Source organism: Macrotis lagotis, chromosome X (assembly GCF_037893015.1).
Source record: "Macrotis lagotis isolate mMagLag1 chromosome X, bilby.v1.9.chrom.fasta, whole genome shotgun sequence".
Lineage (NCBI taxonomy): Eukaryota > Metazoa > Chordata > Mammalia > Peramelemorphia > Peramelidae > Macrotis > Macrotis lagotis.
The window spans coordinates 13557053-13629141 of NC_133666.1; the positions used below are offsets into that span (position 1 = coordinate 13557053).

At 37.2% G+C, this 72089-nt stretch overlaps 1 protein-coding gene across 8 annotated transcripts; it reads right to left on the minus strand.

Moving 5' to 3' along the window:
* Nucleotides 1-12507: 12507 nt before the first annotated feature.
* LOC141497968 (E3 ubiquitin-protein ligase DTX3L-like) lies at nucleotides 12508-42958 on the minus strand. Of its 8 annotated transcripts, XM_074200869.1 has the most exons (11): nucleotides 29520-35989; nucleotides 29338-29373; nucleotides 29026-29142; nucleotides 26471-26707; nucleotides 26152-26206; nucleotides 25251-25330; nucleotides 23209-23275; nucleotides 22409-22469; nucleotides 21705-21793; nucleotides 20043-20162; nucleotides 12508-13419 (listed from the first exon to the last, which is right to left on the minus strand). In XM_074200869.1, exon 1 carries the CDS (start codon nucleotides 34191-34193, stop codon nucleotides 31737-31739), a length of 2457 nt encoding a protein of 818 aa, XP_074056970.1. In that variant the 5' UTR covers nucleotides 34194-35989; the 3' UTR covers nucleotides 12508-13419; nucleotides 20043-20162; nucleotides 21705-21793; nucleotides 22409-22469; nucleotides 23209-23275; nucleotides 25251-25330; nucleotides 26152-26206; nucleotides 26471-26707; nucleotides 29026-29142; nucleotides 29338-29373; nucleotides 29520-31736. The 8 variants fall into 8 exon arrangements, with proteins under 8 accessions (XP_074056970.1, XP_074056971.1, XP_074056966.1 ...); XM_074200870.1 differs by adding an exon at nucleotides 42827-42958 and having other exon boundaries at nucleotides 29026-34077; XM_074200865.1 differs by having other exon boundaries at nucleotides 29026-29373.
* Nucleotides 42959-72089: the final 29131 nt, after the last annotated feature.

Sequence of the window (72089 nt, forward strand, 5' to 3'; positions counted from 1 at the left end):
TCTAGATCTGATAGTGGGAGGTTGAGGTCTCCCACTAGTAGAGTTTTGCTGTCTATGTCTTCCTGTAATTCTTTCAGCTTCTCCTCTAAGAATTTGGATGCTGTCCCACTGGGTGTATATATATTCAATATTGAAATGACTTTATTGTCTATGGTACCTTTTAGGAGGATAAAGTTTCCTTCCTTATCTCTTTTAACGCTGTCTATTTTTGATGCTGTTTTGTCTGAGATAAGGATTGCTACCCCTGCTTTTTTTACTTCAGCTGAAGCAAAATATATTTTGCTCCAGCCTTTTACCTTTACTCTATATGTATCTCTCTACTTCAAATTAGTTTCTTGTAAGCAGCATATTGTAGGATTCTGGTTTTTCATCCACTCTGCTATTTGCTTACGTTTTAAGGGAGAGTTCATCCCATTCACATTCAAGGCTATGATTACTAATTCTTTATTACCATATGTGCTATCTTCCCTCTGTTTGTATTTTCCCCCTTTCCCCCTTTTATCCATATTCCCCAGTATTTTGTTTCTGAATACCACCCCCTTCAGTGTGTTTGCCCTCCTATATCACACCCTCCCTTTTCTTTCCCCTTTCCCTTTTTCCCTTTTCCCTTCCCTTCCTTTTGTTATTTCCCCTTATTTCCCACACTCCCCTTCCCTTTCTCCATCCCCCCTCCCCTTTTCCCCTTTTAATACTTGAAAGGTTAGATGTTTTATAAGTTAACTGAGGATGTGTAGGTTGACTTTAGGCCAAGTCTGATGAGAAGAAGATTCAGGTGTTTATCCTCTGCTCCCTTCTTCCTCTCTATTACCATAGGTTTTTGTACCTCCTAGTTTAATGAGATTTCTTTTAATAGGTTTGTTTCATGTGATAGTTGGGGAAGAGATCAGGAGACTTTAGAACTGTGCCTGGCTTCTCTCTGTCATCTTGCCCGGAACTGTACTTCTTTTGTCAAGAAATTCTCCAGGAAAATTGCCCTGATATACTAGAAGCAGAGGGTAAGATAGAAATTGAGGGAATTCACATCACCTCCTGAAAGTTATCCCAAAATAAAAACTCCCAGGATTATTATAGCCAAATTCCAGAACTTCCAAGTCAAGGAGAGAAATATTGCAAGCAGCCAGAAATAAACAATTCAAATATCATGAAGTCAGTTAGGATTACACTGTATTTAGCAGCATCTACATAAAGTGCTTATAGAACTTCAAGTATCAATTCCAGAAGGCAAAAGCCCTTGGATTACAACCAAGAGCCAACTAACCAGCAACACCGAACACCCTCTTTCAGGGGAAAAGTTGGACATTCAACAAAATAGGGGAATTTCAAACTTTCCTGCTGGGATGACAGAAAGTTTGATCTTCAAGTATAGGACTCAGGTGAAGCATAGAGAGGGTGAAAGCAAAGGGCAAATTATGAGAGATTTCATGATTTTGAACTGCATGTATTCCTACATGGGAAGATAGTAATGATAATACTCATATGAACCTTCTCATTTAATAGAGTAGTTAGTAGAAGGAGTACACACACACACACACACACACACACACACACACACACACACAAGTCACAAGTGGGAGCTGAATTTGAAGGTATAATATAAAGATGGCTTTTTTTTAGTTTTTTTTTTTTTGCAAGGCAAATGGGGTTAAGTGGCTTGCCCAAGGCCACACAGCTAGGTCATTATTAAGTGTCTGAGACCGGATTTGAACCCAGGTATTCCTGACTCCAAGGCCGGTGCTCTATCCACTACGCCACCTAGCTGCCCCATAAAGATGGCTTTAATGGATTAAAAGGGAATGTACTGGGAGAAAGGGGGAAAGGGGATTTTGTATTATGGGTTAAAGTATTTTACATGAAAGAAGAAAGAAAAACGTTTTTACAATAGAGTGGAAGAGGGGAAGGCAAGGGGGAACAAGTGACCCTCATTCTCATCGAAAGTGGATCAGATGGGGCAGCTAGGTGGCGTAGTGGATAGAGCACCGGCCTTGGAGTCAGGAGTACCTGGGTTCAAATCCGGTCTCAGACACTTAATAATGACCTAGCTGTGTGGCCTTGGGCAAGCCACTTAACCCTATTTGCCTTGCAAAAAAAAAGTTGATCAGATCTTATCTCTTATACTTTTTGTTTCTTCCTTAAGGATATGATTTCTCTCTCATCACACTCAATTTGGATCAATGTACAACATGGAAACAAAGTAAAGACTGACAGATTGCTTTCTGTAGGGGGTGGGGGTGGGGGGAGGGAAGTAAGATCGGGGGGGGGAATTGGAAAACTCAAATAAAATGTTTAATAAAAGAAAAAAAAAGATTACTCTTATGGGGAGGGCAGAGGGAAGGAAGAGAGAAAGAAAATTGTGGTACCTAACATCTCACCCAAAATAGATATTGAAAATTATCTTTGCTTAATTGAAAAAAATGAAATTTAAATAAAAAACAGAGTTATTAAAAAAAGAAAGTGGATCAGAGAAGACATAAATACATACTTAGTTTGGTATAGAAATCTATCTTACCCTAGAGGAAAAAAGGAGAGGAACAGGCTGGGAGAAAGAGGACAGGGAGAAAGGAGGGAGGGGTGTAGGTGATAGAAAAGAGGGATGATCATGGGAGAGGTTAGTCAAATACAACACACTTCTGAGGAGGGACAGAGTGAAAGGAGAGAGAGAACAGAATGGTGGTGAGGAGAAATAGGGTAGAGGGAAACATAGCTAGCAATAGCAACTGTGGGAAAAAATATCGAAGCAATTTTTTAATGAACTTATGATAAAGAATGCAATCCATCTCAAAGACAGAGCTAATGGTATCTGTATACAAACTGAAACACACACACACACACACACACACACACACACACACACACACACAACACACACACACGAAATGGATAGAGTAGTGGATAAAGCACCGGCCTTGGAGTCAGGAGTACCTGGGTTCAAATCGAGTCTCAGACACTTAATAATTACCTAGCTGTGCGGCCTTGGGCAAGCCACTTAACCCCATTTGCCTTGCAAAAAAAGCAAAAAAATCCCACCAGAGAGCATAGGAATAAATAGAATATTACTTAAAGTGATATATCTAAAACCATCAGCAAGTATCATGTACAATGATGAACATATACAAGCCATCCCAATAAAATCAGGGGTGAAACAAGAATGTCCATTATCAACACTATTATTCAATATTTATTAGAAGGATTAACTTTAAGAGCAGCTAGGTGATGCAGAGATAGAGTACTGGCTCTAGAGTCAAGAGGACCTGAGTTCAAATGTGCCCTCAGATACTTAATACTTATTTAGCTGTGTGACTCTGGGCAAGTCACTTTACCCTACTGTCTTGCAAAAATAAAAAAAGAAGAATTAACTTTAGCAATAGAAGAAAAACAAATTTAAAAAACTGGAATAGTTAATGAGGAAACCAAACTCTCACTCTTTGTACATGATATGATATATAATTAGAGACTCTTAATTACTTGAATCAATGGACATTTTTAGCAAAGTTGCAGGAAATAAAATAAACCCACATAAATCATCAGCATTTCTATACATTACCAACAAAGCCCAGCAGCAAGAGATAGAAAGAAAAATTCATTCAAAACAACTGTAGAAAACATAAAATATTTGGGTGTCTACCAATGAAAACAAACTCAGGCGGCAGTTAGGTGGCACAGTGGATAGAGTACTGGCCCTGGAGTCAGGAGTACCTGAGTTCAAATCCAGCCTCAGAATCCAGCCTCAGATACTTAATAATTGCCTAGCTGTGTAAGCAAGTCACTTAACCCCACTGTCTTAAATAAATAAAAATTTAAAAAAATCTCAGGTTCTCTCTCTCTCTCTCTCTCTCTCTCTCCCTCTCTTTCTCTCCCTCTCTTTCTCTCTCCATATATATACATATATATATATATATACATACATATATTCTCTCTCTATATAGACATAAATATATACATATATAATTACTAAATACTTTTCACAAAAATAAACTGATATCTAAACAACTGGAAAAATATTGGGCACTCATGGGCAGGCAGAGTTAATATCATAAAAATGACAATTCTACCTAAATTAATCTACTTATTCAATGCCATAGCAATCAAACTAATTTTACAGAGCTAGGAAAAATAATTTACTTATTTTTTTCATTTTTCTTTTTTTAATTTATTTTTATTAAAGATATTATTTGAGTTTAACAATTTCCCCCCCAATCTTACTTCCCTCCCCCCACCCCACCCCCCACAGAAAGCAATCTGTCAATCTTTACTTTGTTTCCATGTTGTACATTGATCCAAATTGAGTGTGATGAGAGAGAAATCATATCCTTAAGGAAAAGACAAGAAGTGTAAGAGGTAACAAGATCATACAATAAGAGATCTGTTTTTTTTTTTTTTTTCCTAAAGAAAAGGCAATAGTCCTTGAACTTTGTTCAAACTCCACGGCGCTTTATCTGGATACAGATGGCACTCTCCTTTGCAGACAACCCAAAATTGTTCCCGATTGTTGCACTGATGGAAGAAATGAGTCCTTCAAGGTTGATCATCACTCCCATGTTGCTGTTAGGGTGTACAGTGTTTTTCTGGTTCTGCTCATCTCACTCAGCATCAGTTCATGCAAATCCCTCCAGGCTTCCCTGAAATCCCATCCCTCCTGGTTTCTAATAGAACAGTAGTGTTCCATGACATACATACATCACAGTTTGCTAAGCCATTCCCCAATTGAAGGACATTTACTTGATTTCCAATTCTTGGCCACCACAAACAGGGCTGCTATAAATATTTTTTTGTACAAGTGATGCTTTTACTCTTTTTCATCATCTCTTCAGGATATAGACCCAGTAGTGGTATTTCTGGGTCAAATGGGTATGCACATTTTTGTTGCCCTTTGGGCATAGTTCCAAATAGCTCTCCAGAAAGGTTGGATGAGTTCACAGCTCCACCAACAGTGTAATAGTGTCCCAGATTTCCCACAACCCTTCCAACAATGATCATTATCCTTTCTGGTTATACTGGCCAGTCTGAGAGGGGTGAGGTGGTACCTCAGAGAAGCTTTAATTTGCATTTCTCTAATAATTAATGATTTAGAGGCAAGGAAAAATAATTTAAAATTTATCTGGAAGAACAAAAGATCAAGAATATCAAGGAAACTAAGGAACAAAACACAAATGAAGATGCTGTACCCTACCAAATCTAAAATTATATTATAAAGCATGAGTCATCAAAACTGCTTGGTACTGGCTAATAAACAGTGGTGGATCAGTAGAATATATTAGGTACAAAAGAAACAGTAATAAATGATTACAGTAATCTACTGTTTGTTAAACCCAAACATTCAACTTCTGGGATCATAACTCACTAAAAAAAACTGCTGGGAAAACTGGAAATTATTATGGCAAAACTAGGCATAGAACAACATCTCACCTATGCCAAAATAAGTTCAAAAGGATACATGAATTAGACTTAAAAGGTCATACCATAAGGAAACTAAAAGAGCAAGAAATCCATTAACCTGTCAGACTATGGAGAGGAGGAAAATTTATAACCAAAGATGAGATAGAGAACATTATGAAATGCAAAGTGGATGATTCTGATTACATTAAATCTAAATGGTTTTTTCCCATAAACAAAACAAATACAGCCCAGAAAGCTGAGAAAGTGTTTGCAGTCAGTGTTTCTGATAAAGAACTCATTTCTAAAATATATAGAGAACTAGTCAAATTTATAAGAATACAAGTCATTCCCCTTGATAATTGGTCAGAGGATATGAACAAACAGGTTTCAGATGAAAGAATAGTTACCTTTAATCATATGAAAACATGCTCTAAATCACTATTAAGTAGAGAAATTCAAATTAAAACAACTCTAAGGTACCACCTCTCACTTATCAGATTGGCTACTATGACAGAAAAAGGAAATGATCAATGATGGAGGGGATGTAGGAAAACTGGGACACCTAAACAGTACTGATGGAGTTGTGAACTGATCCAACCATTTCAAAGAGCAATTTGGAGTTACATCCAAAGGGCAATAAAACTGTGCATAACCTTTGATCCAGTAATACCTGTATCCCAAAGGGAAAAACCAAGATGCATGTCAGACTCACATTCATAGCAATTCAAAAAAGAAATGGAATTTGATATCAATTGTGAAATGGCTGGATAAGTTGTGGAATATGGATAGAATGTAATATTATTGCAACATAAGAAACAATGAGCAGGTAGATTTAAAAAAACTTGGAAATATTTACATGAACTGCTGCTGAGTACATTGTCCACCTTAATAGAAACATTATGCAATAAACATCTATGTTAGACTTCGCTTTTCCCAGCAATACAGTGAGCAAAGACAATTCTAAAAGACCTGTAATGGAAAAGGCCAACCATATTCAGAGAACTAACTATGGAATCTGAATGATCAAAGAATACTATTTTCACTCTTAAATTTGTTATGTTATTTTTTCTTATGAGTTTTCCCTTTTTTCTGATTTGTCTTTCAATATGCGAATGATATGTGTAACACGATTATTCATGTATAACCTATTTCAGATCACCTGCTATCCTATGGTGATGGTGGTGGGGAGGAAATTTTACAAAAATTGCAATTAGAAAAATAATAATAAAGTACATATATTTCACTGAAAATTACTTGCTTATGTGCCTTAGCAATGTCACGGTTTTCAAAGAGAAATGGAGGCCCTTTCAAAACCTCTCCGATTTACCCTTTACCATTCTGAGTAAAATAAATGATGTGGCTTTGGCTTTTGCTAAGACTGCTGTTGCATATGTGGTTGCTTAGTTGGTAGAGCAGGTGATAGATTCTGGATCTGTAGGGGAGGTGATGGATGAAGATAGTGATGGGGGAATCTTGAGTTACTGCCAGGCATGCTGCTGGACTTGGCCTTTGCGGCAGATGCAGACCCTTGAGGCTAAGAGTTGGTGGGGCTCCTAAGGAGGCCTAGTGCGGTTTGTCCCAGCCTGGAGAGGTTGTACTGTTCTTGTTCCCTCTTTGGTAACATACCTTGAATTTGACTTTCTTCAGTCACCTGGAAATATGCATGTTCCATCTATGGAACCTCCAGTCTCTGAATGGAATACTGTGGGATGTAGAGGCAGTGGGCAAATTAGAATAAAAGGGCAGGTTCAATCCTGAATTCAACAACCTATTTCCTCTTTGACTCTCTCCAACATATGGTTGGGTTTGCAGGGACACTTGAACAAGACATGCCTCTTATGCAACAGTTAAACAAAGGAGCTCTCCTAACATCCTGGGGTCTGAAACCAGACTGGAAGAAAGGGTAGGAAAAATTTTACTCCAAATCATGGCTAATTTATTAAGAGTAAAGAAAAAGCCTGGATGTGAATTTCATTGCCTACCTAAGCTTCAGGGCTGCTTAGCAACAATGTGAAAAATGCCAGAGTGGATTTGAAAAAATAGATACACTCAAACTGATGATGGAGTTATAAAATGTTCCAGCAATCCTAGAGGACAATTACAACCTATGAGCAAAGGAATATAAAGCTGTGCATACCTTTCAACCCAGCAATACCACTGCTAGGTCTGCATTCCAAAGAAATCATAGAAAAGGGAAAAAAGACCTTTATATACAAAAATATTTATAGTAGCTGTTTTTGTGTTGCAAAGCAATGGAAATCAAGAGGATGCCAAACAATTGGAGACTAACTGGACAAGCTGTGATAAACAATTGTGATGGAAAACTATTGTACTATAACAAATGACAACCAGTTTGCTTTCAGATGCGAAGATTTATATGAACTGACACAAAGTAAACACTGTACACAGTAATAGCAATGTTGCAACCAGGCTCAATTTTGAAAGAAAGCTACTCAGATCCTCAACAGTTTTAAAGGACTCATGAAAAATTCTGGCCACATTCAGAGAGAAAACTGCTAAACTCTGAGTGCAGATCAAAACACATATTTTCATTTTATTTTTCTTGATTTTTTTTCAACATACCTCATATGGAAATCTATTTTGCATCACTTCACATGTATAATTGGTATCATATTGTTCACCTTCTCAGTGATTAGGGGAGGGGCCTGGTGAAGGAATTTTGATACTTAAGAGTAAATAAATGTCAGCAATTTTTTTCATTATTCCCAGCTTCTCTAATTTAGTTATGATATAATCTTTTATACCTAGGTCATGTACCCATTTGGAATTTTATTTTGGTGTTTTGTATAAGATATTGATCCAAACATCTACTTCTGACAGACTAGTGTCCAGTTTTTCCAGGTTTGGTCAAATACTGAGTCTTGTTCCCAATTAATTACGGGCTTTAAGTTTATCAATCACTTTGCTACTCCATTTTGTGCTATTATAAATCTGATGTTTCACTGACCAACCTTTTATGTATTTGGTATGTTATCAAAGAGAGAACAAGAACAGTACAGCTTCTCAAGGCTGGGACAAACCCCACTAGGACTCCTTAGGAGCCCCACCTACTCTTAGCCTCAGGGTCTGAATCTGCCCCAAAGTATAAATAAGTATCAAGTATCAAGTGATTTTAATGATCACTACTTTGTTTGCAGAGATAGACACACTGAGAATTATTCAAAGGGGTATTAGTAAAAATAGTTGAAGTAATGACTATAATACCTAATTTATCCCAGTTATGAACTGGGAGGCCATCATTAAAGCATAAGGTTTTTTTTTTCCTTATATTCCTTCTTCTTACATAATAGCCATGGATATGGGAAGCTAAAGCAGATGCTAACTCAAGTTTTTCTTTCCTATATTTGTTTCTATGATGTGTTCTTTGATCCACTCATTTAGGACTTCATTGTTGTCTTCATTTGATTCTCATTTGTGGTGCCTGACTCAATGACTATTTTTATTGCATTGTGCAAATGATTTATTTATTATTTCTCTCCTTTTCCATTTAATTCCAATATCTTTTCATTTATTTCCAATTTTTTCCCCAAATAGTCAGTTTTGCTAAAAAGAACTAGGAGGTGCTGAGAAATAGGTATACTCTTTATTATTCCATTCAAAAAATATAAGCTCTAAATTGTCCAGCAATTTGCTGTTCTGTATTTTCCAGTTTTGTTTACTTTCTGTTAAACTTATCCATACTTGAGGATATTGAAGATTCCTGTCACTATTGTGTCACCATCTTATGTGATCTTGTAGCTCAGTTAATGTTTGCTTTGTCAATTTGTATGTTAAGGAATCTGAAGCATATAATTTTATTTCTGATATTAGTTTATCTATGGCTCCTATAAGTGATTGTAAGTATTCTTATTTATTGTTTTTAAAAATTTTGAATATTTTAACTTTGTCAGTTAGCATAATTGCAACTTCTGCTCTTTTGGATTCATTTGTTGTACAATATATATTATATAATAAACCTTTTTCTTATCCTCAAAGTTTTAGAAAAACTGTCTTTGTTTTTAAATGTGTTTGTCCTAAACCAGATTGTAGGGTCTTGTTTTCTTATCCAATGGGTTTTTTTGTTTGTTTTATTGAATTGTTTAATCCATTCACATTGAAGGCTATAAAAAGTAAGAATTTTTTCTGATGGATTTTTTTACCAAGTTATTTTTTTCTCTCTTCTGCTGTAAACAGTCATATTTCTTCAGTTATTTTAGCATAATCTTTTTTAAAGTGATCCTGCAATTTCAATTGCAATCAGAAGATTCCAATGGCAATCTTTCCCTTCTCTATTTGCTAACCCTTTCCCGTTTTTATTAGAAATTCAATTTTCTTTCTTTTAGCTTATTTAATTCTTCCTCTTTTTTCCCCTCTTAATCAATCTGATTTCCTTTTTCTCTCTCTTCTCCTTCAACTGATCCTGTTCATTAACTTTTGTCTTCATTTTTTTTTGTAATCCTTTCCAGAGATGATTTCTCTCACTCTCCATTCTAGTTTTCTAGTCTCTGGTTCATGAACCCTATACTTATCTATCTATATTCTCTGTATTCCTCATGGAATGAAAATTTCTGAAGTATTCAATCTGGGCTTCCCCCACCCAGGCAGTTTCTGCCCCTGCCTTGTAGAGCTTGTTCTGGCATTCTCCTTTTCCAATTTGCCTCACTCTCAGAACAACACCAATTCCTGCAGGAATTGCTTGGGGTTTCACCCTAATTAATAAGTCAAAACTCAGGAAAAAGAGAATTAAAAAGTTTATTAAAAATTGCATCTGGGTCAATGTACAACATGGAAACAAAGTAAAGACTGACAGATTGCTTTCCATGGGGGGGGGGGAAGGAAGTAAGACTGGGTGGAAAAATTGTAAAACTCAAATAAAATCTTTAATAAATGGGAAAAAACTGCATCTGGGTAATAACATGTCAATTAGCCAGAGATTCAAGATGACTTTCATAACAAGATAAGACATTTCAGAAAGGTCCACATTAATAAAAGGGGATGGGACATTGCATCTCAGCTTCTCCTCAAGTGACAGCATATGCAGACCAATAGATTGTAGGTTACCTGCTAAATGAGGGATAAAACAAAATCATACAAAAGATCTAATTGTTGGGGTAATGCCTCACTCAAAAGTGATTTACAATCAGGCCTGGAACAATTGATCACTGAATCAGCATAACTTTAAGTCCTCCTTTGGTGCTTACCGTAGATATAGTGCAGCACAATAACTGGTTTCATAGCACCTCTTTACCCTTAAGTATGTTATCCTACTCTCTGCGACTCATCAGATCTGCTACTAATTAATTTGAGCAAGCATCAGTAGCTACACACCAGGGAACTTAAACTTACAAGAGGAAATAAGTATACTGTGGCATGAGAATCACAAATCATAATCCCAGATTTCCTTCAGTGTCATAAAGTTTAATAAACTTAAGCCCAGAATGACAATTTCATGCATCTTACAAGAAGACAAACCTTGCTAAATAAGCTTTATATGTTAACTAAAGGAAGTTACACATCAAGTCATTTAAAGGGTTCACCATATATTAATTTTGAAGGGGAGATTTGCATGTCAGCAAGGTCACTAAGAAAATTCAGTAAACATTAAAAACCAAGAAACAAAAGACCAAGGTAATACAACTATGATAATTAATATTAAATAACATCAATTCTTCTTGTAACTCAGTCCCAATTGTCAATCAGTATGTTTCATGTTGAGTCTCAGTTGTCCCATGTCCCATCTTGCTCCTGGCAATGACTTTCCTTGGACATTTGGGAATGGGCCTCATTCCCAGGGCAGTTCTACAGTAATCTCTTTCCAGTGGATTTGTTTCTTTGGTTCCAAAGCACTTGCAGAGATTTCCTAGATAATTCTACTCAAATCTGTCCATAACCAGGCTCAGTTATTATAAAGTCTTAAATGTTATTTTTCTAATAACTAATTCATGTGGTGAAAAACCCACTTTAGTCTTATGATTTTGGTCTAATTAACAAAGGAGCTATGAGAACATTAAATTAAGAACCTACAATTCATTGAAACTTTAAAACCTTTTAGTTATTACAATCATTTTCTGAAATTTATATATAAAGTTCTGAATCCAAATTTTAGAATTTATTATTTTAACTTGTTCAAAGCTTCAAATATGCAACTATCTTATTTTGTTGCTTTCTAAAAATGTTTCATGCCTGGTAATTCTCCAATAAAGAGAAGATATTTTAAAGATCTTATCCTAATACATGAATATATAGCTGTCAGCATTCATTATAAGTAGATGCTTTTAATCCCTAGGCTAAAATGTTGCACAAATGAATTTGCTTAAAAGAAACATTTTTAGTATTTTAAGAACAAACGTGTCCCATTTCGGTATTCCTCTATTTCCCTATTTCATTGAGAAAGAAAGAGGAACGTAATTATAATAGCATCAAAACTGGTCATCTAGGTCTAAGCCTAAAAGCACAGAATGACTCAAGATAGAATAAAGAACATCCTTAGCTCTATCTGATTTCAGCTAAGTTATAGTTAAGTTTAAGAGCAGCCAGTCTTAAAGAAGTTCCACCCCATTCACAGGGTATCATAGTCAACTGGGCTCAGGATTAACCAGGTGAAAAACTTCACTATTCAAAAATAATAACACCATGGGGAAACCGAGTCAAGAAAATCTTCTCCTTGTGTCACACTAAGGTCATTTCCTGAACATTTCCCAGGCCCAGATAAGTGTTTTTCTTTTGCAAGGCAATGGGGTTGAGTGGCTTGCCCAAGGCCACACGGCTAGGTAATTATTAAGTGTCTGAAGCCGGATTTGAACTCAGGTCCTCCTGACTCCAGGGATAGTGCTCTATCTACTGTGCCACCTAACCCCCTCCCCAGATATCCACTTGTAGCAGTTCCCAGACTACACTCTCTTTGAACAGCACATGGGATCTCCCCCTTGACTGGTAAACTACTGACTTCATGATAGTGCAGATAATCATTCCTGAATTCCAAACTTAGGATATTATCAGAGGCAGCTAGGTGGAGCAGTATTTAGAGCACCGGCCCTGGAGTCAGGAGGACCTGAGTTCAAATCCGGCCTCAGACACTTATTAAGTATCTAGCCGTGTGGCCTTGGGCAAGCCACTTAACCCCATTGCCTTAAATAAAAAAAGGATACTATCAGATAACAGTCCTATGAGATTTTACCTCAAACAGCAAGTTTCACTAATCACAGCTTAGGGCTAGATGCAATTATTATTTCTCTCGTGGTTTTACAATAATAAAACATTTACTAGACCTTTAAAAATTTACTCAACCTCCTTTTTCTTCTCTTTTTTTTCCTTCTTTTTCAGTTGAAACACATCAAGGTATAAAAATCAATCATTAGAAATTAATAAAATTATTACATTCTGGATCGACAGAGACAAGTTGAATATATGCTAGTTTATTCAAAAATCCAGAAAAACACTGACAAAGTTGCTTTCAACATATGGAATAACATATCTATCTCTTAAGATATTCAACATTCACCACTTAATGCAAAAATAAATCTTTAAGATTAAAATTAGGTGAGACCAAGTTGGCTAAAATTGTAACTTTAATATGTACTATTCCAAGCATAATTTCACAATCATCATAAGTGATAGGTAAATAATCTTAGGTGAAACTCACTGTTTGCTATAAGCAGACTTGAAAATTTCCCCTCGTTTTTTAATTAGGAATAGAAGTGGCAATCCCGTTTTCTTAGCAAATCAGTTCACTGTTTAGGGATTTCACCTTTACAAAGCAGATTGTCTCAAGAAACTTTGGAAATTTACAAATAAGGAGATTTTACAAGACCTTTTCTTGTACCTTTTTTCACACAGTAATTATCAATTTTTTTCTCTCAAAATATACTTAATTAGCTCCTTCTTCTCCACGTCCTTATTTTCCTCCTCTTTCTCACCACACTACCATCATCTTCCTCTTCTTCTTCTTCCTCCTCCTCCTGCTTCTCCCTCATTCCCTGGGAGTGAATCCATCTTGGTGCCTCTTTTGTAAAGTGGTGGCTGAGGAGACCCCTGGTATCCCCATGGCTGTTGAAAAATCAAATAAGGAGTCAAAACTGAAAACAATGATCATATTAATATGAAGGTGGCAAGGCAATATGATTTGATGGTACAACTCAAGATTAAGAGGCACACACAATTTAGTAAACTTATGAAAGCCTATTGTATATAACAGATTTTGTCAATGAGGCAGATCGGATTTTCAATTTGTTGGGCAACTAGTCAATGAAACACATTTGCATAGTTAGAAATGGAAGAATAAGATACAATCATTGTAGTCCAGCAATAGAAATGAGGTATTTACTAAAAAGAGAATCTATATAACTACTTCAGAACTGTGCTTCCAAGAAAACCAATGTATTCACAATTAGAAAACCAAGATTTGGATCTTCCACAACCTGACTAGAGCAGCATAGTTTCTTTCTTCTTTGAATCCCTTCACCCATTCATTTATGGTACATAAAGTAACTGGATTAAGTTCATAGGCATAATGAATTAAATTTTTTGGTAAACTAATGGTCAATGGTATGTTTTGATCAACACCATATGAAGATAGGAAGGGGAAAAAACTGATTCTGTGAAAATATTCCTTCTCCAATAATGGCATGCTCTATTCAACTTTTATCTTTATAGTACAGAAAGTTATTTAGCTCTCATTATTTAAAAAAGAACAAAAAACAAAAGAAGATCCTGGAACACCTTGTTTGATTGGATAAGTTCAGTGTTTTTTTCTTTTATCACTGTAAAGCCAAGGACTTTTTTATGACTTTTTTGTATATAGCTGCTCTATGCAGGGCAATATCTGTCTCTCAGTAGGAATAAATTACTACAAAGAAATCGATCCTAAGGGTGGCTAGGTGGCGCAGTGGATAGAGCACTGGCCCTGGAGTCAGGAATACCTGAGTTCAAATCTGGCCTCAGACATTTAATAATTACCTAGCTGTGTGGCCTTGGGCAAGCCACTTCACCCCATTGCCTTGCAAAAAAAAAAAAAAAAAAAAAAAAAAAAAAAAAAAAAAAAAGAAAGAAATTGATCCTAGATAGTTTTTCCTTCAAGTCAATCATCTTGTTTAAAATAAAGTTCTTGTTTAAGATAAAATATGTACACCCAATTAAATATTTAATAGATTTTTATATTATGACAACAACCACTAATGATTTAATAATTTCAAAGAAGCCAGATCAAAAGAAATTTTCAGCAAGTCTCATACAATAGTTTCACCAACAAAACAGGAAATTTAGAAACAACATAAAAATAATAAACTGAATTTTTAAAACATAACAGAATTTAGCGATACATAGAACTCGATGTCAAATAACATTAATCTATATGAAGCCAATGTTTTTATAATTTTTAGCATTTTACATGACATATCTAAAACCTGGCATGAAATTATTAAGTATGGATTAAATGCAGATAATTAAAGAAATAATAATAATATTAACAGTTAACATTTATATAGTGCTCGCCATATGCCAGGTACTATAATATCCACTTTACAATCCTGTGATCCTTGTAACAATCTTGAGAGGCTGGATACTATTATCTCATTTTCCCCTTTATAGATCAGGAAACCGAGATATGACACTATCAATAAAGTTCTGAAAGCAGATTTTTTGACTCAAATTTTCATGATCCATAAGCATTTTTCCTTCTGTCTTAATGCCAAACAACAAATGCAATTTGCATTAAGTTCCGATTTACCACAATTATCCTCAAAGGAGAACATATTTTACTATAAATGAAACTACATTATGATTTCATTTCAGGACCACTGAAGTCTGGGTTTATGTTCACTAATGGTAATGTGTAAGTCTCAATTCATTTAAGGGTCATTTACTGCTTGCCTTCAAATTATAGGACCAGCTACTTTCAGTTAGTCTCTTGCCAAAAGATGTAAAGAACAGTCTTGAATTTATACTCCTCTTTTAAGATTCATGAAACTTTTCAGAATTATAGAAATTGCAAACATAAACTCTATTTTACAGTAATGAAATTGTTGTATATGTTCTTCATATATAGATTAGAACAGACCCTTGTAATACTATACTATCTATAATTCAATACTGCAAATATATTTCTATAGTTTCCATATAATTCAATAGTTTCTCATATTTATCTTATTGAATGAGATCAAAATCTTCCTTACTTCCTTCCAAGTTTTTGTAATTATTTACTTTCAAGTTCTTTATTCATACTGTTACTGTAAAAAAAAAACTTCAACTTCCATTTCCTTTTATCCCTAACTTGAATAGTTATCTCCTCCTTTTTTTTTCAAGTTTAGAGTAAAGCCCTTCACAGCTGCATTTGTCTTGCTGCTTTCATTTTCTGACCAGACACTGCCTTTACCAATCATATCCCAGATTATCTATGGAAACAATCTTCAATTGATTGAAATTTTTCTTCTTCTCTTTCTTAGCTGCCCCTCCAATTGGCCCACAGTCAGAAAGGGAGAGGTACTGTACTCTTTTCTGTTTATGTTTTAAAAGTCTTGAAAGTAGGGGAAGCTAAGTGGTGCACTGGATAGAGCACCGGCCCTGGAGTCAGGAGGACCTGAGTTCAAATCCAGTGTAGGACACTTAATAATACCTAGCTAGGTGTACCTGGGGAGATCACTCTTTATTTTTTTTATTAAAGATTTTATTCATTTTGAGTTCCACAATTTCCCCCCCCCAATCTTACTTCTCACCCCCCACCCCTCACAAAAAGCAATCTGTCAGTCTTTACTTTGTTTTCATGTTGTACATTGATCCAAATTGAGTGTGATGAGAGAGAAATCATATCCTTAAGGAAGAAGCAAAACGTATAAGAGATAAGATAGACAATAAGATATCTGGGTTTTTTTTTCTAAATTAAAGGGAATAGTCCTTGAACTTTTTTCCAAACTCCACGGTTCTTTATCTGGATACAGATGGTATTCTCCATTGCAGACAGCCACAAATTGTCCCTAATTGTTACACTGATGGAACAAGCAAGTCCATCAAGTTTGATCATCACCCCCAGGCTCCTGCCAGGCTGCACAATGTTCTTCTGGTTCTGTTCATCTTGCTCAGCATCAGTTCATGCAAATCCCTACAGGCTTCCCTGAATTCCCATCCCTCCTGGTTTCTAATAGAACAATAGTGTTCCATGACATACATATACCACAGTTTGCTAAACCATTCCCCAATTGAAGGACATTTACTTGATTTCCAATTCTTTACTGGGCAGATCACTCTTAACTCTATTACCTTAAATAATTTTTTTTTAAAAATTGAAAGCCTTGAAAGTTCTACTTCAGCCTTCCTGAAAGGTATTCCAAGTACAATCATCTCCTACAACTACTGTTTCAAATCCTCTCTCAACACTAGAGAAAATCCCCGTTTTGCCTAGCATAGAGATCTTCAAATGACATTTAGAATGTCTATCTGAGTTAAGTACCTAAAGTTGTATCCTTTATTTCAACAAATATCTTTTCCCTTTTATTCTATTATTTTTCCAGTCTCTACCTATCTTCTTTGCTCAGTAGTGGACATATCAGGCAGAATGTTTGCCTACCTAGTACAACTTGCAGGCCTGAAGTTCCCTGAAGGCTCACTCCACCCAATCACTTTAAAAATACTGGCATTCTCATGAAAAAGCATGAAGGTTAGTTACTTATCAATCTCTTCTGAGTGAACCTTTTGCCTTTCCTTCTGCCTTCCCTTCTTTGTGCACAAATGAAAAAAAATTCAAAATTTGGATTTGGAAACCTATTTCTCCATTTTCCATCTTCAGTTTTGGGAGAGCCAAATTCTCTGCCACTTCACAAATTAACCAATTCCTGGAGTGGGACAGTTATCAGGCAGTACTTGATTGCTGGTTCCAGGGGGTGGAGCAGGCCCATCCACAGTGATAGCCAGAAGTGAAAACCCACAAAAGCTCCTGGTGGTTCTTTATTTGTTAAAAGGAAAATTTTTTGTTGGACTTTTTCCCTGGATAACTGAAGGAGCTTATTAAAAGTACATCAAGGACTAAAAAAAAAGTACATCAAAGAATAGAATGTTCTCAGGGAAAAGTCTGCATGAGCAGATGCAATGGGAAATGTACAAAAATATATATATATATATATATATATGTATATGTGTATGTATATATATATGTATATATATTTACATATATATATATATATATATATATATATATATATGAAATGTATATACAGAGATATAGAGTAACAGCAACATTGCAGGATGATCAGCTGTGAATGATCTAACTTTTCTCAGCAATGCTGTGACCCAAGAGAACTATGAAGGACTTATGATACAGAAGACTATCCAAATCAGACAGCTGATGGCATCTGAATACAAACTGAGACATATTTTTTTTTTACTCTATTTTTTCTCGGGTTTTTTTGGGGGGAAGCAGTTACATTTACTTTTACAACATGGCTATTGCGGTAATGCTTTTAAAAAGTACATCAAGGAAGCAACACACTGAGAGGCTGATTCTTAGAAATGGAGTCAAGTTTTACTCATAACTTCCATAACAAGGTAGAGACAATTCAAACATATCCACATAAACAAAATGGGATGGGACGTTGCATCTTAGTTGCTCCTCAATTGCCATAGGTGCTAGCTAACAGGTAGTAGGTGACCAAGTAATTAGAGGGACAGCAGGAAATCCAACAACTGCAGACTGGATGATACTTTCCCAAACAGAGTCTGGACAATCAGGACTATTGTCATAGAAAAACAGAAGTTCTGAATTGTTATTGACAAGGGAAATCCAACTCTGCAGAATCACCTCAAACCATCAGATTTGCCAGTATGACAGAAAAGGAAAATTACAAATGTTGGAAGGTATGTGGGAAAACAGGAACACTAATGCACTCTTGGTAGAGCTGTGAACTGATCCAACCATCCTGGTACCCTAAAGGCTATAAAACCGTGTGTACCATTTGAGACTCAGCAATGCTACCACTACATCTTATACCAAAGACATTAAAAAAAGGTGGAGGAGGAAATATTTGTGCAAAAATATTTATAGCAGTTCCTTTTGTGGTGGCAAAGAATTGGAAATTGAGGAAATGCCCGTCAACTGGGGAAGCCTAAACAAGCTGTGGTATATGATCACAATGAAATCCCACTGTGATGTAAGAAATCTAAAATAGGATGCTTTACGAAAAACCTGGAAAGACTTGAATGAACTAATGCAAAGTAAAATAAGAAAAACCAGAAGAATATTGTCCATATGATAATCAACAATTAATGACAGCGATTGCCAGCAATTATACGAAACAATTCCAAAGACTCATAATAAAAAATGCTACCCATTCCAGAGAAAGAACTGGTACAGCAGGAATGCAGATCAAAGTAAATTATTTTTCAATTTAAATTATTCATGATTTTTAAATTTTTGATCCATGTTTTCTTTCACAACACCAATAATATGAAACTCAGTTTTGGAAGACTGCACATACCAAAAAAACCTATGTCAAACTGTCTGCTGCCTAAAGGGAGGTAGGGGAAAGAGTAAGAAAGAGAATTAGGAACTCAAAAAGTTAAAAAGAAAATGAATATTAAAAATTGCTTTTATTTGCCATTAGGAAAAAAAGTAAAATATTTCTTTAAAAGTAGAGATGGGCATAATGTCTCCAGAAAAACATAAAAAGAATTCTATAAATTGAGCAGAACAGAAGAATACTGAACACAGTAATAGAATATTCTATTATCATCAACTGAGAATGACTTAGTTATTATTCTGATCAGTAAAATGATACAAGAAAATTCAGAAGACTTAAGATGAAAAATGTTATCTTCCTCCAGAGAAAGAACTGCTAGAGTCTGAATGCAGATCAGATTATAATATTTTCCCTTTTTTGTTTATTTTTGCAACATGACTAAGAGGAGTATGTTTTGCAAGATTCATGTGTACAAATGCTATCATGTTTCTTCTGAGTACAATTAATAGGGGAAAGGAGAAAGAGAATTCAGAACTTAAACTTTAAAAAAAAATATCTAATCTAAATAAAGAAGAACAATAAGAACAAGAAGGAAATGAACCCAAGGAGTAAAAGCGAAGATGAACAGGAAAATGTCCTAGATATTTGGACACGAAATCAAGAAAGCCCAACCAAGAATTCTACCGAAGCCACTTATAATACATATACTATCCTAGCAAAATCCCATTGAAAGTCATAACATCACTTAATTCTTCTGCCAAATGGATTACAAAAAGCATCAAAATCAGAAGTCTAATGCTGGTTCAAAGAACATAACATGCATTTAGTCTAATCCATAAATGATATTTGTGCAGCAGCTAGGTGACACACTGGATAGAGCACTGTCTCCTGGAGTTAGGAGGACCAGGGTTTCAAATCCAGCCTCAGACACTTAATTACCTAGAGTGTGACCCTGGGCAAGTCACAACCCCAATGCCTTGCAAAAACAACAAAAACAGATGTTTGTTATAGTTGTTTCTGGTTTTTGTAGGTGAAGATAACATTGTGGTTTTGTGTTTGCATTTCTTATCATTAATCTTGAATAGAAAGGAACCTTTCTAAAATACCGAGAGCATAAGAATGGAATCTGTCCTTAACATTATATAGCTCTTAAGCAAAGCTAAACACTACCTCCCAATGATAACCTTCATCCACTTCTCCCAAAAGAAAAAGGAATTGAAGACTTACCTCTCAAAAGGAAGAGGGCTGGCGGTACATGATAAAATTTGTAACCAAGAGGGTGACTTCTCAAATCTTCTAGGATATTACAGTCCTAGGAATACGAAGTACAGAAGGACATGCTACCCACTGAGAGACAGAGGAAAAGACACAGCAAGACTGATTAGGGCTAAGAGCAAAAGATTTGGAAAGACGAACTGTGTGGATAGCCCTGTATATCTTCCAGCTGTCTGGCATCCCACTACATGTAATTTATTATCCTGTAGATTTCATTTGATGAAGCCAGACTAGAAATTACAAGAAAAAAAATGCGACCAACATGGAGTCCAGTGGCCTCCATGTAGAGTCTGCCAAGCAGAAGGTCTAATGCCCAGATCACTCCTATACCTTCAATTAGGCTAACCCAGAAAACTTCACTCATCACTTTTCTGTGAAGTGTATGACAAGCAGAGTCTCTGAAAAATTCTGTAGTTATAGCTGTGCAGACATTTAATTTTTAGGAAAGTGAATAATAGCTGGTAGGGGAACTGAATAACTGACCAACAGGGGCAGAAGTTGCTAAAAGGCCCCATCCTGATGTGCACAGTAAGTCTTTACTTCACATCTCAATTCATCTTCTTACCAGATATGTCAACATGGTCAACACCTCTCTGACCTAAAAAAAAATCAGAGGAACCAATCTCACAAATTTCTCTGAGACTCAAAAGACACAGCAACTGCAAAGGGAGTGTTTCTTTTTCTTATTGCAGTTGTGTTTGGCAAAATTTTATATTGAATTAATACAGGGAAAAGTGAGAAATTAGCATGATTTTCTAGCCTTCAAACATCCAAGTTATGCCAGCACTAATTTTATGTGATTCAGTTTCCATACCAGTGAAAGATGTTAAACTACTCTAAACTATTGACAAAGTAACTCATAATACTACAGTGGGATAATATAATGCTATAAGAAATTTAAAAAGGTAACTCAAAGGGGCAATTTAAAATTGGAATGTAGTATTGTTCTATTCTTCAAGGCCTTAATGAAATTTGGATCTTCCCAAACATCAGGATCAGGTAAAATGCTCTAATACTCTTATGGCTCAATGATTTCACTCATTGGCTACCTCTTTCAATGGTCCAATCACAGCTCATCTCTTCCTGTGTGTCTGTTGTTCAGGTTCTTCCCTTAAATCTTCTGCAGGGGGTCTATTCTATGGTGGAAGGCCTTGTACTAGACATCCCAAGATTTTTTTTAGTACAGGAACTGTTCATTTCTGTTACCCTTTGCTCTCTATACATTACTGACAGCCCTCCTTTTTAAATCATATATCTCATAGATTATATATTGGCAATAATCAGTCATCTCAACTTGTTTGTCCATGGGATTTCAATGACTCTGGAGGGGTGAGTGAGGCTGATGACTTTGCAAAATTCTTTCTTACTTAAAACCAATTCAACTGTAGGTCAAGACATCAATCTCCTGATGTTACTGAACATATTAGAAAACAAAAACCCAACAACAATAAACCACAACCACAGCAGTGGAAGTATGTGAGCCCTTCCAAGGGAAGACTTATGTAAGAGTGTAAGGATTTCAAAGGTCCATCAGGAGGTAAACTCACTGGCTTTCCCTGATTATATCCCTAGACTAATCAAATTTCTGAAACAAATGCAAATCTGAAAACTCACCTTTATAAAAGAACTGTAAGCATGTCAAAATGAAATTTATCCAAAAGGAGATGACTGCACAGCTCTTCTTTGGAATAATCCTAGAATCACTGAACAGAGAAAGAAGAAGTTAACTGTAAGATACTGATAGGCCAAAAGGAGAAATTGACATTCTGGGAGGTCCCAGAATTGGATCCTAAGATCTACAATATCTATTTGCCCAAGATCTATTGCCTTTATAAATGTGCAGTGATTTTGTCACTCGAATACAAATAGGATGAAGAAGAATGAAAGACATAAAGGAAATAAAAAAGGAGGGGGGAAATATAAAAGGCAATGTCTATCACTTTGTTTCCAACAGATCAAAAAGTAGCGGCTTGTGGTAGCTAGGTGGTAGAGTGGATAGAGCACCAGTCCGAGAGTTAGGAGGACCTGAGTTGAAATTTGGCCTCAGACAATTAATGCTTGCTTAGCTGTGTGACCTCAGGCAAGTCACTTAACAGCATTGCCTTGCCAAGAAAAACCCCAAACAAAAACTGGGGCCTTAAAGAAGATGATATATGAACACCCAAGCAAGCCAAATATGATTCTGTGGTAAAAGGAAATGAAGTATGCAAATAAAAATGATGGCAGACAGTTGGACTTGGAGCCAGGAAGGCCCAAATAGCAATCCTACCTAATTCACATATAACATGTATCCTCCTGGCCTGACAAACTTACCATACCTTAGCATCATTTAATTCCTCTGTCAATTGGACTATAAAGAGTACTGGAATCAGAAGTCTGCTGCAGGAAAGAAGAGAACATGCACACATTTTACTCCTTCAATGTTATTTGCCGTGCTCCTTTCTGATTTGGTAGTTGAAATTATTATTACAGCTGTTTTTATGTTGCTGTTCTTATTGTGATTAATCCTGAACAGAAAACAACCTAGCACATCTGCAAGGGAGCAAAGAATCAAATCTGTCCCAAAATGGCAGACCCCTTAGGCAAGGTCAAATGCCTACTCCCAGAGCAACCTCATCCATTTTTTCCCAAAACAGAAGAATTAAACAGAATTACATTTAGAAGGGATGAGAGATGCTTTCACAAAGACAGCAGTAAATCAGAGGACTACTTCTCAAATCTTGCAGATTGATTAACAAATCATATGTGAATGACTATCAAAATGAGGGGCTGAGAGTAACATCAACTCATCCTTAGTGAGAAAGACTATCTATACCAAAATCCCTCTCCCCAAGCTTGGGCAATTTGGACAGGATATGACTCCAGCTAATCATCAGTGAAATTCACCTTAGATTTGAAATTCCTTATAAGTCTGGGTGGGGAGAAGTTAAGTTGTATTTTGAGAGATTTAGGTCTTAAAAAGAGGATAGAGAAACTGGGGAACTCTAGCTCTCTCCAAGAGTGCAGGGGAATTAATTAAAAGATCCATCAGGAGAAAAACACTCTGGCTTTCCTGAACTTAAGCCCCCAGACCTAACCTATTCAAATTTCTTAAACAAATGTAAATCTGAAAACTCACCTTTGAAAAGAAACAAATTAAATTCGTCCACAAGTGGAAGACTGCTTAGTTCTTCCAAGGAATAATTCTAGAAGCAATCAACAGAGAAATAAGGTTCACCTTTAAGGCATTGAGAATTCAAAAGAGAAACTGACTGCGTTCATGTCTCAGAAACTCATGCCAGCCTATAAGAACTTTTGCTCCTGGATATGGGCACTTACTTTGTCACCTTTGAGGATGAGTCAGAAATAAGATGAAATGGTATAAGGGAAATATATGATATACATATGTACACACAGCATCATTTAATTTCTGTTGATTAGATTACAAAGAGCACAGGAATCACAAGTCTGCCGTTGGATCAAAAGAGATATTATACATATATTGTATTCCATAAAATTTATTCATAGTGGTTGTTTCTCTTTTTGTATTCAAGGGTTATTATTGCTGCTTTGACTGCATTTATTATTGTGATCAGTCATGAACAAAAAGGAAAAGGCTTATTATTCCTGGGTTATGGGAATGGTATTTGTTCATTACATTATGGGAGAGCACATAAGCCAGGGAAAATTTCATCCCCAAAATTTCATCCCCCAAATTTCATCCCCAATCATCAATTTTCCCCAGAAGAAAAAGAAATTGAAGAGACAACTTTCACAAGGAGATGCAATGGTCGCAGAAGTAAACATGACGTTAACTTCTTAAGTCTTCCAGGTTAACACTTCTAAGAATTAGAAGACAAGAAATGAAGGGAAGCCTCTGGACCTTTATTGACTGTGTGTGAGGCCCTGCACCTTGACGTCTCCATTTGATGGGATCAAGAAAAGGGAAATGACAAGGAAGAATCAAATCTAACCAACATCAAGGAACATCCAAGGTAGTACGCAGTTAGCTGCAACTGGAGCCAGTCAAGCAGGGTTTTTCAGACACATTCTAATATTTGGGCCTTTGAAAACCCTGTGGGTCTCATTTCTCCTACCTATCTGTTAAGGGACTTTCAATCAAAAGGTCCCTTAAAAGGCCTATAGTTCTAGTTATGTGAACATTGACGTTTTAGGGTAATGTAGGATGGTAAGAGTAAATTACATATAATAGTGATGGGGGGGGGGGATGAATGGTTGAACTACAGGGCCAAAATTGCTCATAGGACCCATCCTGACTTGCAGGTTCAGGAAGCCTAAACTTCACAAATTCAACCTATGCTTACCTCTCTGACCTACAAAACTGAAGAAGGAAAATCTCATAGTTTTCTCTGAAGCTCAAAGGCACACAAAATAAAGAGGCTGTTGCATGCAAGGGAAATTTTATTACTAACATGTATGAGCTGCTAGCAAGTTCAGTTACATAACTCCTTTCCCCTCCCGTCTCCCCCTCTCCCTTTTTTTCCTTCTCATACCTGTGTATACTCTGCAGCATTTGGGCCTGTAGGCCCAAAATCACTCTGGCTCCCCTTGACTGGCCAACAGTGGGTCTCAGGCTAAGTCTATTTGGTCATTGTCTGAACGCTGTCTGGTTCAAAGTGAATTCAAACAACAATTGTTTCTGTTTTGGCCAGAAACTCTGGGGGTCTTATCCTCTCAGATTGAAATTCTTTTTTGGACTATATGAAAAGCTCTTCTTCCTTTTCTCATCTGCTTTAATCCCTGAGATACCCCAAGGGTCATACCCTCCCAACAATTTTTTTTCTTCTTTTTTGGAAGTGGTCATTCGTGGCCCTCTTTGCCTCATCTCTCTCTTGTGTAATTTTAATGAAGGAAAGGGCACTGTCTCAGTCAAACTGTGACCTCAGAAAGACCTAGCTTTAAAAAGCTAATGTCTCCCATTGCATCAAGGAACACCTCCAGATATCCCGATCCATATGTGGTCAATAGAATCAGATTACTTCAGAGGAGAAAGTGAAGTTGATGACTTTGCGCAGCACCTCCTCACATCAATTCAACTCACTAGCATGTCATGATATCATCGCCTTGATATTCTTTGAGAACGAAGGACAAACAATAACAAATGGTCCCCAGAATTAAAGTGCTCAAATTTCTAAAAGAAATGCAAATCTGGAAACTCACCTCTGAAAAGTAATAGTGAGGTTGACAAAATGAAATATGTACACAAGGTGAAGATTGCTCAGCTCTTCCTGATAATAATCCTAGAACCAATCAATGGACAAATAAAGTTAACCTTAAGCATCGAACACCCAAAAGGAGAAACTGATGTTCAAATCTGAGCCAATTCTACAAGAAATTTTCCAACTGGTATTGAGCATTTATGCCCATATACATCATTTTGGTGCTAACCAATTGAAACCTGGGTCTTGTGGAAGTTGAATAACCAAATAATCCCAAAATCATCATAGTGAAAGAAAATGAAGTAAAGGGAACAAAAATGATAGCAATAATTTCCCATATTTTAACATGATTTTATTTCTCTGCCTATTGGACTACAAAGAGCATTGGAATAAGAGGTCTGCTGTGGGATCAAAGGAGATAACATATACACTCCTTCAATGATATTTGCTGTGCTCAATTCTAATTTGGTAGTTGAAGTTATTATTAAGGTGTTTTTTGCTGATGTTCTTATTGTGATTAATCCTGAATGGAAAGGAAAAGACCTGGCATACCTAGAATGGGAAGAAAGAATAAAATTTAAGGTAGAGAAATACTTATGGCAGCGTCTAGTGGCCAATGTCTGGAATCTGTCAAGCAGGGGACTAATGAATATGTAACACAAATTCTCTCTATTAACCTTGGAAAACTGGAGAGCCTCAATTTTCTCAGTTGTCTGATAAGGGGCTTCCAAATGGAGGGTCTATGTGGTTCATGAATTTTTAGGGAAGTCAAGAATGGCAAGAATGAATACAAATGTGATAGGGAAGGCAAAACGATGCTTGACAGGAACATTACAAATTATCTGCTAGATGAACTATAGGATCAGGAAGTCTGAACATTACTTCCCAACTTATGCACTTACCAGACCTGGCAAGGTAACCAAGTTACTTAAACTGTATTATCCTCTGGTCTCTCCCCTGCAACATTGGGATAAGAAAATTAGTAATCTCACAGTCTTCTCAGAGGATCAAAAATGACCCCAAAATGTTGCCTTTTTTATACAAGAGTTAATCTATTTACTAGTACAGATGTGTAGAAACAGTTGCAAAGAAAGATGCTTTGGGAGTGCATTGGAACTATTTCAATGGTCCATCAGAGGCACCACCTGGGGATGACCTGACTGATATTCCCACTAAAAAGCTCTATAAATATCTTAAGCCAATTCATTTGTGGAAACTCACCTTTCTAAAAATAACAGCTTTTCAAAATGAATTTCGTCCAGAAAAGAGAGAGTGTGCAGTTCTTCACTGGAGTAATCCTAGAGCCCATGAATGGAGAAATCACATTAACTGTAAGGGATTTACAGGCAAAAAGATGGAGAACCTGAAGGAAACTCACTTTTCAAAGGCAATGTTGCCGATTGTGACAGAATATTTATGCACAAGAGTGTGGCAGCAAAGTTCTTCATGGTAGTACTCCTAAGGATGAAGAAGTGCAGGCATAACGTTAACCTTAAGGGATTCATAGGAAAAAGAGAGAAAATGATTTCCTGATTGAACCTTGACTCCAACCCAGACCTAGGACATCCTTTTTGTTTTCTTTAGGCAATGGACTTAAGTGACTTGCCCAAGGTCACACAACTAATAGGTATCAAATATCTGATCCAAATTCAGGTCCTCCTGACTCCAGGGCCATGCTCTATCCACTGTGCCACCTAGCTGCCCTAGACCTAAAACATTCTTTAGCTCTTCCAATATCAAGTTTTCTTCTTTACGTTCACCACATTCAGGAATGGAGGAAACGAAAAGGCACAAAAACAGAAAAGCAAGTCTTAGGAGAATTAAATACAGTGGTCCTAGTGTCCTTTGGAAATAGGACCAAAGAACTTGCATCTGGACAAGCACAATTTCTACCTCTTACTTGTCATCTATCTCAAGTAAGATGTGGAGAATCTCTGGTGCAAAAAAGGAACAACCTACCTGTTCACCTCAGGCCTTCCATTTCCTGCTGTCCTGCCTCTTGAGGGAAGAGGAAAGCTGGTGGGGAGAGGAATTATGACTCTGCTTCTTATTGCACAGGTTTGATCACTTTCTTACTGTAACTTTTTCCTAGCTGATCTCCACTCTTCCAAGGAAAAGGACTAGTGAAGTAGAATTTCCTATAGGACCATCTGAAAGTATGCCTCCCATATCATATTGCACTTCCTCCAAACCTATTTCCAGTATCAGCTCAATGAATCATTCTCATACCTGCTCATACCCTTTTAGTGCCAGTGATTTTGAGCCCCTGAAGGTCATCATCAAATCACATTCCACAGCCCCTACCAGCTTATTTCCTCTCAACCTTCTTACCATTCAACCTTTCCACTACGCCTTGTCATTTCCCTTCACCCTATATCATTTCTTCTCCCATTCCTTTCACATAAAGGTATTCCTGAGAGCTGGTTACCCCTAGATGACACTTTCCTTAGTCACCCTTTCCAGGACTGGCTGCACTTTCTCTCATTTTCAGTTCACTGGACAAAATATTTAAAATAGTCCTTGTTCTCCATTGCAACATCTAGAAAAGCCATCTGTGGGCATTTCCTCTGGCTGTTCCTCATAACAGGACTTCCTCAACTCTACCAGGTGACTTTCCTCACTGGCTTTTGGTCTCAAGTAAAATCTCCTCCCTCTTAATTCTAGTGTCTCCAGTTTTAATTAGCCACTATTTATTCTGTATATATTTTATCTATATTCATTTTGCACACTGTCTCCCCCATTACACTGTAAGTTCCTTGAGGGCAAGAACTGTCCTTTGCCTTTTATAGTATCCCCAGTACTTAGCACACAGTAGGTGCATAATATTGATTCACTGATTGCCTCCATATTTACTCTGGATGATACTATTTTTCTCTTTTCAACTATGCTATTTTTTTTGCAAGAATTGCCTCTACATTAGTTCATTGCAACCTTAAAATTTGGTTGATTGGGAAGGATTCTCAGGCACTGAAGGACTCTGTGGGTACTCACGGCTACTTTCTAGCATGTAAATGACCCTGATTTTCTAATAAATCTCCATTCTGGGACCCCACCAAATAATTCCTGGGGAATTAAAGAGTTGTGAAGAAATCTGAGTATAGATGTTGTCAATTAGAAAATGGGTATGCTCTGAAAAGATCCAATCTGGATCTCTACTGGCTAAAATGGTGGGAAAATATAAGAAGTTTCGTATGTGGATGACAGTTCTCTATTTCAAGAGCCTAATATCTTTCTGTCATGTGTGCAGTGTTTCTATTTAGAGGAAGGTTCATTTGAAGTAGGTAAATTAGGATACTCAATGGGATTTTAAGAAATACTATATCCAGGGGCAGCTAGATGGCAAAGTGGATAAAGCACTAGCCCTGGAATCAGGAGTACCTGGGTTCAAATCCGGTCTCAGACACTTAATAATTACCTAGCTGTGTGGCCTTGGGCAATCCACTTAACCCCATTTGCCTTGCAAAAACCTAAAAAAAAAGAAATACTGTATCCAAAATAAATGAATTACTAGTATTTTTGACATGGATCCACAGAAAAAATAACAGAAGAAAATGGAAGATGTAAGACATTTAAAAACTCTCTTCAAATGTTCAAATAGAATATTTAATTGATAATCATTATTCTCTGCTATTACTTGATTTGTCTTTTGATCTCCTGGAAAGTGATCATCTGTGTAAATTATATATACACATATATGTATGTGTGTGTGTATATATATATATATATATATATATATATATATATATATATATATATATAGTTAGCATATTCTGTACCTCAGAGAGGGTGTTTGCAGAACTTCAGGAAGAAAAAGTTGATTAAGTACTATGCGGCTTCAAGTTCAGGAAAGAATCAGAGAAAGTGGCAGTTTTACCCCATGCTGGAAAAGCACTCTGAAATGAAGGAAATTTAATCTTACTGTGGACTCAGACTAGGAATGATTCTTACTTGATAAAAGGAATTGAATTCATTATAATCTGTTATTCCAAAGGTAAGTCATGGCCATGCATTAAGCAATCTTCTTGGTCTAAAGTTCAAATTGAGGGAATACATTCAGTAACTGAAGACTTAGAGAAATGAGAACTTACCAAAAACAGACAATGCCCATGTAGTACCTGATTTTACTGGTAAGAAAAGAAGGAAAATTAGATATATTAACCTGTGTATCAGGTTTATCCAAATTTGAGCATTCCTCTCATTCACCTACTATCATTCATGGACATTTGCAGGAAATTTAAAGGTTTTTATTCTACCAATGGATCCACCTTACTTCATTATTCCTTCCCAGCTTTCAGTCTGTATTTGGGTCCCCAGTAATTTTGGCTCCTGCATTCTCCAGACTGGAGACTCAAGCATCCTGGCTCACATAAAGGAAATGCTGTATTGTACCTCATAAAAAGATAAAGAACATAGGTCAATTTATTTACATACTAAATCATCAATATCCCTCAGTTTGGAATGATTTTAATTAAAATAAAACAAAAAGAAAATTAGAAACTGAACAAATTGCTCTAAAAAATGCAACATAAAGACTTCTGCCATCTTCTAAAGGGGACTGCAAAAGAATATACACATTGCACAGTAGCACATGGAACTTTTACAAAAATTCACCACATCCATCTAGGGCACAGAACTATAGCAAACAAACAGAAAAAAACACAAATAGTTAATAAATTTGTTACAGATCATAACATTTTTTAGATCATGACACAGTTTTGACTTTATTAGAAGCATGTGACACAACCATTAATATAAACATATATAAACCCCAATAAAACAGAGACTCAGAAACAGATGATTCAATCATTTAAGAAAAATCAATTATAGATCATTAGAGCTACAACACTTGAGCATCCTTCTTGGAGTTGTTGCATTATCACCAATAAGCTCTTTGTAACTGGGGAAAAGAACCTCTCTATATCATAGGTTCACTTTCATTCTTCAAACAATGCTACAGGATTCAATATGCAAGCTCCTATGAAAATTTCTGCTTAGTTTTTATAGCAAATACAAAAGGTGGACTCATTCAGAGAAGAACATTTCATCTGTTTCCCTCTAAGTACATTTTTGAGGGGGCACCTGGAATAAGGGCAAATTGAACAGACAATTTTTGAAGTTTAAAAGTCAGAACATCTTTGGGTATGAATGTGGTCTCAATTAGGACTGGACAAACTACAACTGAAACCAGGTGTACTCCTAGAAATGAGCTAAGAATGAAGAAAACCAGGGCAGCGCATAAGCCAAAACCAGCTGCTTATTAAACTGGAAACTCCAATTCTTGGCAAGGTTAATGAGCCTGCCCATAGCCAATCAGTTAGTTGACAAGTATTTATTAAGTGCCAACTACATGGTAGGCACTGTTCTAAGTGCTGGGGGGGGATACAAATAAAAGGCAAAAGGCAGTCTCTGCTCTCAAGTAGCTCATAATCTAATAGTGAAGACAATATGCAAACAACTAGGTATAAACAAATTACAAACAGGACAAATTGGAGATAATCCACAGAGGAAAATTACTAGTATTAAGAGGGTTTGGGAAAAGTTTCGTGTACACGGTGGGATTGTTAAGTGGGACATGAAAGAAGTCAGGAAAGCCGGCAGGTGGAACTGAGGAGAAAGAATTCCAGATGTGAATGATATCCAGTAAAAGCACAATCCGGGAAGATGGAAGTTTTTGGCACAAGGAGATCAATACCACTGAATCACAAAGTACAAAGAGGAAGAAAAAAGAGAGCAACAAGGATAAGAAAGGTTTTGAAATCCAAATAGAGGATTTTCTACTTGTTTCTGAAAGGAACTGGATATCGCTGGACTTGAATGAAGCAGAAATAACTTTTCCCCTCTCTTCAATTTACATTAAATCTGTCAGAGTCCCAAAGATGAATAGTTTTTTTTTTTGGATTTTTGTGGGGCTTTTGGGGTATTTGTCTTTTTTTTTTCTGAAATGAAGGACTTATTTGGAGGACGAATTTGGAGACTATAATTTGAAGGACGTATTTGGAGACTGTAATTTTCTTCCAATCTTTTTAATATTCCTTGGATACCATTCCAGTTAGAAGGGAGAAAATTTTGATGAGTTCTGAAGTTACAAATAGCTTAGCACAAATGATGTGAATGAACCTAAGGGTCAGTCATCACCTTGTACAGGTGGTACAATGGAAGGTTCCTTAATTTCAGCATGTCTGGTGACAGCAAAAGGGAGACAGGAAGCAAAGCACTGAGAGGTACACTTTGAGTTCTCACTATAGCAACTTTTACATCCCTACCAGGCTTTCAGTTTGCCTAATAAAAAGCAAAAAACTCCAAAATATTAGACAGGTTAGCAAGTAGCAGTTCATCTCAATCATCCCTAAATAACTAATTTCTTCACAAATTCTTTTATTTTTTCTTTAAATAGTGACTGCACAAACACACATATTAATGATTTATTTGACTGTTTTCTTCAGCTCTAGCTTTTGCAAGCGCAGCTCTCTCTCTTGAATTCACCCTCTTACTCAATTCCTTTAGCTTTCAGTTCCAGTTTGACTCGTTGCAGATAGCTGGGATCAGGGTAACCATAGTTTTCTGGCCCGCCGAATTGTAGAGTTTTGTGGTGAATATCATTCCAAGTGATCACATCCTTGATTCCTGATGTTCGAGACTGTCCTATTGTAAAAATCAACCTTTGGTCAAAAGCTCTTCTGAGAAGAAGCAAAACCTGCCGTCCTTCTTCATTGTTTGGCAAGTATGCCACTCGTCTTGTTCCTTCATAGCGTTTCCCAGGGTTGGGATGGTCTTCTGTCTGTATGCCTCCCCGCATGTCATAATGAATCACAATTGTGCCACATGAATTATAACCTGGAAGTGAAGATGTTCTGTAAGAAGCTGTCATTGTTCCATCTGGCTGATTCCCTTTCATGATGCCATAGGAAGTCTGGCATACAGGGCACACTGGTTTATGCTTCATGGCTTCTCGGATACAAGGACCACAGAACTCATGCTTGCACTTTGGAAGGACTTCTTTCTGCTGAATGATTTCCATACAGATGACACACTCCTCCTGCTCTTCCTCTTTCTTTTCTTTTCCTAAGTTCCACCAGTTAGGCAGTCCCTTGAAGACAGGCAAAGCCATCCTGAAATCATCCCCCATTTTGTCCAAGGGGGACCTGGTGTCTCTATTCCAATTCGCTCCAAGGGAGAAAGCTGACCCTTGTCTCTGCTGAGCAGGATCTTCAATATTAAAATATCTTTTAACATATTTCATTGCTTCTGCAACATATTTGGGCAAACCAGTCAATGTCAGGTCTTGTCTATTCAACTCCAAGTTCACATAGGGGTGCTTTCTTTCAAAGTCTTCAAAGAATGCCTTGTCAGGCCAACCCTTTCTCTCTTGGTCTAATGGTTTCAGGATAATTACTTCTTTGACAATCTGAGTTAAAAGCATCTTAAAGACATCAATGAAATCTTCATAAGCATGTGCAGAGAGGTCTAAACCTTTGTCTTTTGGTTTAAATACAATGAGGGTTTTCCGAGTTTGGGGATTGTTCACCAATTCCATTACAATGTTATATGTTTTCTCTATTTCTCTGAATTCTTGACCCAGAAGATACCAGTGTACAGTATCAACCTCAATTACATTTTTTAAATTTTGAGAAATCATCATTTCCACAGGTTGCTTGCGGGAGAAGTTGGCTTCAATGAAATGCTGAGCTCCTAAAATATCCTGTGGGTTTCCCCAGAGGATTAAGACTTTTCCTTCAGCTTTAATATGCAGGTTTTGAAACATGTCACTCAGTGTTTTTTGGACATCCAGTGCCAGCTTATTATCTGTGAAATGAACCTCCTGGCGGGTCACATTCTGAATTTCCCTCTGAAAAGCTCTGGTGAAAGCTTCTTGAGCTGCTTTCCTGTTCCCTGACTTACTTGTCTCAAAGTCTAAACACACATTGCCAGTGGGATATTCCAAAGTACTTTTGATACGTACTTGGTGCTCACTTTCTATTCTGTCCAGAGTATCAGCAAAGAAATATTTGAAATATTCATACAAATGTGAAGGAACTGAGATGAGGTCTGACTCTTCTCCTCCATGTCTGGAGTATGAGTGAACAATAGGATTGTCATAGTCATTTGGCATCATATGCTCACTTTCACTTGCTGAGGCTGAGTCCAGAATATCCTCTTTCTGGCCATTTCCCAGCATCCTCTCACTTAAGAAGTGATAAATTTTTTCAATATCTTCATAGTCGCCAATCACTTTCTCAGGTCCATCACGGTTTCCCTCTAGTCTGATATTTGGGCAGAGGTTGATGATTTTCTCCCTTTGCTCTGTAGAAAGCTTGAAATTCAGCTGGGCTTCCACATAGACAAATATCTTTTGAATGACAGAATTAGAGGCACTAGTAGCACCTTCCTCATCTGTATGCTTCAGATATAAAAATTCCTTTGGCAATGACTGAGTCTGAGAGGAAAGCTGACTTATCTCCAACATGTTGTTCTCTCCTGAGTCTTCATTTGCTTCTATGAAGACATTCACATGTGATGTATCACTGACAGCCACAGAGTGATCTCTCTTGGCTATCACACCTTCCTTGGCTTGTCTTTTATAGAACTCTACCCAGAAAGTGCCTTCACTGGGACCGGCTTTGACCTTGCACTTGCCTCCCCCAGACCTCCACGGGTTCTGGAAATACTTCTGTAGCTTCCTCTCCATTCTAGGGCAGTTCTCAGACACCCGGACCAGAACCCGGTACATCGGGCTGTGGACAGTGCTGCCTGTGGCCATCAGGACAGGGGAAGGATTCTTGAGTTGAAGATCCAGGGCTGCGATGTTCACTGGGTACTGGAGGGGGAAACTGGGGAGCAGAGAGGGGAGATGAAAGAATGCTGTTGCTGTCAGCTCCCTACCTCCACCTCTCTGCCCAGAACATAACTTAGTAAAAATAATAATTGGTTCAAACAGTACAAACATAAGACAGAAATTAAATGACAAATTAACAATGAAATACTAAATAATGACCAGTTCAGTGAACAAAATTTTAAAAGTACAAGTAATTATTTGAAAGAATGATGATGAGGAGGATGATAATGAAGAACAAGAAACAAAAATTTCCAGGATGCAGTTCAAGTTGTCTTAAGGAGAGGAAAAAACAATAACCTTCAACATAGAAAATAAGGAAGAATGGGCTTAATCTTCATTTAAAAAGAGAAAACCAACAAATAAGCTTAAAATAATCACAAAGATATCAGAAAATAGAGGAAAAACAGAGAAAGTGAAGACAAAAATACCCCAAAGAAATTATATCTAAAATTTCAGGCTGGTTGTTTGAAGACTAATGAAACTGATAAAAACTTTAACTAATCTGATTAAAAAGAAGCAAAATATCAAAAGAACTAGAAAAAATTAATTAGCATATTATGTACATTTTACACCAAAAAACAATATCCCAAGTCAATGAAGCATTGCAATTGTATTTATTAAAGTGAAAGCCACATGCATATGGGAATTCCCTATATTAAGGTGACTAAAAGAATAGGAAAGCCTTGATCTTTAAGTTCCAGAGCAAAGGGGAAGTCAAAGGGAAGGGGAAAAGGACCAAATCCCTCCCAAAGTGAAAGAAAAAGAGAAATCATAAATAAGTAAAATGGTAGAGACAGCATTCTTTTCCATTGGAAATTGCTAGACTATGAAGATATAATGGTCTGTTTATCTACAATATCCCAGACGCAGAAACAGTTTCTCAGTCTGGAGAAGACTGACTGGCACCTGTCTTGACTCCCAAGAACACACAGAGAGTCCAGCTGGGATGTAAGCAATAAATCATATCAACTAAGAAGCAGCTGCATCCTTGACATGTTCAGAGCCTCTTGTGTACTCCAGGTCCAGTGTTTCTGTAAAATATGGTAACTCAAAAAGATAAGTTCAGAGGGCTCCTTAACATTTCCCCTCCTTCCCCCATAGGTCAAAGGTGACCCTGGGTATGCCAAAGACCACAGAGAGTACACTTGGTAAAATATTCCCAAGGATACTACCTAGGAAAAGTCTCTGAATGGAAGAGAAAGAAACAGTTCACAAGGATTTTGGTCAATAGACAGAAAGCTAACAAGAGACCTAGGGCAGGTTTTTGGCTTGCAGCTAATACAGTTTAGTTTCAATTACAAAGTGAGATCAGATACATAAATGAAGCACAATACATGCCATAATAAGAATGTTCAAACACAAGAATTAATCCAGAGGGAAAAATTATACAACATAAAGAAAACCAAGAGAAATTAGCATAGCAATACAGAAAAAAAGTCAAAAGGATACAAAAACGGATATCAATATTAACAAACATTGTTTCACTGTAATTTAGAAACCATTTCCAATATTCATTCAGTCAACACATTTCAGCTTGAATTTCAGATGTCCCATGAAGTCGTTCAGTCCCTAGCACATCATTTGTTGGGGAAGTCTAAAAAATGTCATATTTTCAGGAACACCACTTCAGTGGACTTTCCTTCTGGTTCTAATTACTTGGAAAGTCTCTTTAGACCTTTCTGCTAAAATCTTCTTCAAAACAGATCTCAATGCAAGATTTCAAAGTTTATTTCTTTAACAACTAGTATATGTATTGGAAACCAGCTAGAACCTTGAGGATCTTATCTAATGAATAACAGAAATATAAAGGGAACATCAAATTAAACCACCTGAAACTTCAGAGAATTTAGATTATAAATATCCCATATTGTTTCTATATTTATCTAAATGACATAAAAACTGTTAAAAACAAGCTAAAGGTTTACTGTACATTGATACATATTCAAATGCAAAGTAAATATTTTAAATACAACAGAAGAAAGAACTCTTGAAACCTTCCAAATTAATTTTTATTTTTACTAATTATTTTAGAGCTGAAAATTTAAATGCCACTTAATTCCAATTCAATTAGGAGGAGCTGAGATACAGAAAGATCTAAAACATATTTTAAGGAACACTTTTTGTAAGAATATAAGCTATGATAAACAAATGAATTAACATTAAAGTTATCAAGTTAATTTCAATTGTAACAAGAGATTTGAGATGGAATGTGGAGAATAATTTCAAAATAGTGCATTTCAAATAAGTTGTTAATAAAACAGTTTTGTACCACAGGAAATGTATTATTTAGACATTTAACAAGAATTTTAAATAAAACTGATGATTTCATTGGTGTAACACAAAATATTCCACAAAGTTATTCTCCTCTAAGAAAACTCATTGAATTAAAATTCATTTTTTCAAACCAAAATGAAGATATTTCTGATTTTGTTTTAATTATTAATAGAATGACAGCTTGGTCTCATACACTGTTGTTTCAGAATTGATATTCTGACATCATTTTGAAACATCTAAGGACCTTATTACACATACACACATATAGTTGTTGAGGCTACAGAAAGGAGTATAATTCTAGGCTGAACAGTTCAGTTTTACACAGTAGTTCAGATGTGTTCCAGCTTCAGTCTATGGAATAATGACAACATTGTTTTTGTATCCTGTCTAATAGACAAGAAAGAAGAATAAACTAATCTGAAACATGATATGTAAGTATGAGCAGGCATATGGTTAAAACAAGTACTAAGTTACTTAGTTGCTTAGGATATGAAATCATTATACATTTAGACTGACAACATTAGGAGCTTACATACTTGCATTGTATGCCTATCTCTACCGACTCTGATTACAAAAATTTGTTCTAAAAGGAAAAAAGCAGAGGCATGATCCTAATAGCAGCACATAAATGACAGGATAAAGCATCCTTAGCTCTGATGACTTCAGTAAAAGTCAGAGCTGAAACAACCATGCAGTAACAATTTCAACTCATAGCCAGACTTAGAAATAGTCAGGTGGGAAATACTCCGGTTCAAAATGAAGTAATACAATGGGGAAACTGAGGCAGAAGAATCCTACCTTAGGCTATGTCAAGCTTGTCTTCTCAGCTTTTTTCCAAAAACAGATTTCCACCTGTAAAAGGTCATGATCACATTCCCTCTGAATAGCTTATGGCATTCTCTCAAATGGTAGATTACTGACTTAATGATCCATCGGACAATTATACCTGAATTCAAAACTCAAAACAATATCAGTTTCACTCCCAAGAACTTTTATCTCAAATGACAAGTCTTCCTAAATACAAATGAGGGTTTGATTGTGTTATTTTTACTCTCATGAAGTTGCAATAAGCAATAAAAGTTTACCAGGACTTGTACATACATGAGAGATTTCATTTAGCATTCTTCACTTATTTTCTTTTTCTTTACTTCTTCTCCTTGAGCTTATACATCCTGGTGTAAGGATTACTCATTATAAGCTCACTTCTATAATTATACACAAATTTATAAATTTTCAGTAAGTCAATTTCATTGTCTAGTAACTCCAAAACACACAATAAACTCTTCACACACAAACTCTTTACCTGTATAAATTTATAAATTTATAAATTTAACATTATGACAATAATCTCAAATAACAATCTTGCAACTTTCAGAAGTAACAGTCAAATAGTTTTAGCTTTAAATTTCTCCTAGCTATAGGCAAAGAGGGAAACTTGCAGTTACAAAAAAAAGTATTAAAAGGAGTTAGCAGGGTTGATAAAACAATGTTTTCAAACAAATTTTTCTACCTTCTTTTAATTGTTCAGTTCATATTCTAACATCCAATTTATGAAAAATTGTTCTTTTAATGACATAATTGATATAATGGGCTACCAATTTCAGACTATAAGAAAATTCAGCAATATAGCAATACCATAAACAATAGCATATATTTGAGGCTTGAAACAAACCCACTAACAACCAGGTGACTTCAATTCAATAGAATGCATTTTCAAATTACTTTACATAGAAAATCATTTTATTACCATAGTCTTTGTAAGCTAGCTTTATAAAAATATATATGAAGCAATTCTGTCTAATTAAAAAAATAATAATGACCATTAACATTTGTATAGTGCTTATATATTAGGGCAAGCATTATGTTAAGTGTTTTACAATCATGCGATCCTCACAACAACCCTGTGAAGTAGGTGCTTACATTATTCCCTTATAGTAAACTGAGGTAAACTGATGAGAGGTAAATTTCTTAAGGGTTACCCATGCAACAAAAATTCAGATCTATGCATTTTCCTCATTATTCTTAATGCCAAATAGTATAATTTCTGTTGTATCAGATTGAGACACATTTTACTTAAACAAGACCAGAAAAAATTCAATTATACTTGGATCTATTTTCCAAATGATAAACAAATTTCATTTCATAATTTTAATTACATATTATTATATCTTACACAAAGGGTAGTTATTCTAAGCAATTCAGTTTATGGGGTACACTATTTCTAGCCAATTCACTGCTAAAGACTGTAAAAGTGATATTAGGTTTTGATGTACCTCAATCAGCATACTTAAGAGCACATTTTAATTTAGTTCAAATCCAGGTACAACTATCTCAGAAACTCACAGCTTATAAATTTACTCCTAGCTTTCTATAATGGTTAATGTATCTACTTCCAAATCAAACAGCAACTGTTTATAACTATAGTTCCTAATAAAATAAGCATATCAAGTTTCACAGAACCTTCCCACATAAAGCCAACTTTTTCAACCCTTTCTGTCAGCATACTCAAACTTTATCAGTATGTGTAAACCTCCTGAAACTTGTACAAGGGCACCCAGAGCAGCTTTCCAGGAACGGGATTAGTCCCCCAAATTTTATCTACTTTCTAAAATTTTCCCTCCGGTCTTTATTTCTCATTCCAAATCTTCCAAACTAATTATTCAGACTACCAACTTTCCTTTACTCAAACCCTACATTCCAAACATATTCCAAATTATAATCATTTCCCTATTTCCTTTTATGATTTTACTACATATTTTTGTTAAATCGAATGAACTTTATTAAATCCTTCCTTTCCCAACTGTAAAACTGTAGAGAGTGGTAGAAAGAACTTAGTCACAGTTCAGAAAAGAGAAGGAAGAGAAGAGAAGCTTTCCAAAAAACCTAGTTGAGCTAACAAGATAGAGAGAATTAGCTTTGCTGGCAGTTTTTCCTTCTGAGCTCTGTGAACCCAATTACAGACTCCGAAAGTCACATAAACATAGACACAGGAAATACAGTTACAAAGTGTTACTTCTTGTCTGTCATGCTATGGATCTTCAAAGGGGCCATCTATCATACAAAATACATAGTATATAAGAAATTTTTGCCCTTTTAAAATTGTACTTGTCTTACTTCTTGTATATTTTAACCTGACAATTACTTTATCAATCATATCCCAAATAATTTTCACTTCATTGATTTTTTTCCTCCTTTACTTCTCTCCTGTTCCCCTGATAAATGCAGTCAGAAAGGAAGGGCAAAAGAAAGATAAATATCCTCTGTTCTTTATCCTATCATAGAGAAGGCAATTATCAATCCCAGGGATCTCTTAAAAGCACTGAAAGTTCTCATCAAAAGTTCTCATTTCTAAGAATTAAGTTTAAAATGAGCATTTCACCAAAATTCTAGATACTGTAACATTTATGCCAACTACCTGAAGGTTTTCAAGGCCATGTAACTATATCATTTCACCCATGGCAGTCTCCTTAAGGCATGGGAAAAAGTCATTTTGGATCCTTTATGAACCCTGGGGAACACTCAGAGACAGACAAAAATAATTTTCAAAAGTCTAAAATTTTATATTGTTGATTCATAGCCACATAATTTAAAAAAATAAATTTAAATTTTAAAGGGTATAATTAGTTAAATTTTATGTATTGTTTCTTATTTGAAAAACCAAAAATATGGGCTGACTAGAGCCCTCTTTGATGACACCTTGCCAAGATCACACCTAAGTCATCCCTTAGGTCAGCAGTCTCGAAACAGAGCCAGGGCTCTCTTTAACCAAGTCTTTCAACTAAGAATAACCAAAATCTAGAGTGTAGTAGTCAGATCCTGTCCTAGGTATGATAATTGTTATCATTATCCAACCAAATTATCCAGATTGGATTTTCAAATGTGCTTCTGCTGGAATATTCTTCAAAAATCAATCCCTTTTCATCCCTTAACCACTGACAACTTGATTTATCTTGTAATAACAAACTCAACCCAAAGAGACAGGAGTATCAGATATGAGTGGAAAAGTGAAATTCCTTAAACCAGAGATCTGATCCAGGTGGGGGACAGAGTACCCAGATTGGTATTTAGTCCTGCATCTGAAGCCACTGATCATTCTGAGTCTTTTTCTTGTCATATCCCACCACTATAGCATTACTGCTAACCAAACCCAATGTCATAAGTCCATGATACATGCATTGCAACTGGATTTATTACAAGAGAAAAGGAATGCATATGGAATCAAAGAGAATTCTGAAGACCCTACAATGAAAAATACTATCTTCAGAGAAAGTACTGATGTAATCTAAAATCAGATTGAAGCATTTTTTTAAACTAACTTATTTTTCTTGGGTTTTTTTGTCTATTTTCTTTTTACAACATGATTACTATGAAAATATGTTTTGCATGACTGCATATGTATAATCTTTATCGGGAGAAGCTAGGTGGTGCAGTGGATAGTGCACCTGCCCTGCAGTTGGGAGGACCCGAGTTCAAATTCTACCTCAGATATTTAACAATTACCTGTGTGAACTTGGGCAAGACATTTAACCCCATTGCTTTGCAAAAACCAAAAAAAAAAAATAATCTTTATCAAATTACTTTCTTTCTCGGGGAGGCTAGGTGACCCAGTGGATAGAGCACAGGTCCTGGTGTCAGGAGTCCCTGAGCTCAAATCCGACCTCAGATACTTAATAATTACCTAGCTGTGTGGTCTTGGGCAAACCACTTAACCCTGTTTGCCTTGCAAAAAAAAAAATTATGTTCTTTCTCTATGTGGCTAGTGAAGGAAGGCAGAAGAAAATATGTAATACAAAATTGTAAAAATATGAAGATTAAAGTCATTTTACATGTAACTGAGAAAAATAAAATATTAAAATAAAAATATATACTGTCCTTTAAATTAATTTATGACTAATGGTTTCTTAAAGAAGAAAAATGCCATCAGATGATTTAAATTCAATTAAAGGATCATTTAATTCATTCCATACATCCTAATAGTCCAAGTCTTTGGTTTTTATCTGCTGAAACTAGGGGATGTTTACCTAATGGAATGGCAGGATAATATTTTATCCGCGCTTTAAGAAATCTACTGTGTCAGAGCAAAGTGCTAAGAACTCATTAAGATATGCTACAGATTGCAGTGAGCAGAACTAGAACTACTTAGTCCATAACAACAATATTATGCAGGGAAAAAAGTTTAAAAGCTTTTAGAACCCGGATTAATAACAATCACCATCATCAACATCATCATCAGTCCTGAGGACCACAGATGAATCATGCTACCCGCCTCCTGCAGGAGGTGATGGACTGAAAATCCAGGATGACACGTGCCATTTTGGGCCCCTAAACATGGAAGCTGATTTGGCTAGAATATGCCTATTTCTTGCCATGGTTTTTGTCACTGTCATTGTGTTTGGGTGGGGGTGCCACCGGGAGGAAAGGATAATAAATGCTAGTAAAAATATGGTTTAAAAACTTTAAAATAAGAGAATTATTCTTCCAAGTCCAATTAAATTGATTAGCTGCCCCTTATAGGACCCATCCGTGTGTGTGTGCGTGTGTAAATATTTAAGAGAAGGGGTTTTGCACAGGTGCCTGCTCCCAAAGCTATACCAGCTCTGCGTCCAGGCCAATGGACTAAGAGGGTGGGCGCTGCCCTAAGGCTGATCGGCAATGCCCAACCGAGGTCCTAGGAGCCTGAGCAGGAAGCACTGGCCCCACATCTCGACAGAGGAGGAAACAGAGAGACAGAGTAAGACACACTTTAAGACAGCTGGAGAGGAGATGGGGTGGGGGGTGACTATGCACATTTCTTACACAGACGTTTTCTGTTTCGGGGCAGGGGCTGGGGGTGGGAGATAGGAGACAGAGAGCTGCGGGGAAGGGACAGCTAAGCCCCGCTCAGGGGAGCGTCTGAAACAAAGCAGCACATCGCGGCCCGAACCTGAGCAGAGGAGAACAAAAGGCCGGAGAGAAGCACCTGGCACAGGCCAGGCTGAATGGGGAGCTAGTGGCGGCCCCACGCCGGGCCGGGCTAAGCAAGCTCAACAGGTGCGCGGCCAGTGCCGTCCGCCACCGCATGAGGCACACGCAAATGCGCATTGGAGCGGGCGGCTGGGCAAGTGGAGGACAACGAATGAATGAATGACAATGAAAAGGCACCAAAAGAAGAGGGATTTCCAAGACCGATTCTGCCTTTCCCACCCCCACCAGTCCCAACCGGCAGGCCCCGTACTGTGAAGGGCTGGGGGAGGGGAGAGGGGGGCTGGTGGCGCTGCCGTGGGGAGCGGGGCCGCGCGGTGGGTGCACAGGGGTGGGGGGGCCCCCAGGCCTCCCGGGACCCGTTCGGAGCCCCGGGCACATGCAGCTGCCGAGCCATCCGTGGGGGAAGCCCGCCAGGCCCGGGACCGGGGGGGGGGGGGGGGCGCACCTACACGCCCCGAGGGGTGCTGGGGAGCGAGTCCGAGGGACGCCCCGGGGACCGTACTTACCTCCCACACACAGCGGCTCCCGCGGGGGATCGGCAGGCCCGGGTGCGTGCCGTGGGGCGGGGAGGGCGAGCCGGAGGCTGAAGCGCACAGAGCTGCGGGCTGCCCTCTTCTGCAGAATGCGCAACAGCCCAGCCCAGGTGAAAACCGCAGAAAGGAGGGGACGGTGACGTCACCCGGGAGGCGGGGCGTGGCTCGGCCAATGGGACGCAGGGCCTGACAATGGGCCGGGGGGGGGGGCAGGGGAGTTGAGCCCCGCCTAACCCCCCCCATTAATAATTAGTGAACTCTTGTCACAGCTAGAAATCAGAAAGGACCTGGCAAAAGCCAGAAAAAAGAGATGATCTCATCAAATGAGAAAACATCCCTAAACTTACAGGATTCATACAAAACGTTTTCCCCATTTATCTTCTCAAATACGTTCATGAATAAACGAGAAAAGGGAAAGACTAAAAAAAACCTGGAAAAAGAAACCAAAAAAATAACAAACAACCGAACCTAAACAGAAATTCTGGAAATTAAAAAAAGAAATGAATAAAATTTGGGTAAAACCAACAGCCACTTAGATGCTTTTTAAAGGACAACCAAATTGCCAGGATGTTTATTATTGGAGGAAAAAAAACTGAAGCCTCAGTCAGTTAACATATAAGTGCTTCCTATGTACTAAAGTCTGGAGCCAGAAAAAGAGGTTAAAAAATAGACCCTACCCTCAAAGTGTGCAAAATCTAAAGGGGGTGGGGAGGGAGAGATCATAAGCAAGCAAACATGTACACACCAGTGACCTACTGTCACAAATGGCTCGAGAATACTTCGTCCAGAGTGACTAAAATGGTTTTTATTAAGATATCTTAACAAAATGGCTACACCTCTCTCAAGGGGGAAGAGAGGGGCAGGGAAATCCCGACATACAAGGTCTTTTATGCACTTGGAAAGGCTTTGTTCCTGCCCCTTCATGCCAACCACAGGTGGGGTCACACATCTAATGGATACTTTGGTTCCTATACATTTCCCCACCCTGCTCATTATACTAAGGAGCAAGACCAGAGAGATCTCCTGGAGCGAGTGCAAAGGAAAAGCTCAAGACTAGCTTACTCTGGACCAGTTAAAGACGAGTTTCCTCCAATCTTGGGTTTGTCATCTTGGGAATGGGATTAGGAGAACTCTCCCAGTTTTGTGACTGGCTGGGGCCATTCCCCTTTTGGACTGGATTTCAAAGGCCCCCCCACACACACACACCCTGTGAAGACCAACAATGCCCTTCTTTCCTCACATCTACAGTATAAAAGGAAATAAGAGAAAGAAAAATAGGGGAAAAGCTTCCTGTTTAAGATGAGATTTTAAGTGGCACTTGAAGGAAGTCAGGGAAATTAGGAAACAAATGGGGTGGAAGAGCATTGCAGGTAGGGAGAGCAGTAGAAGATAATGGCCAAAGGCAGAAATGGGGTGTCTTGGAGGAGGAACAGACAGGAGGCCAGTGTCACTAAATTAAGTGTATATGGAAGGGAGTAAGATGTAAGAAGACTGGGAAGATAGAAGGGAGTTAGGTTAGAGACTCTGAATGCCAAACAAGATTTTGTGTTTGATCCTGGAAGCTTCTGGAATTTCTGAGTCTGACTGCCCGTCTGTCTCTCCATTTTCCATCATTGATCTTTTGTCTTGGATCATTGTATTGCTGAGAAAAGTTGTCTACTCTAGTTGATAGAAAAATGTTGCTATTCCTGTGTACAATGTTCTCCTGGTTCTGATCACTTTTTCATTTCATGTCTTTTCAGGGTATTTTGAAAACTTCTTGCTTCTTTCTTTCTTCCATCTTTCTTCCGGCAGAAAAGTATTTCATTACATTCATGTACCACTACTTGTTCAGTCATTTCCCAATTGATGGCCATCTCTTCAATTTCCAGTTCTTTGTCACTGCAAGAAGAGTTGCTTTAATTACATTTGTACAAGTAGGTCCTTTTCCCTTTATTATGATCTCTTTGAAATACAGATTTGATATTGGTATTGTTGGATTAAAAGATATCACAGTTTGATTACTTTTTGGACATAGTTCCAAAACTGCTCTCCAGAATAATTGGATCAGTTCATCTGTCTGTTACTGTACCAATTATCCCAGAACCCTTCCAACATCTGTTAATTTCATTTTCTGTCATATTAGTCCATCTGATAAATATTAACTGGTTGCTACCTCAGTTATTTTAATTTGCATTTCTCTAAGCAATAGCAACTTAAAGCATTTTTCATATGGCTATAGATAACTGATTACTTCATCTAAAATCTGACTGTTCATATCATTTGACCATTTACCATTTGAGGAAGGACTTGTATTCTTACAAATTTGACTCAGTTCCCTATATATATTTGAGAAATAAGACCTTTACCAGAGATAAAGACTGGGAAGGTAGAAGGGGGTTAGGTTAGAGAGGGCTTTGAATGCCAAACAGAATTTTGTGTTTGATCCTGAAAGCCTCTGGAATTTCTCACTCTATCTGTCTGTCTGTCCTCTCAATTTTTCAACACCAATCTTTTGTCATTGTCTTGGATCATTGTGTTGCTGAGAAAAGTTAAATCTTTAATGTAACTTATTTTTAATTTTAATTTGTTTCCGAGATTTTAAATGTTTGCCAGTTTTCTGCTTTCCTTCTAATTTTGGTTGCATTGGTTTATTTATGCCAAAATTTTTTAATTTAATGTCATCAAAATTATCTATTTTACATTTTTTTAATGCTCTCTATCTCTTGTTTGATCCTAAATTCTTTCCTTCTCCATAGATCTGACAGGTAAAATATTACTTAGTCTCCTAATTGGCTTATGGATGGAATCATACTTTATGCCTAAATCCTATACCTATTTCAATCTTATCTTGATATAGGGTGGGAGATATTGGTCTATGCCTGGTTTCTGCCATACTCTTTTTGAGATTTCCCAGTAGGTTTTATCAAATAGTAAATTCTTATTACAGAAGCTGGATTCTTTGAGATTATCAAAAGCTAGATTATGTATTTACTACTATGCTTTCTGTACTAATACAATCCACTGATTCACCACTCTATTTCTGAACTAGTAGCAGATAATTTTAATGACTGTCACTTTAAGTTTTTATTTTTTCTGTTTTTTTCTCTCCCCAGTTTTATTTGTAAGAATCAAGTCATAATACTCAGCTTAAACCCTTCTTCCTTTCAAACTAACCAAGTAATGATGACCTTTGAAGAATACTTTACATTATTTAGCATATATATATATATGTTTTATATATATATATATACACACAAAGTAAGCAGTTTAACCTTATTAAATCACTTATTACTGATCTTTAATGTTTACCTTATATATCTCCTGAACCTTATTTCCAATTTTCAACTGAGTATACCTGATAGTTTTTCAGTTCATTGAATATCTTTTTCTTTAATTTAGGACTATACTCAGTTGGTTGGTTAAGCTATTTTTGATCACAACTCCACCTCTTTTGTTCTTCAAAATCTTAATTATTATTTAAATAGTGGTATTTAAATTGTCTTTTTCTTGTTGCATATATTATCTTCTCCCTAACCTGGGAACTTTGAAACTTGATTATGCTATTCCTGTAAGTTTTCATTCTGGGACCTCTTTCCGGGGGTGATCAGTGGATTTTTTTCCCTATTTCTACTTACTCTCTTATTTTGACATGTCATGAAGACAGAAGAAAATGGGCAGTGGGGAAAGGGGTCTTAAAGGTCGATCCACGTGGGTTCATTTTGTGAAACACTCACCAATCTCTGACTCAGGGAGTTAAGAAAGTCATAGACTTTAATTCACAGGATGCTCAGTTTACAAGTTTATTACTCAAGTTAACTTCTCAAATAATTCACAACAAAAAGTCGCAGATTAGTTCTTGGGAGAAGCAGCAAGATAGTGAGTTTCAATAGAAGTAAGAAAACGGTGGGAGAGTATGGGGAATCATACTCCCAGAACAAGATAAATCGTAGAGAAGTACAAAGAGCTAAAAGAGTTTGGTGGATGACACTCACCCCAGAGCAGGCTGCCCTCCAAAGAAAGGCAAGCCTGATTGCCACTTTATAATATGATTTTAGTCTGGAATGGCTAGGCTACCTTCCTTTGCATTTTTTTTAATTAAATGCCTCGATGTCCTTGATCTTTTGTCTTCCAACTGAATTTGGTATTTACTTTTTCAAACACTGTAAAAATAAATTTTTGGTAATTTGATTGACATGGCACTGAATAAATAATCTAATTTAGGTAGAGTTCTTCATTTTTGTTACATTGACTTGTCATAACCATGAACAATTACTATTTCTCCAAATGTTTGGCTCTAAGTTTATTTGTGTGAAAACTATGTCATAATTGTGTTCATAATTTTGTTCATGTAGCTTCTGGTTTTGCCTTGGCAGGTAGACTCCCAAGTATTTTAAATGGAATTTCTTACTCCCTCTCTTCTTCCTGCTGGACTTTGTTCATGATATATATATATATCTATATATCTATATATATATCTATATATATATATATATATTATAATATATATATTATATTTATATATTATAAATGCTGATTTTAGTGGGTTTAATTTTATATTCTCCAGCTTTACTAAAGTTGTGAAATTTTTCTCTAATTATATCATCATATAATCTTCAAAGAGAGCTGGTTTTTGTTTCCTCATTGCCTATTCTATATCCTTCAATTTCTCTTTCTTCAATTGTTGCTAAAGCTAACATTTCTACTATAATATTGAATAATAGAGGTGATTTGGGCATTTTTGTTTTAACCCTGATCTTAATGGAAAGGCTTCTAACATATCTCTATTACATATAATGTTTGCTAGTCTTTTAGATAGCTGCTATTTATCATTTATTAATTATTTATTTATCTGTCTATTTATATATATTTTTGATAAACATGTTTACAGATTAGTCATTTTCAGTAAGAGGAATTAAGATTAATTAGGAAATTAGGGAAAGAGATACATCACAGATAATTTTTATAAAGTATTCATCTGATTCTGAAAGGTTTTTGTTTTGTTTTTCGTCCTCTGGATGGGGATAACTTTGTCCACAACCAGTCTAATATGGCTGTCCTAGCTCCCTGAACTGCTGAGAAGAACTGCTTCCATCAAGGTTGATCATCTCACAATGCTGTTGTTAATGTACATATTAACAACATTGTTCTCTTGGTTCTGCTCCCTTCCCTCAGCATCAGATCCTATAACTCTCATTTTATGCTTCTCTAGAGTCTGGCCATTTATGGTTTCTTATAGAACTATAATAATATTCCATAGTATCCATGTACTATAGCTTGTTTAGCCATTCCCCAATCAATGGGCATGCAACTTATAATTTTAAGGAAATCTACATTTATTCCTTTGCTTTCTATTATTTTAAAAAAAATGACTGCTTTATTTTTTCAAGAGTATTTCTGCTTCTGTTGAGATTCAATTAGTTTTATAATTGATATAGTTAATTATTCTGATATAGTCTTCCTACTATTTAACCAGCTCTGAATTTGTGATCTAAATCCCACTTGACCAAGTGTATGATCCTAATGATATAGTGCTGTACATCCTTGCTAGTACATTATTTAAAATGTTTGCATCAATTCGCCTTGGGGAAATTTGTTTATAATTATCTTTCTTTGCTTTGGCTCTTTCTGGATTAGGTTTAAGATCTATATTTGTGTCATAAAAGGAATTTGATAGAACTCCTTCATAACCTATTTTTTTCCAAACAGTTCATATAATATTGAAGTAAATTGTTTTATAAATGTTTCATAGAATTTATTTATATATTTCTCTGGCCCTGATAATTTCTTTTTAAGAGTTTATTGTTACTTGATTCTTTTTTCTAAATTGGATGTATTTAAGTATTCTTTTCTCTATTCAGTTAATCTGGGTAATTTGTGATTTTGTAAATATTTATTCATTTAATTTAGATTGTCAGATTTATTGGCATGCAATTGGACAAAATTACTCCTAAGTATTACTTTAATTTTCTCATTATTAGTGTTGAAGTTGCCTTTTTTCATTTCTGATGAATTTGGTTTTAGATTTTTTCTTTCATTTTTAGAAATCAAAGTAAAACCACTGTAAACAGGATCAAAATAAATGTAGTAAAGCAGGAAACAATCTTTAAAATTAATGATTCTGACAAAGGACTCATTTCTAAAATATACAGAGAACTGAGTCATATTTTCAAAACAAAAAGTCATTCCCCAATTGACAAATGGTCAAAGGATATTCAAAGCCAATTTACAGATGAGGAGATCAAAGTAATCCATAGTCACATGAAAAATTGCTCTAAATCATTAATTATTAGAGAAATGCAAATTAAAGCTTCTCTGAGGTACCACCTCTCACCTCTCAGATTGGCCAATATCACCAGAAAGGATAATGATCATTGTTGGAAGGGTTGTGGGAAATCTGGGGCACTATTACACTGTTGGTGTAGCTGTGAACTCATCCAACCTTTCTGGAGAGAAATTTGGAACTACACCCAAAGGGTAACAAAAATGAGCATACCCTTTGACCCAGCAATACCACTAATGGGTATATACCCTGAAGAGATGATGGAAAAGCGTAAAAACATCACTTGTACAAAAATATTTATAGCAGCCCTGTTTGTGGTGGCCAAGAGTTGGAAACCAAGTAAATGTCCTTCAATTGGGGAATGGCTTAGCAAACTGTGGTATATGTATTTCATGGAACACTATTGTTCTATTAGAAACAAGGAGGGACAGGATTTTAGGGAAGCCTGGAGGGCTTTGCATAAACTCATGCTGTGTGAGATGAGCAGAACCAGAAAAACACTGTACACCCTAACAGCAACATAGGGGTGATGTTCAACCTTGATGGACTCGCTCATTCCATCAGTGTAACAATCGGGAACAATTTTGGGCTCTCTGCAAAGGAGAATACCATCTGTATCAGGATAAAGAACCATGGAGTTTGAACAAAGTTCAAGGGCTATTCCCTTTAATTTAGGGGGAAAAAAAGATATGTTATTGTCTGATCTTGTTACCTCTTAGACTTCTTGTCTCTTCCTTAAGGATATGATTTCTCTCTCATCACACTCAATTTGGATCAATGTACAACATGGAAATAAAGTAAAGACTGACAGATGGCTTTCCTTGGGGTAGGGGTGGAAGGAGGGAAGTAAGATTGGGGGGAGGGAATTGTAAAACTCAAATAATATCTTTAATAAAAAATAAATAAATTTAAAAAAGAAATCAAAGTAAACAATATTTACCTCTTTTATTGGATTTTTTACATAAAATAAGCTCTCAGTTTTATTTATTAGTTCAATTGCTTTTTTACATTCCGTGTTTTAAATATTTCCTTTGATTTTCAGGATTTCCAATTTGGTGTCTAATTAGTGATTTTTAATTTATTTTTCTTTTAACTTTTGTAGTTGCATGTCAAATTCACCAATCTACTCTTTCTCTTTTTTAATCATAAGCATTTAAAGATATAAAATTATCCCTGACTACTACTTTGGCTGCATCCAATTGATTTTTGTTATATATTGCCTCATTGCTCTCATGCTCTTTGCTCAAATTATTGTTTTTAAGATTTGTTCTTAACTCACTCATTCTTTAGGATTTCCTTTTTTAGCTTTCAGTTAATTTTTTATCTATCTTTCATTAGATCTTTATTACATGTAATTTTTATTACATCATGATCTGAAAAGATCTTTCTGCATTTGAGTGAGATTTTTCTGCCCTAATACTGTCAATTTGTGTAGATTCCATGTAACAGAGAAAATGGTATATTCCTTACCATCCCCATCAGTTTTCTGCAGAGTTTATCATATCTAATTTCTCTAAAATTTTATTCAGCTGTTCAACTTTTTTCTTGTTGATTTTGAGGTGAGATTTACCTAGTTCTGAGACAGGAAAATTGAGGTCCCCTACTAGTATAATTTTGCTGTCTCCTTCCTCCTGTAACTCATTTAACTTTTCCTTTACAAATTTGAATGCTATATACACTTTTGATGAGGGACAGAGTGAAGGGAGAGAGAAAAAATAATATTTGGTAGTGGGGAAAAATGGATGGTTGGAATTACAATCAGCAACATCAATTGTGGAAGTAACTTTTCTGATGGACTTATGATAAAGAATTCGATCCACCACAGAGACAGAGCTGATGGTATTGGAACACAGACTGAAGCACATTTTTTTTTCTTCTTCGTTCACTTTATTTCTCATGAGATTTTTTTTATTTTTGTGGGGGAGGGGGGACTATGTTTACTCTTTCAAAAAGACTATTTTAATAATGTACAATTAAATAAAAAAGTAAATTTTTAAAAATGTGAATGCTTTTCCATTGCATATATGCTAATATTTATAACTCTTCATTGCTTATGGTTCCTTTTATCAAAATGTAGTTTCAATCTCTATATCTTTTTTAGATCATCTTTTACTTGTACTATATCTGAGAATATGATTGCTACCCCTGCTTTATACTTCAAATAAAAAACAATATATTCTGCTCCAGTCTTTCACCTTAACTCTATATTTTTCTCTGCTCTATCTTCTTGTAAACAACATTTAGTAGGAGCCTGTTTTTTCTTCTACTCTACTAAATCTCTTTTGTTTAATGGATGAGTTATTGACATTAACAGTTATGATTATTAACTATATATTTCCTTCCTTATTTTATTCCTGTTTATGTTTCTCTTTTTCTCCTTTCACTCTATCCCTCCTCACCAGTGTTTCACTTCTGACCATTGCCTCCCTCAATCCCTCAATCTGCTCTCCCTTTCACCAGCCTGTCAACTCCCCGCTTCTCTTGCCCCATCTCCTCCTTCCATAGAGGGAAAGATCTATTTCAATCTTATTTCCTCTTTGAACCAAATCCAATGAAAGTAAGGTTCAGACAATGTATACATTGCTTCCTTCTTTCTCTCAACCATAATAAATCTTTTTGCCTCTTCATGTGATATAACTTACTGCATTCTGCCTCTTTATTCCTTTTTCTCACAGTGCAGCCCTTTTTTACCCTTTAATATGTTTTCTATCATCCCATCAAAGTCAACTTATACCTGCACCCTCTGACTATGTATATCTCTTCTGAATGCCCAAATAGAGATACAGTTTTTAAGAGTTACAAGCAGGGGTGGCTAGGTGGCACAGTGGATAAAGCACCGGCTCTAGAGTTAGGACTACCTGGGTTCAAATTCGGTCTCAGACACTTAATAATTACCTAGCTGTGTGGCCTTGGGCAAGCCACTTAACCCCATCTGTCTTGCAAAACCCTAAAAAAAAGAGTTACAAGTACTGGGGCAGCTAGGTGGCACAATGGATATAGCACTGGACCTGGAGTCAGGAGGACCTAAATTCAAATCCAACCTCAGACACTTAATGTTTACCTATCTGTTTGACTTTGGGCAAGTCACTTAACCCCATTGCCTTGCAAAAAAACAGACAAGTAAAAAAATGTTACAAGTACCATCTTTCCATGAAGGCATAGAAACATTTTAACCTTATTGAATGACATATTTTTTCCTTTCCCGTCTACCATTTTATGTTTCTCCTGAGTTTTGTATTAGAAAATTGAATTTTCTCTTCAACTCTGGTCTTTTCATCAGGAATGTTTGAAAGTCCCTTATTTCACTGAATATCCATTTTCCCCATGAGAGAATATGCTCAGTTTTTCTGTGTAATTGATTTTTATTTGTAACCCAAGCTCCTTTGCCTTCTGGAATATCATATTCTAACCCTCCTATCTTTTAATGTTGAAGCTGCTAAAAGCTGTGTAATTCTGAATGTGACTCTTATATCTAAATTGTCTCTTACTGGTTGATTAGAATATTTTCCCCTTGTTTCCCCTGAGAGTTCTGGAATTTGGTTGATATTCCTGAAAGTTTTCATTTTAAGATATCTTCAGAGGGGCAGCTAGGTAGTACAGTGGATAAAGATCATTCGAGGTCTAGCTCTAAGATCCTCTGCTAAGCATTGTGACATGCAGGCTGATTATATAATATAAATCTCTTTCCCTGGTATTTTCCAAAAAAACACAAGAAAATGTTGTGCACAAATAGCTTGATTTCAAGCCCACTTTCTTTGTGTTCTCTGTGGTGAAATATCTTAGAGATTCCTGGGAAAACTGACCCAGGTTTGGAGCTGAAAGTGATTAAAATGTCTGGGATATCTCCAGGGTGATAATGTCCAGAGTCACCCTGGCTGGCTGATCCAGGTAGGAGTTCTGTGCCAAAGGAGAGGCCAGAGGATGTTAGGGTGCATAGAAGGGAAGAAGGGGGATTTGGGGTTCCCTCTCCAGGATTTCCTCAAAATCTTAAAGCCCACCAAGGGGAAGGTTGTCTCCAGAGTTGGGGGGGCAAGGGAGGCTCATGATGGGTAGCTGGAAGCCAAGGAAGTCAGAAGCCAGAAGAACGGAAGGAAGCTGATTGGATCCAGTCTGATGTTTGAGTTGGAATGTTCCCACAGAGGTGTGTGTGTGTTTGTGTGTATTTCTTCTATGTTCTGTCTTGTATAAGTGGTCTAGCATAGTTATTTCTGATTCTGGGGCTCCATCTAAGTTTTAAGCTGGGGGAGCTGAGAATTGGGCCCAGGAGCTTCAGAAGGTGGGGTAGGAGGCAGTAAGACTGTAGCTTCCCCTTCCTGGAGATCAGCCCTCTATCACTGAGTCAGTGGTAGGTAGCTATGCTGGTGTGGAGAGTTAAAGAGAGAAAGGGGAGGGGACTCTTAAAGAGAAAAAGCTGTGGTTAGAGAGAGTTTAAAAGAAAAAAAAAACTCTTAAGAGAAATGATTAAAATTGATTAAGTTATAGGAGGGAAGATTTCTTGTTCTTATGACTGCCTGGGAAAGACCCCACGTTTTCTCCCTGGGTTGGGGGAAGGGGTGGTGGTGCTGGGTTGGACATGTGGTGGTCTTGATCCCATCTGTCATCTTGTTAAGACTATAACTCTAAACTGAGTTTAGTTGAGGAGTACCCCACCTGGGGTGGGGGAGATTTCAAGTTCTTAAGCCTTAAAGGGAAAGAGACCCTGCCACAGCTGTGGTGTGTGATTGGTAAAGGAAGAAAATATGAAGTCCAGGGATTAGGAGACACATTGAAAGGAAATCATGTTAAATGACTGTCTCTGCTCTGGCCACGTGGCCTAAAAGTGCTGACTAAATCCATTTTTAAGGTTGACCCCTTTCTGAACTACAGATTTGGGACACGCTCTGAGGGTTTTAAAAGAGTTATTTGTGTTGTTACATTCTGATAAAATTTGTACAGAATGGGAGGAATTAAATAATCTAGATTGTTAAACTGTTTGGGGATTTTAAACTCTATTGTAACAACTTTGATTTAAAGGAAAGTTGTTCATGTTATGAAATGAAAGGATGCACCAACCTGGAGGTCTTTGACCACCAAAGAACTTGTTCTCGGCTACAGTGAAAGGACCAGAGACAGGAGTCTCTTTTCATAGGAACAAAAGACCTTTATTGAGTATTCTGAACCTCTATATATCTTCCCAATGCCCTTTGGACAGCACAAACATATCTCATGAGTTAATCAGCAGGAGACAACCATACAAAAAGATTATAAAGTTGCTTGCCCAAATTCTAGTCATACTTCCTTATCTATACAGTTTTGGTATAATCCTGTTACCTCAGGATGAGCCACTTCCTGGGCAAACACAGAAGTAGGAGAATGAAGATGTCCCGAGATGCCAAGCCAGCGGTATTGCAAAACAACACAGGGGCAAGAGGGTCTTGGAGACCTTTGTGCTTGTTATCTCACAGCTGTGGTCCTCAAGGATCACTAACATTTCCCCTTCTTTTGTTTTGCCAAATACATGACTTCATATGATCAAAGTTGGAACGTATAACAGAAATGGCAAATCGAGCAAGAAATGACAAGATAATCAAAACCATAACAGTGGCTCTGAGGGTTGCTCCAATTGTGTACAGAACATGCTGTCCCCAAGAAGGAAAGGATAAATGACTAAAATAATCAATAATTTTTTGAGCAGCCTTATAGGAAAAAGATCATTTTTAGAAGCATCATTAATTTGTTGAGCTAAGTCATATAAATTTTCAATTTGCATAGAAAAATTACCATTATCTATAACCCCATTGAGGTGATTCTTAATTCTGTTGCATGAATGATGTGACTCATCATAGAGTAATTTCGTCAAGCAAAAAAAGCAGTATCGATAATCACATGCTAAACTAGCCTTAGATTCTATCATGTCTACTTTATCTCTAACATTTTCAATAGTATCCCTTAGTGCTTTGATACCCTTATAAAATTCTTCAACTATAATTCGCTGTTCTTTAAACCCCAAAGAGACATTCTTAGCTAATTCTTCCAAAAATGGAACCCGTACTATTTTGTTTCTTACAGTACTTACAGATATTGCTAAGGAAACTGATGAAGCAATAAGAGATATTAATAGAGATCTTCCCAAGATAACACATCAGATACACCTTTTCTCTCTGATGGCTATAGGAGAGTGAGATATTCTTTTTTCTATTTCTGAAAATACTTGATCAGCCCTACTTTGATACAAACCCTGGGCTTTTACAGGTATCATAACATATCTTGGTCTAGTAACTATGAATATTCTTCCTTTGACTTTTCTACCTATACATTCTGATACAGTACAATTTATGCATGATACATTATAATAATTGTCAATCATAGTTATGTTCACTTGAGATCCAGACATAAATGCATAGTTATCTCTCAAACAAGCCCTTCCCATCAGTACATCTGTTGAGGTAGTCCTGTTGGATGTAGCCCTCCGTGTGATCTTATTCCATCCCATAACCATAGCTATTTTCCATCCTTCCCCCAAAGTCTTTCCCACCTTATTCAGGTATAATGGAGCAGGGAATCCATGATAAAGTGTTCCATTATGAAGTGAGTCATTGTGCCATGACACATAGTCTTTGAAGCAAGTAGCTTGCTGTGTACTATATTTAATCATGTTGGATACAATTCCGGATGCAAGTATCTAGGTCCCATAGTACAAGGAGAATAGAATCTTTGTCCAGTGACATTACAAAATGTCCCATTGATCCCAAAAGTATCAAATTGTATACTATAATTCACAAGGTTTGGTATTATCTGTGGAAATGGGATAGTGTCATTGGGAATTTTTGTTAAGTGATAAGTCACTGAAACTACTGGAACACACCTATCATTTTTCTTCAAAAAGCAAAGAGGGGATTTCACTGAAAGTCCTGTAAAATTGAATTTAACAGGGTGGTTGATATAAGTGCCAGAAGTATTCCATTCAAATTGTGACTGAATTATTTGAGACAAGTTACCAAAAATGATAATTGGAGGAGTTTTTTTCTCCTTCCTCTACAATCCGGACCCATGGTGATTGTGGATAAAAGGCCCATCTTTTTGTTTCTTCCTGTTGGGCCTCTGCACCAATATTTAATTGAAATAACAGCATCATGATCTTTAATACTTTTTGTATGGTGGGTTTGTGCTTTCCTGTTCCCCTTCTATGTGATCATCTCCTCCATGTTTTGCATTTTTGTCCCTTCAAAGACAGTGTGTGCATTCCTTTGAGGAATCCAGCATTCAGTTCCTTCATCTGTAGAAACACAAAGAAAACCTGACCTTTTTGTTAGTACCTTGTTAGGCCCTTTCCAAATTCCATCGTGATTTTTACACATGACCTGTTCATCATGCCTCAGTTGTGCAATTTGTTTATGTCCCTTGGCACAATTCTTTGTTAAGGGAGAACAGTGATATTTCATGACTGGGGTAATATGGTCTTCATTGAAGGTTAGGTAATTGTATGTATAACATGCCATGTCTATTCTTCTCTTAGGTTTACTCCCAAACTCCCCATTCTTTTTGTTTTTGAATTGGGCTCATGAGTACCATCCATTTGCCATAATTCATTAGAGAAGGTAACCCTAGGGTTCCTAGGGTTCAGGGACCAATCAGGAGGCTTAAAAGGGACACACTGAACACACCATTTTACAATGTGTCTGGCTTCTCTTTGGAAATATGATATAAAAGTCTAAGGGACCGTGCAGAGAGGTGAAACTGTTCATGAGCTCCACAGGCCTCCCCCACTGCACCTACCAACAGTTTATCAGCCATATCATTACCTTCAACAAGGGGACCAGGCAGCCCTGAGTATGATCAAATATGTATGCAGAACATAGGATAAGATGGCACCCTAAATGAAGACTGTAAATTGTGAAACAATTGTAACATTCATTATCACTTTGTTTAAGAATGCAGTTTCTATTAGGGCTATGCTACCTGCCACATATTGACTGTCTACAATCAAATTGATGGGATGGGGGATGGAAGTACCAAAAATAGTAGCATAGAGTTCATTCTTTTGAGTAGAATCAAAAGGAGTTTCTATGGTTTTTAACAATTTCAATGCTGGGCAATAGATAGAGGCCCTATGTTTCTTTGTGGCATCAGTATAAACATTATAACCTTGCACAGGTTCCATTTTCACTATCATTGATTCATCCCAAGGCCACATCTGAAATAATGACTTTATGAACAATGGGGTCCCAGTACAAAATTCATTATTAACATCTATTTGCCAAAAAGGATCTTCCACAATAAATCCTTTTATAATATCTAATAAATATGGTGTGCAGGTGTTATTACATGTTATTCTACTAATTTTTAATACTCAGGAATTACACTTATGTATGAGCTGAGCTACCATAGTGGCATACATAACCAATGGTTTTCCTTGGTTTAAACCCTTATATATCCATTCAACAATTCCTGTCCCTTGATGAATGACACCAGTAGGCATATAAGGAGTATTAAGTATAGTAATATCAGGTAGAATACTGTGGTCAATCCTTATGGTATAAGTGTTTTTCAGGGTTTCAGTGAACTGAGAAATGGCTTGAACAGCCTCAGGAGTCCATTCTCTTGGTGAATTTAAAGCTGGATCACCCTTTAACATTTCATATAAGGGTTTCAAGGTGTCATAAGGCAAATAGATTTTTGGTCTTATCCATTGTATTTCTCCTAGTAGCTTTTGTGATTTATGTAATGTATTTACCTTACTTATATCTAAATGGGGGGGGTGTAATATTTATTTGTGCATGACTGATCAATTGTCCCAGATAATTAATGGGTGGATGTCTCTGAATTTTTTCAGAAACTACTTTGAGACCTTGACATGCTAAAGCCTTTTCTAACTCCTGTAAAGCTGTCTCTAGAAGATGAACATTATGATGAGATGCTAGTATATCATCCATATAATGCAAAATGATAATATCCTTAAAAGTATTTTGGATAGGCTGTCATATCTTGTCCACAAAACACTGACACATTGTAGGGCTATTCTTCATCTCTTGTGGCAATACCCACCACTGAAACCATTTCATGGCTGAATTTATATTAGCAGAGGGTATAGAAAAAGCAAATCTAATAACATCCTCTGCATGTATGGGTATAGAGTAAAAACAATCTTTCATATCAATTACCCATAAAGGCCAATTTTCTGGAATCACGTTGGCACAGGGGAGTCCAGGTTGTAAAGCTCCCATTGATTCCATATAATTTTTTACAGCCCTGAGATCAGTAAGCATCCTCCATTTTCCTGATTTCTTTTTAATAGCAAATATTGGAGAATTCCATGGGCTGGTACTTTCCTCAGAATGCCCATTCTCAAGCTGTTCTTTAATAATTTGTTCTAGAACCTGTATTTTTTCTGAACTAAGGGGCCACTGATCTATTCAAATAGTCTCATCTGACTTCCATTTTATCTTAGGGGGCATCAATTGTTCTTTTTATTCCTTTTCTACAGTGTCCCCTATGAAAAATCCATGGAGACTGTGAGTCCCGCTTGTGTGAGCAAATCCCTTCCCCATAAAATCATGGAAGTCCTTGTAGCAAGGTCTAAGTTTACCTTGTTTATCTTCAAGTTCCCAGTCTAAATAATATTTTGATATCTGAGTGTCCTGTAATCCACCTATACCCAAGAGTTGATTATCTGTAGCCTCCAGAGGCCAGTTATGAGGCCAAATGCTAATAGGAAAAATAGTTTTATCAGCTCCAGTGTCTATCATCCCTTTAAAGTTTCTTTTTCCTACTTTTATAGTAATCATTAGTCTTGAGGCTTGTATCCTTTCAGTAAACATTCCTAAGGTGTGTGACTTACTGATATTAGTAAGTAATTCTCCTTGGGCCACTACCTGATTATCATCAATTTGTACATGATTTTGTAAGGGATTAAAAACCAAAATCTAGTTTCCTTTTAATATAGTTACTTAAACATGTAAGCCAGTATAGTCTGTACTTGGAGCATTTATTACTAAATATTCATTTGAATTTCTTGTATGGGTGAAAGAACTGTAGTATTGGCCCTGATTAAATAATTCCCTTGGGAATGGAGATCAATTATAAAATTGTACCCTATGAAAGGTTAATTTCTGATATTTCTCTGTTAATTCCTTTGTCACTTGATTCACTTCCATTTCTACCCCTAACATTCCCCATTTGTTTCCCGACATTGAATTTAAACCGCATTCACTAGCCTAATGCCCTGGGACAGGGTGTGTTTGGGCTATTCCCTCCTCCTTTATCTAGGCAGTCTTTCTTCATATGTCCAATCCTGCCACACTTGAAACATTTTATGCTACTTTTATTAAAGCCCCTAGCCATAGCTTGAGCCGTAATTTCAGGTGCCTATGCTGCAGAACCTATGCTAGAACATCTTTGAATCATCTCTTCCAATGAGGCATCCATTTGCTCCCTATGAAGGCTTTTTTCCAACCTGTATTACAATTATTTCTTAACAATTGTTTCAATAGAGTGTCTGTACCCGGGGTGTGCCCGATACTCTTAGCTACAGCATCCTGCCTTCTGGCCACAAAGTCAACAAAAGGTTCATCAGGTTTTTGTATGATAGGGTTTTTTTTACTTTCTCCAGATACAGGGACTCTACCCCAAGCCTCTATTGCACATTTTGCAAGTCTTTCATAAGTTTCAAAAATATAGGTGATCTGCTGACCATCTGTACAATACTGGCCAGTTCCTGTCATTTGCTCAAAGTATGTGTTAGCATTTATTGGATTACCTGGATTTAATGAAGCTGCTACATTCCTGCAATATTCCCTAAAATTCTGACATCCATGCTACTACTTCACCAGGTGTTAGACAAGCCCTGATTACTACCCTCCAATCATTTGGTGTAAGAACATAAGTTTCCAAACTTTTTAACTGAAAATGTACATAGGGTGATTTCACCCCATATTCTTTAACTGCCTTCTATAACTCTTTTATTTGACTAATAGGAACCACATTATGTCTTCTGATTCTAGCTTGTTGTCCAGTATTAGGATCCGCTTGAGTGTCTTCTAAGACAGGCATTATTATTCCCAAATCTGTGAGGATTTTTCCCTGTTGGAGTGCCTGAAATAACTCCTTTTTAAGAGGTGATAAGCCGAATTCCTTATTTTCTGAACTAGTTAATGAATTCTCCAACCCTTTTGGGCTATCTATGGGTTTGTTCATAATGCTCTTAACCAGTTTTTGACCTATTAAAAGCATAGTCAACTGACTGCATTTCTCTGCTAATTCTGTGACTTCTTTTTTCTAATCTATTCATTGTTTCCTTATTAACCCTTTCTCTTTCATTTTTAAATGGACCCAAATCCGGATACAATAAGTTGTTAAGGACCAGAGAGCTGGGCTTCTCTTGACCAGACCTAGGAGCAGAAGTTTGCATTTCTGTGTTAAACTTCCTAGGGCATTGTAAGTGCGATTCATAAAATTCATAAACAGATCTAACTAAATTATGCATAAACATATTCCTTCAGTGACAGGTTCATGCTTGTGAAGTTCAGTCATTTATTCCCCTACTATGATCCAATCATCCATGTCACTGGGCCTTCTTTCTAGAACCCAGGGGGATGCTTCATAAACTACTTCTAAATATTTCCTAATATCTCTGATTTGTACTGTACAACCCTGTATCTTTAAGGCTTTATATAATAATCTTATGTGCCTGTCTTTATACGAAACCCCTAATACTTGTCCCATGATAAGAATATTCTTACATCACCAGTCCGTACACCGGCTGTAACCGGAGACCCAGATCCAAGGAGGCTGATCTGCCCTGTGGCTGAAGTCCTTCTAGGATCTTCCCCGCCCCATGTTGGGCACCATTTGAAATGAAATGGTGCACCAACCTGGAGGTCTTTGACCACCAAAGAACTTGTTCTCAGCTACAGTGAAAGGACCAGAGACAGGATCCTCTCTTCTTAGGAACAAAAGACAAAAAGACCACTTTATTGAGTATCCTGAACCTCTATATATATATTCCCAATGCCCCTGGACAGCACAAACATATCTCATGAGATAATCAATGGGAGTCAGCCATACAAAAAGATCATAAAGTTGCTTGCCCAAATTTTAGTCACACTTCCTTATCTATACAGTTTTGGTCTAATCCTGTTACCTCACATTGAGCCTCTTCCTGGGCAAACACAAAAGTAGGAGAATGAAGATGTCCCGAGATGCCAAGCCAGCGGTATTGCAAAACAACAGAGTGGCAAGAGAGTCTTGGAGACCTTTGTCCTTGTTATCTCACAGCTGTGGTCCTTAAGGATCACTAACAATGTTACTAAGAAGAAAAATACATAATTATGTTATCAGGGATATTTACTGATTTCTTTTGGGAAAAAACTCTAATTCATTTTAATGTTAAGCCTAATAATGATAACAATTGTATTTTTATTTTGAATCCAGTTTTTGGAAGGTGGAATGCTGGATTCTCTGTACTAGGTACTCTGAACCTTTTATCAAATTAAACTGTTGGGAAGTTTAGTTGTATAGGTGATAGCAAACTAAATGAACTGAAGTTTCATCTAATGATTTAATCTTTTGCTATCAGAATAACCATGGCATAAATAAGAATTGCATTGGGATTTTAAATGTATTGTATGTATGAGATTAGATTCTTTTAGCATCTGGGTACAAGTGATGTGGGAGCTGTGACAGATGACTGAACAAATAGTAATTTTGTGGTGTCACTATAAGGTAACTTACTGATGAGTAAGATGTATTTATCAGTTATGTGATATTCTTTTGTAACTGCATAGAGATTATATTTACAATATTTAGTTTTCTCTTGTGACTATATAAGCTATTTAAATGCTGTAATGTTAAAGCCTGGGAAGGGGTAATAAAGGGAAATATCAAAATTTAAGTCTCCTTTTGGGATAGATCTGTGGGTTCATGAATAATGTAATAATGGAAGGATTGTTTTGTCCAAATTTGTGTGTTATTCTTATTGCTGTTTTGTTATATTGGAATTAATGATACATGTTGGAAATTTAAAGTCACCTGAGATCTTCTAAAGGGTTTAAAGAATTCTGAAAGTAATAATCTGTATGTTAGGGGAAAGCTATAGGGTACAGAGGATAGAGCACTGGGCCCTGGAGTCAGGAGACCTGAGTTCAAATGGGACCTCAGATACTCAGTGATTGCCTAGCTGTGTGACCTTGGACAAGTCATTTAACCCCAATTGCCTTGCGAAAACAAAAAGAATAATTTGTATGTTAAGGATGGCTAGTAGCTAAACAAGTTTATTGTAAAGAGGTTTCTAAGATATATATGTGAACTGGGAATATTTTGGATATATTATTCCAAAACTGTAGTTGTTTGCTTTGAAGTAAAAAGCACCTATGTAATATGAGAAAGATAAACAGAAGAAAGATAATTTGAGATTTTTTTCTGTGATGATATTTAGCTTAATTTTTATGGGAGAATTTAGGAGATGATGGGAAATCTCCTGGCCAAAGGAGGTGTTTAGTTCTTGTAAAATACAAGAGGCTAGAAGAAGGGTTCTCTATCTATCTCTATATAAGATATGATTTCAGACAAAGGGATGTGGATGTGGAGATCAGAGGTCTTGAGTAAGAGGTAGGAGCTCAGGTACATAGGACCAGTCACAGTTAGAATTCCTGGCTTCAGCAAGGACCCAGGAAGGACACTCAGAACTTTAGGTTGGGGATTCATTAATTGGGTCCCCATTAAGACTTTGATTGGAATTTAGTAAATAATTGGACTCTCTCCAAATTCTAATTAGGTAAAACAACTATTTTAGATCAGTGGGACTTTTAATCAATTTTCTCTTTTTATGTGAGGTACCAGGATGGTCAGCAAAAAGGAACTATTAATGTATTGTTCATGGAGCCAAGGAAGCCAATGGGCTGAAGATGTCCGGTGAAAGGGATGAACAGTCCAAGGGATGGCTTTTCAGTTCGATCTGAGGCTGGACCTTTTTGACTTGATTTCCCCAAATGTAACATTTGGATAATGTCTCACTTGGTAGAATAAATCTGGCCTAAGACATTTGACCACCTACATGACTTCTGCCTGGATAGTGACATTCAATAATTATATCCTTAAAGGAATTTTCCTTTGATGTCCTGGATCTTTATAGTAAGAAGTTTTAGGTCAATTAGATTTAATAGCCAGATAGGTTAGGTGTGTGGCTCTGACTCCTGCTGTCTGCTGAATGTTTAGATAGGAATTAAGATTCCTTAATTTTTATGTTAGGGGGATATTTAAGAAAGAAGAAGAATGGATAATTTTTAGGATAATTACAGTTTCAAGGACTACTTTAAGGAAATAAGTACAGATAAGTAGATCAGGAAAAGGAAAATCTATAGTATATTTGAGAATATTTTTTGGAAAAAAAATAATTTATTTTGGTTAAGGATGTTTGAGTCATTGTAAGGAGGGTAAAATGTTGAGTGTTTTTGTTTTTAAACCACATGGTGGGTGCTCTTTGTACTAAGATGATTGAATATATATGTTACCAGTTTAACTCAATGTGATAATTCTCATGTCATAAAACATTTGTGGAAGTTTATTGTGTTAAAGTGCAGTATGTGTGTCAATATTACAGTGAATAAGGCAAAATGTAAATTGAAATAAACTCCATAATCTCATTGTTTTGTAATGAAACATGTGTTTTGATCTGCGTAAAATGTTGAGCAGTTTCTTTACCAGAAGAGAAGTCAAGTCACCTGACCTGGAGAGGGCCTTTTGAAACAGATTCAGGAAATGCAGAAGGACATCAGATGTCTTCAAGGGAGAAGAGAAGAGAGAAGGAGAGACACTGGACCAGTTCATCTCCACTATCTCTCACCTCTGTGTACATTGTTTAGTCAGGGGATCTGTACCTGTAACTTCCCCTTGATTCTCTAAGTATGACATCCCTACTTATGCTCCTCTCCTTATGGAAAGGAGGACAGGCAGGGTGAAGATGTTCTCCATTGAGAGAACAGGAGGGAGATTTTTGGGTGGCATGATTATATCCTACGACCTATCTAGGGAGAGTCTTATCTCTGATTTAGACAACGGGGTATTAGTAAAGGTGGGAGGAGAATCTAGCGGACAGAAGTCATTGCCCAGTCTTGTGGTGTGGCTAACTGTCGGACTTGGGGTGGTCCACAGCAGTTTGAGAATTGACCTTGGGTGCCAGTCCCCCTGCCTCTGTCCTAGATTCTCAGTTCCTGGTCAAAGATACATTGAGGCACAGGATTCTGATCCAGAGAAGGGAAACACTAGTGGCATATGACTGAGACAGTTCAGGGTGACTATTGTCTATACCATCTGGCCAGGATATTTTCCTGGGGAATAGCAAATGTCTGTGTCCAGAAACAGGGTACACAAATTCTGGACTGTACAACTTAAGAGATAGGTAGCTTCAGACTCCTATGAGATGAATGATGGTACCTGGATCCTTGACAGTGTCAATTATGGTAAAAGAAATTGTGATTACCACTGCATATACACATCTGCCAAGAGTTGGTCAGGGAATTGTTATCTAGACTTATGGGTCTACTACCTGGGCATAGGATGGGAATTTGGTCTATGGAACCTCAATTTAATATACTGATTAGATTCTAAGCTGTATTGGAAACAATTCCCAATGAGATAACTAGGGCACTGGACTTGCTGACTGGCTAAGCCATGCAAGCAAGAGTTATTCAACATAGAGCTGTATTAGACAACAGTTGGTTGGAGGAGTTTGTGGTAAATTGAACCTAACAAGCTGCTACCTAAAGATAGATGACAATAGGCAAGTAGTAAAAGACATCAGAAAGTTGACATGTGCTCCTGCACAAACCTGGAAAATAAGACAGGTCTCTGATAATGGAGAAGTAAAAATTTTAATAGAAGAAAAAGCCAGTAGTTATGTCAATAAAAAGGGTTGTGATTTAAGAAAGAAATCATGATAAAGTTGCTGAATCCAAATTCTTATTATAAAAGAAAAGGGGGAATTGTGAGGAATATTGGGGGTTGTTTGGGTCTAACAAGAATGTGAAGGGAGAATTTACATTACAAAGACTGGGCTCTGCCTATATTGTTGCCTATGGGCAGTCTCAATCTGATCAAAAACTGAGATTAGGCCCCATCTAGCTCTAAATTAACCTAGGGTCTTGACCTTCTCCTTTGCATATGCTCAAGGAAGTAGCTGTTCTTGCTCATTAGTATAATGAGCAGGGAGGGGAAAATGTATGAGGACCAATATATCACTTAGATTGTGACCACAGTCAATGATTGGTGTGAAGGGGCAGGAACAAAGCCCTTCAAACTGCATAAAACATTTCTGGAATTTCTTGCCCCTCTACCACCTTGAGAGAGGTGTGCCATTTATTGGGACATCTTAATAAAAACCATTTTAATCACTCTGGACTAAGTATTCACAAGCCATTTATAACAGGTTGGACAAAGGTGGTGCTTGGATTTAGCACCTGGCTGCAGGTATTCTCCATTATGTATGCCACAGGGGTGGACCCCCAAGGAGTGGCTAAGACAGTACCCATTAAGTATGGGTGGCATTCTTAGCACTAAGGCATAACTTTCAACATGGCCATTTCCCTGTGCCCTGCTTCATGTCTTTAACAGTTTTGACATTATCTTGGGAAAGGTAAAAGCTTGGGAATTGATTTATATTTGGGACAAATTAAAAGTTCTTAGCTAGGAGATGACCTGTGCATTTTTGCCTGGAATGATGATTAGTGTGTTTGTTATTTCTTCCTTAAGTCTTGTAGCCATAACTAGTTTATATACCTTCTTAGACATAGGCTTCTGAAGTTAGCTTCTATATTCTTTTATCTCTCTGCCTCTAGCCCTGGCTTTGCCTGTTTCCCTAAGTATATGTAGACTTGCCAGGTGTGCATGCACACATAAATACCTCCTATTATTTTGTAGTATTAATTAATGTCTGTGTCCACCTGGCTCTCTAGAGCAAAATGGGAAATACGTCCACTTTTGCTTTTGCCCTAGAGATCTATAAAGAATTGGCAAGAGGATCGGTAACTAAGGACTAAGTATTCTTGGAGATAGACCAGTCACCATGGCAACTAAGGATCTGGTTCAGCTAAACAATCAAGGGGCAAAATGCTTTAGGTCTTACAAGAACAAAGACCCCTGCAGAGAAGTGAGGTCCTTGTCAAATTTAGCAAGTCAGTGACAGATAAAGATGGTAGTGACGGGCACGTGTTTTGGCCCCCCTCCCTGGCTCAACTACCTTTTTTTTGGGGGGGGGGAGTTGTATATGGAAGTGGGGAATATTCAATGTGAGTTAGAACTGGGACATTAGAAATAAAATGTCATAATATAGATGGAGAAATAGCTGTCTAGTTTTTAATATAAAGAAAATAGTATTGTGCCTGTCTGACCTTTTCTGAGGATTCCTTCAGCATCAAGGGCCTGATTAGATGGAAATTCCCTCATGGTTCAACATATCTTCCTAATTCAATGTAAATTTTCCAAGATAAGAGCAACCTCAGCTCATCCCCATTACCCCTCCTCCAGCTACCTGCCTCAGACTCTTCGCTGTACAGTGGGCAAGATTAAAAAAATCTAACCTAAACTCCCCTCACAACTGGCCTCATTCAAGTCTAAGCCTAGCCAGCTCTTAAGGCAATTTTCCTTTGTCTCTTTCCCTTGGTAGCTCTCACCTGGACCTTTGTTTTTCAGCCTGTCCCCAAGAAGTTTATGGTCTCCCCAGGAAGAAGCTTTAATCTTTGAATTTTTCAGGTTTGTGAAATAAAAAATCCAGTTTTTCTACCTTCGGGCCTAATCTGTGAGTTTTTCACTTTCATGAGCTCTCATCTTTATGCCAGCACCATCAATTTCCCTGTCATCATATTGGCAACCTGCAAAAAAAGAAAATGAATCTGGCCCTAACGTGCTCAAACTTCTAGAAGGTGAGGGACCCCTGAACCATGCAATCTCTTCCAGATCAAACCAAATTGGATTCTTAGCCAGCCTTCCTTTTTTTAGCTGTTTTGTTGCATTTTTTTTTTTTTGACCATGAAATGGGGTTAAGTGGCTTGCCCAAAGCCACACATCTAGGTAATTATTAAGTGTCTGAGATCAAATTTGAACTTAGGACCTCCTGACTCCAGGGCTGGTGCTCTATCCACTTAGCCACTTAGCTGCCCCTTAAATTGCAAAGAAGGGGTGCATGTTGTGTGAGTTTGGGGGGGTGACTAGAGGCACTAGATAAAAGCCACTATTGTAGCACCTCTAGTTTTATGTGCCTTTTGATCAGACCCCCGAAGAGCACTCTCTGTATTGAGACTCCCTTCTTTCTAGGCGGAGTCACATGGTTCTTTATTGGCCCTCCCTCCAAAGACTACCTACCAGTTGTTTTTCTGTGGTTATATCATAGGCTAATAGAGAACCACAGGGGAAATGAGTAATGAGTAGTTCGTCAACTCTTAGTCAGTGTGAAGGATATGGGGGTGTTTGGGTTCCACAACAAAGTGAAGGGAAAAGTGTTAGTTTACATTACAAAGACTGGGCTCTGCCTATCTTGTTGCCCATGGGCAGGTGTGTGAGTTAAGAAGAAAGTTTTAGCCTCACCATATCTAAAGAACACGAGATTAGGCCAGGTCTGCCCCACCTAGTTCTAAGTTAGCCTAGGGTCTGTCTCCTTCTCCTTTGCCCAGGCTTTAGGGGGTAGGTTATTCTTGCTCATTAGTATAGCAGGGAGGGGAAAACATGGGAATGAATGTATCAGTTAGATTGTGACCCCAGGCAATAACTGGCATGATGGGCAAGAACAAAGCCTAAGGTTTCTCAGATTCCTCATCCCAACCCCTTTGAGAGAGCTGTGGGCCATTTATTAAGATGTCTTAATAAAAAAACCATTTTAATCACTCTGGAGGAGATATTCAGGAGTCATTATAACAAGGTTTTTTAGGCTAAAATCCAATGGATGTGAAGACTTCAACACCAGAGGTCAAGAGATGGATATTTCTTTCCCAGTGGTCTTATTCCTGTGCAGTAACCCAGGGAGGGAGGGTGTGTCCCCAGGAAGGCTAACCCAAATGCTCCCCTCCTTTTCCCCCTTTGATAAGAGAATGACTGTAAAAAGGCCTTTTATCTCTTAAGAAATCAGGGTGGGGGGGTTGAGGGTGCTTGGACACTAGTCTCTTCCCTTTTCTCTGGAGTGACAATTCCTTATCTATGGCATTCCCTGCCTTGATTTGCCTAATCTGCCCTTCCTGAGCTATCCCTCCCTCTCAGAGAACCCCACAGCCTGGGCAGCTTGGAGAGGAGCACATGCTCTATTGCTCTCAGTCTGTTTCCTTCTCTCCCTTTTTTTCTCTCTCTCTCAGAGGAGAAATGGATCCTTTCTTTTTTACAAAATTCTCCTCCTCTCAGCCACATGGGTCCCTCCCAGGAATGGTGGCAGGAGGGACAGGGAGGGGCCCCTGCCTTCAGGCACAGAAGCTGAGGGTTGCCCCAGCTGAAGTGACCTCCTGGTTGCACTTCTCCATTAAGAGGTAATCTCTTTAAGCCTGCTCTAGCCTCATAGCTATCTGAGGGGACACCCCATACCTTCTCCCTGGTTTGGGGGTGCAGTCTTTCCCTTGTCTACCCACATGGTCACTCATCCCCACCGCCCATCACTAGGACTTTACTGCCTGCTGGCCCACCTGTCTAGGGAGTTCAGGGTTGGGAAGGGGCAGCCAGCCTGCCCCCAAATCTGGGAATGTTCATTCTATAAGTGAAGGGCTTGTCATTAAATGGCAGAAAGTAAATACTGGTTTGGAAGTTGTTATAAATGAATGAAAGAAAACCCTGCTAAAGTGAGAGAAAATTGTAGATTTTATTCATGAACCTTGCAAGATACAGTTACCTCACCTGGTGTGAGGTATGAGATGACCTTGGAACATCAGGTAATTTATAGTTTTCAGAAACTCTTTCCCTTCCCTCTTGGATTTTTATAGACCCTCAGAGTTTGAGTCACAATTTAAGAGGTCCACCTATTCTATGATATACCCCTAAGATGATCCTCCCCACATCGTATGAATGATATGTTGATGAACCCCAATCAACACAGGGGTGTGTGTGGGTTAATATTCAATTACTTAATTGTTCAAACTCAGTTGTATTAGGTCAGGATCTCTAGGTCACTCTTCACTGGTAGAGAACTGGTTTGGGGTTTGCCATCTCTGGAATGGGATTAGGAAAACTCTCCCAGTTTTGTGATTGGCTGGGCTATTCCCTCTTTGTAATGGATTCCCTAAAAGCCCTCCTCCACACCCTGTGAAAACCAACACACTACATTCCTCACAGAAGTTTTCTGACTTTATTTTTTTAATAAATGAAAAGAATTATATAGGAACTGATTATCCAAAGTTAGCTTAGGGACTTTTGCTGGGACTGGGGGATCCAGATCTGAACTCAATTAAGCTGTGTACTAATAAGAAATGGGGTAAAGCTAAATCCTAACACCAGACTGCTACATTTGCGAATCCTAGCAGTGAACTAAATGAAATAAGTGAAATAAGTGAAATAAATATTTCCCTCCTATTGTTCAATGTAACTCTATAGTTAAATTTAAATCCCCCAAAACAAGAGCAATCTCAGCTCATCCCTCCACCCCTCCTCCAGCATCCAACCTCAGAGTGAGTACCTGACCCCAGTCACATACAGGGCATGGGTCCTCCTTTTACCCACTTTTCCCTGACTCTTTCCTTTAAGCCTCAGAGCAGCTGAAACATTCTCCAGGAAGCTTGCTGAAGCCTTGCAAATGTCTTCTCCTTCCTCCAATTTCTCTCAACACTCCAAGTCTCTCATATGTTACCCCCACAGACTTAATAGCAATTGCTTTTTCTATAGGACTTTAAAGCTAAGAGTAATTTTATTTGCATAATCCTTGGAGTTTTACCTTGGATCCTCACTCCACTCCACTTCATTCACAACCCCCAGTAAACTATTTTAATTGAAGGTAGAGGTTAAAAATAATGCAGGTTTTTTTTTTTATTTTTGTTTTATGAACTTAGCAATCATCAACAAACTCAAACACACAAAGAAGAAAAAAGAGGATCATATTGATGATGGGGGAAATTGATGGTACCGCCGTAAATATGCAGATTCTTTCGAAAATGAAAAACTCCCTTTCAGCAGTTCAGAGAGCTGGGACAATTATATTAGATCAGCTATGGACTATATGTATTATCCCCATCCAGAGGAAGAAAAACAAAGCACACACATACTCAAAAAAAACCCCTTTAGAATCTGATAAAGGTTTTATAAAAATTAATTCTTATGTATCTCTTTTCCTTCATCCTAATTCCTAATACCAAAGTAACTAATTCTAATCTCTAAACATGTTTATCAAAAATATGTATGTATAATATTTAATCTGAGTATTCGCTGCTGAGGTGAGGGGGTAGGAAGGGAAGGTGGCAGGAAATTTTGTAACAAAAATATGCATGTGCATATGGATGAAAATAAACAAAAACAAAGAAAGAAAGAAAGAAAGAAAGAAAGAAAGAAAGAAAGAAAGAAAGAAAGAAAGAAAGAAAGAAAGAAAGGAAAGAAAATATAAGAAAGAAAATAAACTAGGGGTGACTAGGTGGCGCAGTGGATATAGCACCAGCCCTGGAGTCAGGAGTACCTGAGTTCAAATCCAACCTCACACACTTAATAATTACCTAGCTGTGTGGCCTTGGGCAAGCCACATAAGCCCATTGCCTTGCAAAAAAAAAAGAAAAGAAAAGAAACTAGGTGGTACAGTGAATAGAGCATCAGCCCTGGAGTCAAGAGGACCTGAATACAAAACTGACTTTATTATATGACCTTGGACAAATTATTTAACCCCATTACCTTGCAAAAAACAAAAACAGAAAATGAAAAAATCATAACTAATCCTGGAGTTGGAAAAACTCAGAATTTTTATTTCACAAGCCTGCAAAATTCACAGATTTAAGCTTTTTCCTGAAGAGAAAATAAAATGCTTGATGACAGGCTGAAAAACAAAGGAACCCCACAGGTCAGATGGTGCATCCCATCTCTCCCCCTGGGAATATGGAGCTGGCTGAGGAGGAATGCTAAGGGAGTGCTTTGAGGATTGATTTGCCCTTTCTGTGTCAATTCATGCCAGTTTATATTCTAATTCTTTTTTTCTTTGTCCTGTGGGAATGGGGGACAGGGGATTGCTGGCAAAGTCTTTGGAGAAAGATAGGACTCCAATATGGACTCTAGGCTGCAGCCCCACCCTTCAGGCTGGGAGGCCCTGCTGAGGAAGAACTGTGTTGTGAAAGCTGCATCAGTGGGGCCCAATCTCTCGTTGTCATGGTGACTTGTCTGTTACCAAGGAAATCTTACATCCTGAGATGCAGTCTGTGACACTAGCTTTTTGTTAGGCTGGAATTATGACAGTTCCTTGGCCAAGAAGAGAATGGGCTTCTTTCCCTCTTTGCTTTAAGCAGTCATCTGGGCAGAGACCTAAATCCCTAGGTACTAAAGTCTCATGGGAGATAAACATCCAAAATTACATATATGTATATATAAAGAGACAGAGACAGAGGGAAGCTAACTGCAGAACAGTGAATAAAAGAAAATAATAAAACTACCTGTGGCTATGAGATTGAGTCAGGAGAAGGAACAAACATGGAATCTATCATTTCTTTTAAGGATTCAATCATCACCTCCTGCGCAGGTCTTTCCCTAGGCCAAATATATGCTGGAAATTTTGGTTTCTCCAGAGTTTCTGAATTTTATGGAATGCTCTTGAGGCAGGGAGCTATGGATGAGTGGGATAAAATCTGAGATTCCTTCAGTACACTATCATAGATTAGAAAATAATTGACCTATGTGCCCCTCCTCCCTTGACAAAGCAACTTATGGGATATTGGTGAAGTGTCAACTGACCCCATCTTATCTGTTTGTTATAAATGAATGAAAAGAAAAACCTGCTAGCTTGAGAGAAAATTGTACATTTTATTCACAGATCTTGCAAGATACACCTTACGAGGTACAGGTACTTCA

Excerpts from the sequence above, each read along its gene's own strand:
- LOC141497968 (XM_074200869.1), bottom strand. The coding sequence starts at position 34,193 with ATGTTTGTACTGTTTGAACCAATTATTATTTTTACTAAGTTATGTTCT.